This window comes from Arachis ipaensis, chromosome B4 (assembly GCF_059453495.1).
Source record: "Arachis ipaensis isolate K30076 ecotype BB chromosome B4, ASM5945349v1, whole genome shotgun sequence".
In the NCBI taxonomy this organism is placed as follows: Eukaryota; Viridiplantae; Streptophyta; class Magnoliopsida; order Fabales; family Fabaceae; genus Arachis; species Arachis ipaensis.
The window spans coordinates 33,958,306-34,030,394 of NC_142439.1; the positions used below are offsets into that span (position 1 = coordinate 33,958,306).

General features: G+C 36.4%; 2 protein-coding genes, 1 non-coding gene and 1 pseudogene across 3 annotated transcripts; 1 reads left to right on the forward strand and 3 right to left on the reverse strand.

The window, feature by feature from the left end:
* The first annotated feature begins 12,295 nt into the window (after positions 1–12,295).
* On the forward strand, positions 12,296–13,993 carry LOC148567134 (uncharacterized; annotated as a pseudogene).
* Positions 13,994–21,404: 7,411 nt separating this feature from the next.
* Positions 21,405–25,829, reverse strand: LOC107637743 (fe(2+) transport protein 1-like). The gene is made up of 2 exons (XM_016341085.3): positions 25,168–25,829; positions 21,405–22,100 (listed from the first exon to the last, which is right to left on the reverse strand). The coding sequence occupies exons 1-2, from the start codon at positions 25,798–25,800 to the stop codon at positions 21,645–21,647; spliced, it is 1,089 nt and encodes a 362-aa protein (XP_016196571.1). The 5' UTR covers positions 25,801–25,829; the 3' UTR covers positions 21,405–21,644.
* Positions 25,830–41,893: 16,064 nt separating this feature from the next.
* LOC148567135 (small nucleolar RNA R71) lies at positions 41,894–42,000 on the reverse strand. The gene has a single exon (XR_015881606.1). It is a non-coding gene; the product is annotated as a small nucleolar RNA R71 (small nucleolar RNA).
* An 18,097-nt stretch (positions 42,001–60,097) lies between these two features.
* On the reverse strand, positions 60,098–67,545 carry LOC148567136 (uncharacterized). Its single transcript, XM_088483357.1, has 2 exons — positions 66,453–67,545; positions 60,098–60,123 (listed from the first exon to the last, which is right to left on the reverse strand). Exons 1-2 carry the CDS (start codon positions 67,543–67,545, stop codon positions 60,098–60,100), a joined length of 1,119 nt encoding a protein of 372 aa, XP_088339483.1.
* Between the last annotated feature and the right edge of the window lie 4,544 nt (positions 67,546–72,089).

A 72,089-nucleotide genomic window follows, 5' to 3' on the forward strand; every position in this document is an offset into this window, starting at 1 on the left:
GGCATGCCTCTAAAATGGACTGGAATTCTGATTGAGGCACACACCATCTAATTACCTGATTAGCACCACACCTTCATAAATATGGGTCATCTCATATATAATATTTGGACTTGCTTTTCAGCTTATCTCTTTGATGCTTAGTAAAATTTGGAGGGAAAGTGTCGCTAACTAGATAATTAGCTACAGGCGCATACCAAGGAACTACTTCAGATACTGCTTGTAAGCTATCAAATGGGAAATTATCATTTATATGAGTGGAGTCATCCTTAATATGCTCAAGGTGACTCAGGTGGTCTGCCACTAAATTCTGGTTACCACTCCTATCTTTAATTTCTAAATCAAATTCTTGCAGTAGCAATATCCAACGTATGAGCCTTGGTTTGGACTCATTTTTAGCTAATAAATATTTTAGAGCTGCATGGTCTGAGTACACTACTATCTTAGTACCAAGTAAATAGGTTCAGAATTTATCCAGAGCAAAAACAATAGCAAGAAGCTCTTTTTCAGTAGTAGTATAATTAGATTGAGCAGCGTCTAAAGTCTTAGATGCATAGGCAATTACAAAGGGATCCTTACCTTCGCGCTGAGCCAGCGCAGCTCCTACTGCATGGTTGGAAGCACCACACATAATTTCAAATGGCTGGCTCCAGTCTGGTCCTCTCACAATTGGAGCTTGAGTCAGGGCGATCTTCAGCTTATCAAATGCTTGCATATAGCTCTCACTGAACTCAAACTCAATATCTTTCTGCAGCAATCTGGATAAAGGCAATGCTACCTTACTAAAGTCCTTAATAAATCTCCTGTAAAAACCTGCATGGCCAAGGAACGAACGGACTTCCCTCATGGAGGAGGGGTAAGGTAAACTAGAAATAATATCCACCTTTGCTGGATCTACAAAAATGCCAGTATTAGACACAACATGTCCTAGTACAATTCCTTGTTTTACCATAAAGTGATATTTTTCAAAATTTAATACAAGGTTTGTACTAACACATCTGTCTAACACTCTAGATAAACTATCCAAGCAAAGGCTAAATGAATCATCATATACGCGAAAATCATCCATAAAAACGTCCATACAGTTCTCAAGAAGATCTGAAAAGATACTCATCATGCATCTTTGGAAAGTAGCAGGTGCATTACACAAGCCAAAAGGCATTCTTTTATAAGCATACGTTCCAAAGGGACATGTAAAAGTGATCTTCTCCTGATCTTCAGGAGCTATATGAATTTGAAAGTATCCTGTATAGCCATCTAAAAAATAATAATGAGATTTACCTGACAGGCGATCAAGCATCTGATCAATGAATGACAAGGGGTAGTGATCCTTGTGAGTGGCTTGGTTGAGACTCCTATAGTCAATGCAAACTCTCCATGAATTCTGCACTTTAGTTGTCAGGAGCTCTCCATGCTCATTTCTTACTATTGTGACTCCAGACTTCTTGGGCACCACTTCTACTGGACTGACCCATTCGCTATCTGAGATGGGGTAAATGATATCTGCTTCAAGTAGTCTGGTCACTTCTTTCTTGACAAATTCTAAGATGGTGGGATTCAATCTTCTTTGAGGTTGACGGATAGGCTTTGCTCCCTCTTCTAAGAATATTGTGTTCACAAACTTGGAGACTGATGCCTACTATATCCGCCAAGCTCCATCCAATTGCTTTCTTATGTTTTCTTAGCACACTGAGTAGTTGCTCTTCTTGTTGAGAGGTGAGTTCCTTTGCAATGATAACTGGAAGCATCTGCTTGTCCTCAAGGTAAGCATACTTGAGGTGTGGAGGAAGGGGATTTAATTCTAATTTTTGCTCATAGCTAGGCTCTGGATCATCTGGGGCTGGTGATAATGGTAAAGTGTTCTCATTATTTTCAGAAAGTGTCCCCACACTTGGACCTTGCTCCATGTACTTCTCTTCTAAGTCTTCCTGGTAAACTTCAGCTACAGTTTCATCAATAATGTCACACTGGAAGATAGAATGATCTTCCGGAGGATGCTTCATAGCTTCATTTAAACTGAAACTCACTGTTCTGCCATCTATCTCAAAGGAGTAAGTTCCTGAGAATGCATCCAGCTTGAACTTTAAAGTCTTCAGGAATGGTCTTCCAAGCAGGATTGATGATGGTCTTCCAAAGTCATTAGGGGGCATTTCCAGGATATAGAAATCAATGGGAAATGTGAGCCCTTTAATGCTCACTAATACATCTTCAGCAATTCCAACTACTGTAATAATGCTTTTATCTGCTAACACAAAACGAGCTGTCGACCTTTTTAAGGGAGGGTGTCTCAAAGTATCATATATAGACAAAGGCATTATACTAACACACGCTCCTAAATCACACATACAGTCAGAAAATATCACACCTCTAATGGTACAGTTAACCATACATGGACTTGGATCACTACATTTTTCAGGTATACCTCCCATTAAAGCAGATATAGAACTACCTAAAGGAATAGTTTCTAATTCATTAATCTTATCTTTATGTATGCAAAAATCCTTTAGAAACTTTGCGTATTTAGGTACCTATTGAATAACATCAAAAAGGGGAATAGTTACCTCGACCTTTTTGAATATTTCTACCATTTTGGGATCAAGTTCCATCTGCTTTCTGGGCTTCCTTGCAAGTTGTGGAAAGGGGATAGGATGGGCGCGATTTGCAGCTTCAGCATCCCTTGGTGCTTCAATCTGTGGTTGAGCTTCCTCTTCTTCAACTATGTCTTGTACGTCCTCTTCCTCTTCAGCATCTTCCACTTCCACCACATCCTCTGCTGGCACGTGTTCTAGTGGGCTTGGCTCCTCATGGTTCCTCTCCTGTAATGTGGCTTCGGATCTCAAAGTGATGGCATTGATGCCACCTTTGGGATTAGGCAGTGGTTGAGAAGAAATTCCACTGGAGTTTGAAGGTTGATGTGTGGAATTAAGTGATGAATCCATCCGGGAGACGAGAGCTTGTAAAGTGGCAGTCAAGCCATTCAGACTAGAGTTCAGTTGTGCCTGCATGTCTTGTTGTCCTTGCGCAAGAGAACGGAGCATCTCGTCATTTGATGAGGAATTAGAATAAGTGATTTGAGAAACTTGTTGTTGGTTGTGCTGGGTTCCTTGTGATTGTCTTAGGTGAGGTACTCTGTAAGATTGGTTCTGATTCTGCTGTTTGTTGTTGTTATTATTATTCCACCTCTAGTTTCCATTGTTGTCTCTGCCTCCTCTGTTATAGTTGTCTCTCCAGCCATGGTTAGAATTATCTTTCCAGCCTTGATTGGGGTTGTCCTACCACCCATGGTTGTAGCTGCCACCTTGGTTGTAGTTTCCACCTTGTTGATTGTATCCTTGATTCGGGCGGTCATAGAAGTTATGAGTGGCTACCACAGTGTTGTCTTCCTGTTGGAGCTGCGGACATTCATCAGTATAATGACTATAATCAGCACAGATCCCGCATACTCTTTGTGGGACCAACTGTTGACTTTGCTGTGGTGGGAGAGGCTGAGCTTGTTGTGCTTGTTGTTGATTCAACTGCATTTGTTTTAGTAGGTTGGTCATTTCACATATACTCTGTGTGAGAGCAGTAGTTTCAATGCTAGAAGAAACTTCGGCAACAGCCTTGGAATGGCTGCGCCTCTGTCTGTGATTCCTAGTGGACTCAGCTAAGTCGCTGATCAGCTGCCATGCTTCATCTGCGGTTTTGTACTTTTTCAAAGAACCATTACTGGCACCTTCCAGTGTAGTCTTATCTTGGGGGTTCATGCCTTGAGTGAAGTAGCTGATCAATACTAGTCTATCAATCATGTGATGGGGACATGCGTCCAGGAGATTGTTGAAGCGCTCCCAATATTCGTAGAGAGCCTCGGATTCGCCTTGAACAATCATTGAAATCTCTTTCCTCAATCTATCAGTAACTTTAGCTAGAAAGTATTTTTCCAAAAATTCTCTTCTAAGCGTATCCCAGTTAGTAACAGTCGCTTTCGGTTGAGTGTAGTACCATTCCCTTGCCTTTCCCTCAAGAGAAAACGGGAATGCGGTTAACAGAATAGAAGTTTCATCTGCACCATGACGCCTAACAGTAGAACAGGCTGTCTGGAAATCCCTGAGGTACCTGATAGGCTCTTGAGCAGGTAAGCCATGAAACTTGGGCATCAAGTTAATTAGTGCAGTCTTTAGTTCAAAATCTGCAGCCAAAGTTGGGTGATGCACTTGATACGATTGCAGTGTAAAATCTGGGGCTCCTGCCTCCTGGAGAGTAATCCTCCTAGGTGCTGCCATGTTACCTGCACGTGAATCAACTGGATTAGTAGTAAATGAGCTTGTCTCGCTCTCAGATGGCGGTTCAGATTCGCCCTCAGATGAGACTGGTGAATCGATAATAATCACTTCACCGCCCTCAGAGACTAACCGACGTCGAGCTTGCCTAATACGTGAAAGAGTTCTTTCAATTTCAGGATCAAAAGCGGCTAAGCTCGGATCAGGCAATGAACGCGTCATTCATTGAGAAAAACATATAGCTCATGGTAACAAAATAAAAATAAAATATGCAAATAAAAATAAAATATGTACACTAATTAATAATCTAGCACACTATTGCAACTCCCTGACAACGGCGCCAAAAATTAGTGCGTGACAGAAGTTAACCAATTAAGAGAATTCAAATAAGAGAACAGCATTGTACGTATATCTCTTAACCAGCTAAGATCTGTCTCACCAATTTAAAAAGGGTTGTCATAAATTTTAGAAATAAAAATACTGGGAGTATGAGTCCCAGGTCGTCTCCCAACGAGTTGCAGGAAAGAATGCTAATTTATTAATCAGAAAATTTCCAGAAAGTCTGAGTCGGATAATGAGTAATTAAATTAATTGAGAATTAAAGCAATTAACTAAGAATTACTAGAAATATTAAAAGGTCTTGATTGGGGGAATAATTCATTGGAAGTTCTATCCTTGTTGGAATCTTCTCAAGTGTAGTGTAAAGAGGTTGTTGTTTCACTTGGTTAACCCTTACTGAATAAGGGAAAGTATAGTGATTGAACTAACTCTTACCCGCAATTCCTAGTCCTCTCCCTTGGGGAGGTCTAGTGTTAGTAGGTACAGAATTAGCCTACAACGTCCAATATAACTAAGTACTTGAGCATTCCAACTCAAGTGTCTCCTCTTAATTAACCCCATGTCAAGTGGAATTTCTACTCCATTGACATGGATTTAATAATCATAAAAATATAAGAAGACATAATTGAATAAAATAAAATAGAGAGATTTAAAATTAATTAAAATAAAAATAACTCTATATATTAATAAACTCAAAATGTAACATACTTAATTGAATAGAGTCAATAATCAACTGAAAAGAGTAAAGGATAAAGGAACAAACTAAAGTAGTGTCTTCACGAAGGTAATGGCTCTTCAACATCCACAATCCAAAACAACAGCATAAACTATCAATGTAACACTAATCTAGATTCAGATCTAAAACTAAAGTAATCCTAATGTAATGAATCTGAATGTGTGTGGATGCCTCTTGAGTCTCTGCATGTTCCCTCACTTTATTCTGTGTTTTTGGGCCAAAAATTAGGTTAAAACGCGGCCCGGGATTGTCTCCAGTGTATCCTGTAATTTCTGCAGATCGCGCAGGTCACGCGTACGCGTCGTCCACGCGTTCGCGTCATTTAGCGATTTTTCTTGCCACGCATTCGCGTCGTTCACATGTTCGCGTCATTCGTGCAGATTCCAATCCACGCGTTTGCGTTAGGCACGCGTTCGCATCGCTGCGATTTCTCCATTTCGCGCGTTCGTGTGAGCCATGCGCTCACGTCAGTGTTCGCTGGTCATCTCCTTAGTTTCTTGTGTTCCTTCCATTTTTGCAAGCTTCCTCTCTATTTTCTAAGCCAATCCTGCCCGATGAAACCTGAAACACTTAACACACGGATCACGGCATTGAATGGTATAAAGGAGGATAAAAATACATAATTAAAAGATCTCTAGGAAGCAAGTTTTCAACCATGGAATAATTTTGGGAAGGAATTGTAAATACATCCTAATCATATGAATAAGTGAGCAAAGACTTGATAAAACCACACAATTAAACACAATATAAATCATAAAATAATAGTTTATCAGTGAGCCATCTTTGTATATATTTTCCTTTTATATTTTTATCTTTAATATTGACAAGATTATAGATAGAAATGAATTCAAGAAAAATAAATAATAAAAGTAGGGAGAATACAATTCTGGCATAGGAATCACAAAATGTTATCAATTAATCATAAACTAGCATATATCACATGACAGCATGGCACTTAAATGCATGTAAAAGGAAAAAATAAAAATGAAAAATATGGTAGTACTAAAACATGAAAATAATTCTTATTAAAATACTTTTTTTTGAAAAATTATTGATAGAGAAGACATATACAGCTGTGTGAGTATAAATATTTCTCCTTCTATTTTTCTGTGCACTCATTTATTTCCAAGAATATTTTGCTTAGTTTCTAATATTTTATCTATTCTTTGGTCTACTTAGCCGCCAACGTTGAAGCTTCAAATTGTCAATATGACCAAAAGTTTGCATTGCTCGCTATAGTCTTATTTATTTATTAATTATTTTTCAATTACAACTTGAGACATGTCATTTAAGAAGATGATTCTGTATGTGTGGATATATATCATACATAGTAATTTGGCTAAGTGTGCAATGAAAGTGACAAGTGTTATTATATAAAAGACGAAACTAAAAGAATCCAATACATAGTGAAAAGGTGGAGAATAATGTAGTATTTACCTCATGCATCTTCCTAATCAACCTTATCAAAATGGCATAAAGTTTAATCGCTCTATGAATATAATCAATCATATATTGATTATTAAAGATATACACATCAATTAATGATGTTATTGAATGCTAAATGTCTTATGATATAAAGCTTTATACTCTTGAATATTAAATTTAAACTTCTACATTTTTGCTAAGGTTACATACAATGAGTTTACCCACTTGTTTCTAAGTTGAGTCCAATCCATTTGCTAGTCAAACTCAAATATCAGGTTTGATTTTTTTTTTTTTTCAAATAGAATTATGAAGAACAAGAAAAATCAATACAAATCCCATTACTCTCTCTTTCTTCATCCAACTCCAATAAAAATATCAAACAATAAGCAACAACATAATCCAAAAACTAAACACCATAAGTCCAATCAAAACAATATTCAACATCAAAATCAAGAATAAAAATAAGAAAGAAAGAGTAATGGGGAACAACGAATTAGATTAGTAGTTCAGCTAGGTAAAAAATACAAAGATTTCTATTTTAGAATATGGCGATCTTACTCATGGACATCGTACAAGGTGTTTGGCTGCCTTTTAATTTGAATAAATAGGTCTTTAGTTCGATAATTAATTCTTAATAATGCATTTCTTTTGGTTTTGCACTTATATGAACTAAAAGCTATAAGGATCTTTTATCGATCTTCAAGAATATTGCCTAAGCTGCCTAATCTCTATACGTAAATAAAGGGGAAGAATGACCTAATAGAGGTCTGAGGAGAGATTAAACCTTTAAATTAAAATGCATTATAGGAATGGAATGGAATGCCACTTGCAATATACTACTAACTACAGGTTTTAATTAGTTCTATTATCAGCAATGTTTATTGTGTTCACAAGTAATAAATTAAAAAATCTCAAATATGAGTTCCACAACATGGTTCCTGTTCATCAAAGAATGTGATGAAAGTAAGTGGAGAAGAGATTAGGGATTTCGCACACCGTGGAAGTGAAAGTAGGGGTTTCACGGACTAAGGGTCTCCAGAGCCTGCATCAAATACAAACCATGCGAGTTAGAGTTATTCACTATGTGTACATAACTGAAACTATGAATAAAAATTTTGGTATTACTCTACGCGTCATATCTTATAGCAGCAAAAGAATTTAAAAATATGAACACCTTTATAAAATTTACTTTAACCTATAAAATAATCTGTCACACAACATCAAATTGCATTAAAACCGATGATGCACAGACACTGACACGGATACGGGACACGACACGAGACACGCTGACACGCGAATTTTAAAATCTTACATGACACGGGGACACGCATACATATAAAAAATAAAGTATTTTTTAGATAAATTATAATGATATTTTTATATTTTATTGATATTAAAATATAAATTAAAATTTTTTAAAATTTTTAATGTCTTACTTTAATTATATCAAGTATTTAAAATATTTTTTGTTTTAATAAATAATAATATATACTATATCTAAATTTATTTTAAGAATATCTGTTAAGAATAAGACTAGACACGCTAACACGTGATGGTATTTAGGTGTGTCCAAGCGTGTCCGGAGAAGAATGTTTTTATTTTTTATTAAGGCATGGTTGGACACTGCAGACACGCGTGTCGGACGAGTGTCGGTGAGTGTCGTGTCCGAAATGTGTCCTACACGCGGACACGACAACTCAGCGAAATGTCCGTGTTTCATAGATTAAAACATTCAATAACTATCAAAAAAAGTAGAGGAGAAACACGAACAAAAAGTGCCAGAAGTTGTATCTTGGGACTTTTATTGTCTAATCGCTTCTTAAGTATCTTTAACGCATCCTTTGCTTGCCTGCAAATTTAATCAGTTCAACAGAGAAGATCAAGAACAACATAATCAAGGAAAACCCACACAGTGTGCAGCATAAATTATAAAGAATCAATCAACATACTTAAGATCCAAAACCAAAAAGTAAAAACTGAATATCAAGTTAACAAGAAAAAAAAGGACACAGTTTCACTTTTGCATAATTGACACCTAGCTCACTAAGCCACAGTGTATGAATTACCAACAGTTCTTTAGCAAACACTAGCAGAAGCATGCATAATATCTAAATCACAAGTGTAGTATTGATTTGAAGACAGAGACTTCACTTTAGCAATCCATTAATGAGAATATGAGAGAAAAAAAAGAAATTACAAAGTACACAATAAATCCATATAAATGTACATTCAAATCCCTAACTCTAAAAAGCCACAATTAACCCCAACTAATGGAAGATATAGACAAAAATTGAATCAAAATCATCTGAAATCATAATCTGAACCATGAAGATATAGTCAAATTTTGAGAAAAATAGGATTCAAACTTTGTAGGTGATCAAGAGTGAAAACAAGAAAGAAAGAGCAATGGAGAAGAACAAACTAAAGGTTTAGGAAGAAAGTAAAAAGATCAGAGACAGATGACTGAGGAGAGGTTAAACCTTTAAATTAAGATGCATTATAGGAATGGAATGGAATGCCACTTGCAATATACTGCTAACCATAGGTTTCAATTATTTTTATTATCAACAATGTTTATTGTGTTCACAAGTAATAATTGAAAAAAATCCCAAATATGAGTTCCACACCATGGTACATGTTCATCAAAGAATGTGATGAAAGTAAGTGGAGAAGAGATTAGGGATTTTGTGCACCGTAGAGGGGGAAGTAGGGGTTTCACGGACTATGGAGGAAAGGTGAGAGGTCAATGCCAGGGAGATAAGGACGGATGGCAGCCGCGCTACTCCACAACCACACAAACGCGAATGGTAGAACAGATCTTAGGGATTTCTTGCACACCGTGGAGGATGGAGCAGGGGTTTCACGCACTATGGAGGAGGCACAAAAGGTCGATGCCGGAGAGAGGATGATGGATGCGCAGCAGTGGTGCACGGTGGAGCAGCGACTTCAAGGTTTTGTGCGCTTCCAATTTGTTTTCGCTAGTTTCTGGAGCTGCAGCTGTGGGGGAAAATTGTTAGTTATCAGATAAACTAAGATTGAATAAATGAGTTAATTAGGATAAAGATACTGATTACTGGTGGTTCTTCATGCAGTAGCCGCTATTCAAGCAAAAGTTACGGTAGCAGAGTGACAATGGCTGGTATCTCTGTTAGCTGCAGCGGTTGGAATAACGGCCAGTAATTTTTGGCTGTTATCCTCTGCCTTTGCTGTAGTATGTAATACATGTATAATTAAATGTATCCGTGAAAGCTTAGACTATTAGTTATGTGAATGATGAACTTTTGACAAATAACTTATATGTATATATAAATTAGCCAAACTTGTCATTTTGAGTATTTTGAAAAGAGTAATACTATTATTAGTATGAAATTTTGATCTGTTATGAAATTCAACTATGAGAGAATTGGGTGTCGACTACCTCATATGAATTGAGTCGAAAAGGATCTAGGTCAAAATTGGTTAATCGCACATGGTCTAAATTTCGCGAAGTGAGGACTCGACAATAAAAAAATAGAATATTGATTATGAGATAAGTCAAGTCGAAAAGGACCTTAGGTTGAAATTTTATAATTACGCGTGGTTTAATTTGACAAAATGTTGGTCTTTGAGACCAAGCTAATCGCAAAGACGTGGGGTATTCACCGTGGAGAACAAAGTCCTCTGCAGTCAAGGCAGGGTCGTAGGTTGTGAGAACCTAAGAAAAATTGGAGAAAGTTAGATCGTGAAAAGAAATAAACATTCTGCAAGTCTATCCTTGTGGTCTATAAATAAGAGAAATTCAGAAGAAATCAAGGACTTCAATTTGAACACTTTACCATCATACAAAACTCTACAAATTTTCAATCACACTGAATGATAAACCCATATTTTATGATGTAATTTGTGCTCAATTTAACTGATTTATTCAATTCGTCACCCACTTATTCATGTAAATTGCATGGTTTTACTTTCCGTTCCTTATTTTATGATATATGTGAAAGACATGTTTCCTATGCTTTAAAAATATTAATTTTAATTACCCTTTTATTACCATTCGATGCCGTGATTTGTGTGTTAAGTATTTTCAGATCTCATAGGGCAGGAATGACTTAAAGGACAAAAGGAAACATACAAAAAATGGAAGGAAAGTACAAAAATGGAGTTTTGAAGAAAAGGCAGCGACGCGAACGCATGGACACGCGAACACGTGCCTAGCGCGAAAATGCAGCGACGCAAACGCGTGGATGACACGGACGCGCGCCTTGAGCGGAACGCAATTTCGTGACAAGGAAAACTCCCAGATGATGCGAACGTGTGACAGACGCCACGTACAAGAATCTGCAGAAAAATGCCCCCAGCGATTTCTGGACCCTTTTTCGGCCCAAATCCAAGCCAGAAACACAAAATATAAGTCAGAGAATGGAGAAATCAAAAGATATGCGTAGAACAACTAAATAATTCATAATTTTAGGTTTTAGATGTAGTTTTTAGAGAGAGAGGATCTCTCCTCTCTCTTAGTATTAGGATTAGGATTTCTCTCAAATTTAGGATTTCTGTTACTTTATGGTTATTACTTCAACGTTAGGTTCAATATTCCTTTTAATTTATATTTCTCTTCTACTTCCAGATACTCTAATGCCTTTACTTGTTAATTACTTATATTGCCAAATTGGCTTATGAACTTTTCCATGTTAAGATTTGAATGTTCTATTTAATATAATTTGAGGTATTTCAGACTAATAATTGTCTTATTCTATTTATGATGATTTCAATTCAATTTAGATTTATTTTCTCCTTTTGGCTTTGGTTAAGTAATTTATAACACTTGAATTATCAGACTCAACTGTTGATTGGATTTGGAATTCTTTGCTGGTTAATTTGTACTCCAATAACTCTAGTCTCTCCATAGAAGTTGACTAGGACCTGAGAATCAAATTAATTTGTCTACTTGACTTTTCTTTGTTTAGCAAGGGTTAATTAAAAGTGGGAGCTGAATCCAATTCTCTTCACACCTGATAAGGATAACTAGGATAGGACTTCAATTTCTTATACCTTGCCAAGAGTTTTATTATTTATTTAAATTAATTCCTACAATTTACTTTCTTGTCATTTACTATTCTTTCTTTTTATCTTATACATCAAAAACCCAAAAATACACTTTTACTCATAACCAATAATAAATTATACTGCCCTACAACTCCTTGAGAAGATGACCCGAGGTTTGAATACTTCGGTTTATTATTTTTATTGGGTTTGCTTAAGTGACAACCAAAACTTTTGTAAGAAAGGAATTATTGTCGGTCTAGAAGCTATACTTACAACGGAAATTTATTTGTGAAAATTCTAGATCGCGCGAGAGTTTCACTCTTTCAAAAATGGCGCCGTTGCCGGGGAGTTGCAACTGTGTGCCTTATTATTGGTTATTGTAAATATTTTCTTTTGCTTGTTTATTTCTTTTTATTTTCGCTTTTAATTTTTATTATTTACTATGAATTCTCACCCATATCGCTTTGAGTTTGGTTCTAATAACATTAAAAGGAATAGAAGCTATAACAGGAACATGCATCAAGGTCAAAACAATCAGAGATGGACGGAGCCACGAAGATCTGATCAACCCTTTAGGCAACAATACCTTCCAAACTATCATGGACGACGACCATTTAACAATGCATGTCAGAACAATAGTTATGATGGAACCCCTTGTAATTACCAACAAGCCCCATCATACGCCTATGAACCACCTTCTCAACACAGCTTTGAACCACCACACTCACAAGCCAACTACCACCATTCACCGCCATATAACCCTAACCGGTATCCACCCCAATTTCAACCTAATTACTCCCGAGAACCACCACTTCCCTATGCACCATGTCCATATCCATCACTCCAAGAATCAAGGGAGCAACTCAAGGAAACATTTGAAAAATTTCATGCCACACTTCACCAATTGAATCAAGCGATAAATAAACTACCTTCCCAACGTTCGGACACTCAAGAAACCCCCATGGCTTCATGTGGACAAACTAATGAAGAACGCAGCATGAAGGAGATACTAGAAACACCACTGGACAGTACGGAGCATGACTTTGTACTGGAACAAGTGGAGGAAGCTGAAATTATCGAAGAAGAAGAATTGGTTGAAGACTTAGGAGACGCTGAACCTCCATGGGAAGCCAGAATTGTGGAGAATTCCATCAAGAAATTTACAATTGATGCTAAGGAAGATAGTGCACAACCTCCAAAGCAGGAGTCTTATGAAGAACTGGACGGAATAACTCAACAAACAAGTTTCCTTGACAATAATAACTACGAGTCCAATCCTCCTAGTAATGAACTTGCATCCGCAAGTGAATTCTTTGAGATGGAAGAATCTTTCCCAAGTGAATACGAAGATGATGCAGAGGTAGATTTTTTGCGACCTCCAATTTATGATTTGAGTGATGAGGAAGATATCGAAGACTTGGATCAAGATATGGTTACAGCTGAAGAAAATTGCAAAGAAGTGGAAGAATTTACAGAAGAATACAAGGGAGTAGAGCTTGCAAAACCACTGGAAACACCTATCCCAAGGCCATTACCGCCCAATACAAACTTCAAGTGGGTAAAATCCTTAGCTTTTATCTTTACTTTTCCACTTGAATATGGTTTACTTGAAACAGATGGTCAGCTTAGAGCTCTTTGCGGCTTTAAGAGTAAAAAGGAAATGGTTCGTGCTCAAGGCTGGTATGCAAGATTCAATAAGGTTCCACACTTCAATCTGAAGTGTAAGGATTGGTTTCAAGTTCGATTGAATGGGTATCGGAGAATGATTGGCCATCTTGGTGAGAATGCAACTTCCAAACCTCCCGGCTGGAAAAATATAAATCAAGACAAAGAAGGATATAAGAGCAAGGTTTGGGATCCTGGAATCTATTCTGACATTCAACACCCCGGGAACCTAAGAACCTATTTGAGTTTACTCAAAGGCTTTACGTGCCTAGTTTGGGACCCCGGAGGCTGTTGGCATTCCAAACAGTGGTGGAGATTTTTGGATGAATTCAAGCACAAGCCACCATAGCAGGAAGCTCATCAAATATCCAACTTAAGGACTTTAACTAAAAGTGCTAAGTGGGAGACAACCCACCATGGTACGATCGTTCCTTCTTCAATTTTATTTCGTTTAGTTTACTTTTATTTTATATTATTTTCATTGAACCTGGAATTATTCATAGCATCTACATTGGCATTGCAAATTGCATACTGCATAATTGCATAAAAAAACCCCACGCGAGCGCGCAGGCCACACGTGGGCGTCGAATGGAAATCGGCATAAAGATCCAACGCCCAGAAAGTTGGGATAGAATCGTGCGGCTGGTGTGCGTTTAGCACAAATCGGCCCACGCGTTAGCGTCCCTGACGTGAACGCGTCACTTGCACTATGCACATTCCACGCGAAAGCGTGAGCGACGCGTCCGCGTCGCATGGATTTCATGGACCCCATTTGAAACAGAGAGTTGCGCCAAAACGACGCTGGAACTGTGCGTTTAGCACAATTTTCAGCAATGCGTTCGCGTGTTTCACGCGTACGCGTCCCTTACCTTTATCCCAATTCACGCAATCGCGTCGATGATGCGTTCGTGTCAACACCCTTTTCGCCCAATTCACGCGATCGCGTGCTCCACGCGTTTGCGTGGATTCAAAAACACTAACCCCCATTCACGCGAAATCCTACCCATTCACGCGAAAACCACCCCCCCCATCTGCAACCTCTCTTCCTCCCATCTCTCAACCACCAACCCTCCTCGCCGCCCAGACCCGACCGCCGCGCCGCCCCGACTGCCGACGCCCCCTCCTTTCTCTTCCCTCCCTCCTCTTCTCCCTTCTCCCCTTTTGTCCTCCCTCCACGCCCAACCACCACTGCTGCCGCCCCGTACCGCGCCACCACCACCGCGCCACCCACCCCCAGACCCCACCCAACCACCAACCAACCACTACAACACAACACTCACCCCTCACCTCTTCTCCTGCACCTAAACCGCCACTGCCTCCACCTCGGACTGCCACCGTGCCGCCACCCATCACCACTGTGTTGTCACCAACACCACCACCATCTCTCTTAGCCTACTTTCTGTTTCTACACGCCAGGTTCTGTCGAACACCGATTTCGTTTTCTGATTAGTCAATTAGTTGCATATTTTACAATTTTTGTTCAAAATAGGATAGTTAGAGATGCATGATAGTAGTGGATTTTAGGTGGTTAGGTAGCTTGGATGTAGTTAGTGGATTTAGGCCTGATAATTGCACCGTTCTTGCTAACCGTTTTTATCCGATTTGCAATTTTGAATTTGCTGTATTGCTGTGCTATTTATATGTTGTTCTTCATATTTCATGTTGCTGTTAAATTGTTCTTTAATGTTTTTGCTATTTGTTAATCTTTTCAGCAGTATTTACTTTCATATGAACTGAATTTTTCTGCTGTTTTACTACCCGGGAACATCCAATTTTAGCCAGAATGTTGACCAAATTTTTTGCAAATTTATGGTTTAATCTACTCCATTCATGTATTGGTTTGAAAACTCATTATTTTGCATTACTGGCTACAACCAAACCAATTCATGAATGCACGGGCTAGCATTCTTATTCCTTTTGGTTTCCTGAGTCCTAAATTGCTTATTGATGATTTTATTCTCCTTTTAAACTTACTTTATTTATCAGAATTATCATCAATAAACTGCAATCCTTGCTTGAATATGAGTTGATTGTTCCTCATCTTTGTGAATTTCTTGGTAACTAGGAAAACAATTCTCATACCACTCACTTTAACTTCCTTTTTAACTACTAACCAGTTTAGCTTTCTAACTTCTCTTTTTGATTTTTACCTAACTACTTTCACTTTCTAACTCAAGGCATGATTACTGCTTTTCCTAATTAACTTGAATTCCACTTCTATTTATTTTGGATTGTGATTTTTACCCTCAGACTTTTAACTTGTATACACTCCAATTTATACACATATTCAACTTATTTCATGCTTTTATTGTTCTTTTTGCCTTTATGCTTACACTGACAAACCTTACTTGCCTACTTGTTTTCCTGCTTTAATTCTTCAACTATACCCTGCTACTTCTGCTTTTCAGGATGTCTGATCCCCAAAGGAAAGGAAAAGGCAAGGATACCACATGCAAACGAAAAAGAGGAGAATCTTCTACCTCTATCCTGGATCTTCTTCACGACGATTCCTGGCAGAAAAAGAACTTTACCCCGCAGGAAAAGGCCGACCAGCTCCTCACTGCCACAGATCCAATCAAATTTGCAAACAGATGCTGTGAGCTCAAGTATCCAGTGTTTGCCAATGCCAGGAACCTCTACTTGGAGAGAACTCTTGAAATTCCAGAAGAACTCACCCATTACACTTCCGAACAGATTAAACAAAGAGGCTGATTCTTCATGGAAAGGAACTTGATAGAGGTCAATGCCTCCTGGGTCAGAGAATTTTATTGTAACTATTTCAAGACCTCTCTGGATGCAGTGCACCTCAGAGGGAAACAGAATTTGGTTACTGAGGAAGCTATTGAGGACATCCTCTGGCTTCAGCCTAAGCCAGATCAGCCTGACGGTTACCAAAAGGCTGAGGAAGATATGAGATACATGAGATTTGACTGGGATGCAGTCAAGCAGAGAATACCCCTTGATCCTACTGCCCCATGGGTCATGGGAAAGAACACAGTGATGCCTAAGGGAATCAAGCTGATATATTTGAATGATGAGGCTCGGCTTTGGCAGCAGATCCTGAGTAATTACGTGATGCCGAGCACTCATGAGACAGAGGTGCCCGCTACTATGATCACCCTCATCTGATGTGTGATGGAGGGTAAGGACCTGTATCTTCCACGCTTTATCAGGTATTATATGGCCATGGTCCATGTCAGAGGCACTCTCCCTTTCCCATATCTGATCACCCAGCTAGCCCGCCGAGCTGACATGCCTTGGGAGCTGGCTGATGAGAAGCCAACTGCTGCAGACTGCAAGAAGATCATTCTTCACAGCAGGAAGTTTCTGGCATTAGGGTACAGACCACCTTTTCTCACTGCCTCAGGTGAGGCAGCCACATCTTCAGATGCCCCTTCTGCATCCACTGCTGCACCAGCCCCATCCACTACACCTCCACCTGCTCCTGAGCCCATTTATCATCTGGTGCACCGCCTCTTCACACGCCTGGATCGTATGGAGCGTCGCAGCATGCGACGCTATGAGCACCTCAAGTTGATGATCTGATCCGGCAACGACATCCCCTCTGAGCCTGACACCGCTTCTGAGCCATCTGATGCGGAGGCGGATGATCATGAGGAGGAGGCACATGCCCAGGCTGAGCAGGGAGGACCTGAGCAGGCTGCACCCCACCATGAGGAGTCCCACCAGATCCAGACCGTAGATCCAGAGATTCCTATACAGACAGAGCCTCCGCTTTAGCAGGCAGCTCCTCCTACACTTCTAGAGACTGTAGACCCTCAGCATACTATAGAGACACCAGCAGCCCATCCTTCCAGAGATGACACTTCTCACACCCAGGTTCAGTGAGCATCGAGGACGATGCTATCATTTAAGTGTGGGGAGGTCACCATCTCTGGCATACTTTATTTTGGTGAACCACTCTTCAGACACTCTTTTTTATTCTATTTTGCTTATTTTTCTGTATTTTTATTTTTTATCTTATCTTGTCTTTCAGTACTTGCACATTTTTCTGTATTTTTACAGCATTTCTGCATTTTGTACTTTAGTTTATATACATATCTTAAATATTCAGTTTAGTTTAGTTGCAATTTTAGTTATTAAGTTGTGATATAGAACATATAGATAAATTAGTTTAGTTTACCCTTTTTAGCATATGATAACTTGAATTAATTGAAAATAAAAAGAGTAAACTAAAGATTTTAGTAAAACAGAATCACAACAACCCACACACTGTATATATATAGCAATAAATGATTGGTTAATTTAAACAACATTTTTTCAAGGAAGAACACTAAGATTTTAAGGGCCATCCTAAGATTCATATTGAGAATAATGGGAATTTTTTATTTCTACTTGCATGACATACATAACTGATATATAGTTTTTGAGCCAAAGAACACACAACCTGTGAGTTTTTGAGCCTCTCTGTATGGTTACATTATTTAACCATAATTATTTTGTTCTTGTGTGTTCGCCCTTCTTTTTTATTCTGGTAATCTTTACTTTGTTTCAATTTATATGTCCAATATAGAATATAGATACATACCAAGAGATGATTGAGGCCATCATTTAAATTTTTCCTCACTTATCCCAAATAAACTTACCTTTTTACATCACCCTTGTTAGCCCCCTTGAGCTTTTAATCCCCTCTTGTTCTATAACCACATTACTAGCCTTAAGCAGAAAAATAAATTAAATACCCCAAGTTGGATCCTTGGTTAGCTTAAGATAGAGATTGTGTATCCACTAAGTGTGGAGAAACATGGGAACATGGGTTGATAGGAAAGGATTAATTCAATAAAGTAATAAGGATTTTGGGAGCATGCTCATGTAAAACAAATTTAAAATTAAAATACCATGTGCATTGATATATGTTCTGTTTGTGTTTCAAAAAAATCTTTTTAGTTAAATAAGTAAATAAGGGGACAAAATTATCCCAATAATAAGCTTAGTAAAGAAATCAATGCACATAAGGTGAAATTCAAAGTAAAGTTAGTACATGAGTATGTATTAAAAAAGTGGAAAAATTTGGGTAGCTAGGTAAAGCATTTCAAATTATATAAAGTATATGTTAGGTGAAATCTTAGACTAATCAAGGATTCACTTTGTTAGCTCACTTAGCCTTATATATATACCCTTACCCTTACCTTGACCCCATTACAACCTTTAAAAGACCTCATAATCTTTGTATGTCTGTATTCAATATTTGTTGATTGGTTAGATGAAGAACAAAGTTTTAGAAAGCAAGAATAGAAAAGAATAGAGTGACTAACCCTAAACACTGAGTGACTAGAGAGTAAACACAAATCCAGTGAGGGTTCAATAGCTCATCACCATATATCTCTGTTTAATTGTTAATTGTCTTGCAAGCTTATGAAATATTTTAACCCAACTCAATTGTGAAGGTTCTTTAACATGATCTAGGTTTGGCTATACATATATAATTCCTTGAAAATATGAATTAGATTAACCACATGTAAGCTATATATATATATATAGGTGGGTGATAAATTAAAATTGCATGATTCATGTAGGTAGTTTGCATTTAGAATAGATTGCATTGCATGAGATTCCACCATTCTAACTTTACTCTTTCACTTGGATTTAGCATGAGGACATGCTATTGTTTAAGTGTGGGGAGGTTGATAAACCCATATTTTATGATGTAATTTGTGCTCAATTTAAGTGATTTATTCAATTCTTCACCCACTTATTCATGTAAATTGCATGGTTTTACTTTTCCTTCCTTATTTTATGATATATGTGAAAAACATGTTTCCTATGCTTTAAAAATATTAATTTTAATTACCCTTTTATTACCATTCGATGCCGTGATTTGTGTGTTAAGTATTTTCAGATCTCATAGGGTAGGAATGACTCAAAGGACAAAAGTAAACATACAAAAAATGGAAGAAAAGCACAAAAATGGAGTTTTGAAGAAAAGGCAGCGACGCGAACGCATGGACGACGCGAACGCGTGCCTAGCGCGAAAATACAGCGACGCGAACGCGTGGATGACGCGGACGCACTCCTTGAGCGGAACGCAATTGACGCGTACGCGTGACCGATGCGTACGCGTGACAAGGAAAACTCCCAGATGACGCGAACGCGTGACCCACGCGAACGCGTGACAGACGCCACGTACAAGAATCTGCAAAAAGCCCCCAGCGATTTCTGGACCCTTTTTTGGCCCAAATACAAGCCAGAAACACAGAATATAAGTCAGAGAATGGAGGAATCAAAATATATGCGTAAGACAACTAAATAATTCACAATTTTAGGTTTTAGATGTAGTTTTTAGAGAGAGAGGTTCTCTCCTCTCTCTTAGGATTAGGATTAGAATTTCTCTCAAATTTAGGATTTCTTTTACTTTATAGTTATTACTTCAACGTCAGGTTCAATATTCCTTTTAATTTATATTTCTCTTCTACTTTCAGATACTCTAATGCCTTTACTTGTTAATTACTTATGTTGCCAAATTGGCTTATGAACTTTTCCATGTTAAGATTTGAATGTTCTCTTTAATATAATTTGAGGTATTTCAGACTAATAATTGTCTTATTCTATTTATGATAATTTCAATTCAATTTAGATTTATTTTCCCCTTTTGGCTTTGGTTAAGTAATTTATAACACTTGAGTTATCAGACTCAGCTGTTGATTGGATTTGAAATTCTTTGCTGGTTAATTTGTACTCCAATAACTCTAGTCTCTCCATAGGAGTTGACTAGGACCTGAGGATCAAATTAATTTGTCTACTTGACTTCCTTTGTTTAGCAAGGGTTAATTAAAAGTGGGAGCTGAATCCAATTCTCTTCACACCTGATAAGGATAACTAGGATAGGACTTCAATTTCTTATACCTTGCCAAGAGTTTTATTATTTATTTAAATTAATTCCTACAGTTTACTTTCTTGCCATTTACTATTCTTGCTTTTTATCTTATACATCAAAAACCCAAAAATACACTTTTACTCATAACCAATAATAAACCATACTGCCCTGCAACTCCTTGAGAAGACGACCCGAGGTTTGAATACTTCGGTTTTATTATTTTTATTAGGTTTGCTTAAGTGACAACCAAAACTTTTGTAAGAAAGGAATTCTTGTCGGTCTAGAAGCTATACTTACAACGGAAATTTATTTGTGAAAACTCTAGATCGCGCGAGAGTTTCGCTCTTCACTGACGCAACGAAAGACAATGGAGTGTAAGTGCATGTGAATGTCTAAAATCCACTACTTTTAATTTATTTCCTTTATTTTCCTTTTAGTTTATTTTATTTTATTTTTCTTTGAGAATTTTTTTTCTTTTTTTCAAGTATTTTGTTTTCTTTCGATTTCAATTTTACTCTCTTATTTATTTAAAGTTTTAATTTATTTTACTTATTTCTTTTTTTACAATTTTTTATATTATTTGGCATAATTTAATATCATTGAGCATTTTATACACTTTTTGATACAACACACTAAATAGATCCCAAGTCGAGTTCACTCTTTTTCAGATGAATTGTATCTACTCTCCAAATTAAGATCTTAATACAAGTTTAATTCGATACCTTGTCGAGATTACCAAAAATCAAATGAAACAACTACTATATTCTTTTTTTATAAGAACTCCATATTTTAACATTTATATTAGTAATAAACTAATAATAAGCTATATAGTTATATATCTAAGTTCTAATAAGCTACACTTTGAATAGAAAAAGCTAAATAATTATAAGTAGATTAATTAAAGCTAGTACAACAATTAATCAGCAACATACAACATTCTAAAAATATTGCCACTTCCATTTCATTTTATTTATTCAAACATAGACATGAAATAGTTAACATTGAGACTATTTCTTGTGAATGCATCACATTAAATTAAATGAAACACAAGCTCCCAATTTTTAAGAAAACAAATGATTTAGCTTCATCTAACACATTATTACATTAAAAATTACAGAAATCATGGCACAACGAATATATACGATTAAGCATTATTTTTTATTTGAGACTAGTTGAACATATCTCAATCTTAAACATTATAATATTACAAACTCACTTATAATACACGCAGACATACATACATAACATTTTTAAAATTTCTATCCACTATTTGGTCTCAATAATTTCGAATCTAGATATGATTACTCACGAGGCAAATGAATTGCCATGACGCAGGATCTAGACCACATATGATTAAGCATTATTAATTCCATTTTGCCATGACAGACATGCTAGCAGCACCCAGAAAGACAGCAACGTAAGACTTGAATTGGAGCTTAATGTTGTTCTGTAACCTTAGACTCATGAAATCAGTAGAGAGAAGGTCAACCAATGACATGTAGATTAAAAGCCCAGCTGATGAAGCATTAAGCATACCAACTGTGATTAGGGCACTTGGGCTGTTCTCTTTGTAGATTTTGGACAATCCAATTCCTAATGCGATTCCAAATGGGGTTGTAACTGAGAAGAACAACACCAACACCATCCTCTTTAACAACTTGTATTGGGCCTGAAGAATGCAACTGCCAAGACCAATGCCTTCAAACATTTGATGGAAGCAAAGGGCCACTATAAGGCCTTTTATGGAGCATGTGTTATTTGAAGCACCTATGGACAGGCCTATCACTACTGAATGAACAATAATTCCAAGTTCTAGCACCTGCACACCAATGTGCTCAAACAAACATTATTTTTTATTTTCTATAGTTGCTAAATCACAAAAAACAATAGTAAATAAGATAATAAGTGTTTTCACAATATATTTTTTCTTAATTATTTATTGATGATAAGTCAGAGCAAGATATACTTTAATAATAATAAGCATAGTTATCAAACTCGGACCGGACCGGTCGGTTCAACCGGAAAACCGGTGAACTGGACTATAAGCCGATCCGAGTTAACAATCTAACCGGATAAGCATGCGAACCGGTCAAATCCGGAAAACCCGATCAAACCCGGTCTAACCCGAGGCTTGAACCGGGCCGGTTGATCCAATGGCGTCATCACACAGCCCGATAATGTCAGCACGCGTCACTCAAATTTCAAAAATTTGAAGCATATGCCAGCGCTGGGATTCGAACTTGCATCAGTCAAGTTATAAAGGGAGCCTGTTACCCCTAGGACAAGCTTACATTTTGCGTTATATTCTATCTTTCTATGAATATATTATTAACTATTAGATATATCCTAATTAATAATTTATATATTAATTCTTTTAGTCATGCAAATTTAATATATTTTTTATTTTTTTGTTCTAATGAATTGTTCATATTAATTTAATTTATTTTTATTTTATATTTACTCCTTCTTAGATTAATTATTTTTTAATTATATCATTATTAAAATAAAAATTAAACTTTGTTAAATATCAATAAATTAAAAAAAGATAAGCAAAATTTTTTTTATTAATCATGACATATTTTTGTTACTGATAATTATATGACATCTATTAATATTAATATTTTTTTAATATATATTTAAATAATGTAATAGATACTAATTAATTAATGAATTAGAAAATAAGTTAATTTGATATAAAAAAATTATATAATTATTTAATTATGACCGGGTTAATCGGTTGAACCAGTGATCCACTAGTTGAACCAATGACCCAGTGACCCAGTAACTTAGCCGGGTCGATTGCCGGTTCAATTCTGATAACTATGATAATAAGCTACATAATTATGATAAGTCAGAACAAAATATTTTGAAGGGCTTTTTATATAAATAAAATAAATAATTTATTATACATATACATCATTTTTGAATATTTATAAATTTAAAATCTTAATCATATCTCAAATGCACATAAAATAAAATATATATGTATTTCGAATACGGTGCATTTAAAATATAAAAAAATAAAATGCACTAATGTTGGGTGTACTCAAAATCTAATCTATTTAGCAAATTGAATATATTTTAAATGCATGGCATCTAGGATGTGTGTGTTTAATTTTCTCTAAGCCTATTCATTCATGTATTCGCTCTATTTTTTGACGTTTTTTTCAGTGTCTATTCCTATTATTCTATCTCCTTAATCATCCTTATCTAAATTCTTTGTTTTTCTTATATAATAACATATAAAAAAAATTTTCAACTTTCAACATGATTAAATTAGATTAATTGCTAATATATTCGTAAAAACATCAATTTCAATTAAGATATCAGAAAAAGAGGCTACATTAAAAAGTTTATTAGTAAACAATAAAAAATTTAAGAAAAAGTAATACTTAGATCAATATATAAATTCTAGCTAGCTTTTAATATTTAGACATATTTTTTGGTAAATAAATATAAAATTATTAATGTATAAATACCGTAATATAAATTGAATGAAAATTAATTATGTTATCCTTTAAATTCAGTCGATCTACTTTTCAAACATCCCTATCGAATCAAAAAATAAAAATATATATAAATATGTTGCTTGGAGGTGAGGTGAGGTGATGATGATTATTATTAATTAATATTAAATAATTATTATAATGTTTAAAAAGTTCTATTTAATTTGTTAAAAAATTTAAAAATTAATATTTTTAATTTAAAAGTATTAAATAAATTATTTTTAAATATTTAAAATTTATAAAAAAAACAATTAAATAAAATTTAGACGCTAATTTAGAAGTATCATAAAATTGGTCTTAATATTACGTAACAAAAACAAATAATTAAGATGAGGATGACTGAGAATGATAGGTATAGGCATAGAAAACAAAGTAAAAATCAAATATGAATACATGAATGAACAAAATACGAGGCGAAAGACATGATAAGAAAGGGTTTAGCTAAGGGAGACATTTAAAGCTTCGTACAGAACACACATGCACACATGCACACATGCACACATGTCAAATGTTGTAAATATGTCCTATTAGAGCCAAATTTTGGGGGCATTTGAGATTAACATATCATATTTCACAACCAATGCTTATGAGATATATGCATATTTATTGTGTATTTATCGAATTTGAGATGTGTTTTATATTTTAAATTTATAAATAATTTAAAAATTATACATATTAATAAATAAAATATTTATTTTATTTATATGTGTAAAAAATCTTCTCTCTTATACATTATTTAAATTAAGAGAATATAAAAATATATAAAAAATAGATAAAAATATAAATTTTTTATTGTTTGAATAAAAAAAAATGGGACAGAAAAAAAATAATGTGAGATCCACTAATATTTTCTTTTAAAGATGAGATAAAAATGAAAGAAAAATGTATAAATAAGAGTAAAATTACTAATTCATCTTTTAATGAATAAAAAATATAAAATATAAAATTATTAATATAATTTTTTTATTATAATTTTTCTTTTTTATTTTTATTTTTATCTAAATAAAAGAAATTTTTTTATTATTTTTTATCTATTTCTTTATTTAAATAACACATTAAACAATTTATTTTTTATTTTTTTTATTTTTTTCTTTTATTTTTTATCATCTATTCAAATAAAGTATTAATAATATTAAAAAAATATTAAACAATTATCCGAATATATTATTTTTGATCAACCGTTAACTATATTAATATTTAAAAAGATAAATTAAAATATATTATTAGATTATTAAAATAAAAAAAATTAAGTTAATAACTAAAAATAATAATAAAAAATAATAAATTAGGATAACTTTGTAGCGCTATTTCTCATAATACTAAGCTACTTAATTAAGATAGATTAGGAGAATAAAGAGAACAAGGGTACTATAATGTTACCATAGCAACAACACGATAACGCACGAGTTGTGTGCCTTCATTCTTAGTAGCTTGAATTGCTGCATGATGATGACCATGAGCATGGAAATGGCCAACACTAACAACAACACCCATCTCTTGTTCTTCATGACCACCAACTGCACCATTGTGGCTCTCTGGAATAACTTCGTCACTACTCTTCTTACTATAAAAGCTTGTGGCCAAAGAATCCACCATGAGCGTGAATAAGGCAGAGAACATGGCAACGAGCCCTGAGAAAGGAAACTCGTGCCATGGCTTCTCCTCAAGACAATCAGACCGCAGCATGTCGAATGAATCCGGCAGCACGTGCATGAACCCCGTGCCGAGAATGATCCCCCCGGCGAAGCATTTCACCACCATGAAGAGCTCGTTTTCGGGGCTCAACGCCGGGATCCAACGCGTCACCAAGGACAGAGATACGCCGATCATGCTGGTTACCAAGATTGCAAAGATAGCCATGATTTTTAGAGGGAGAGCTTTCTCTTTGTTGTTACATGAGTCTCCTGATTCGGATTTGCATTCTGCTACGGTTTTGGGTGTGAAGAGAACGATGATGATGAAGACCAAAGAGATCGTCAGCTTCAGAAGTGTTACTTCTGAATTAGTACCCATTATTGTTCCTGTTTATATATGAAGCTAACGCTTTTGAATATAGATGAAGCTTCTTTATATAGACATACATATGCATAGTTTAAATCAATAATATGAAGGGCTTGCACACGTCATTAATTGAATAAATTTAAATATTAAATATGGATCATTAATTTTAATTTTTTTATTGTTCTGAAAATTAAACTAGACTGATTAATTTAACTGGATTAATTAAGAATTACCCACTAGATCAATTCATTTAGGATGAAAATTAACTGTGAGTGAATTAGTCAAAAATAATTTTGTTTCATATACATGCTTCAAATCACTCTAGTTGAATATCATTTGAATTTTTTATTAGTTTGATAACTAGTTTGATTTTTAATTTTGTAAAAATTGAGTTTATTGATTAAATCTTATTATAGTACAAGATTGTTAATTAAAAATTTAAAATATTTGATGTTTAAACTTGACAAACACAAAAAAAATATATATAAAAGGACAAATAATAATAATAATAATAATAATAATAATAAAAAAGTAAAAAAAAAAGATATTAATTCAACTAAATATATAACCAACTTTTTAGTAAAGAATTTCAACTAGTTGCTTGTGAAATTTCTTTTTATTCCTTTTATTCATCAATATCTCCCTTCTCAACTTTTTCGTGTTTTCTATATTTAGAAATAATAATTATTTATATGTCTTTATTTATCAATTTAAGTTTTTTTACATAAACAATTGACATTGTATTATTAAATCCCACGACTACCAACACATTTAAAAGAATATGTTAAATGTATAAGATATTAGTTTCTTCTTTTGTTTTTCCTTTTGTTATTTTTTTTATTTTATTTATATATTTTTTTTTCTCTATACTTATCTCTTTGAAATTTTTTCTCTTTTCCTTCTCCTCACGTTTGCACTTTTCATGAAAGATTATGCGAAAAAATATGACACGTATCTATACTTTAAATTTGTTTTGAGAAGATGTGACACGTATCTGTACTTTAAATTTGTTTTCAAAATCATTCGACCATATTCGTATAACTGATTTATTCTAAGGTCAATACTATCGTGATAAAAGAGATTTTTTTTAGTTGTGAAAGAAACGTGGAGAAGCAAACCATGAACACGTATTATCTTGTTTCCTAAAGGATGACACGTCCTAACTAAAAGAAGAAACTGCAAACAGCTGTGATGCATCAGAGAAAATTAATTAGGTAAGTATAATTTTGTATTAATGATTATGATTGTATTTTTGAGAGTTTTTATTTTGGGTCCAGTAATATTTTTTATTATATTGTACTGTGAACTATTTTACTATTTTATTGTGTTGTTAGATATTTAGTCTTTAATTTTTATTCATTGGACATAGTATGAAATTATTTTTTGTTGTGAAAAGTAAGAAAAAAGATTAGTTGCTGTACATTTGATTAGTTTATATTATTGAATAGATTATCTAATAAAAATAAAAATTATCAATTTTTGAAATTTTGAATATTTTCTTACAAATAAAAATTAATTTATTTTAATGTTATAATAAGTAAATTGGTTAGAGTTTCATTTCAAAACTCTATTTTTTTTTCTTTAATCATTTAATAATGTGGTTAAATCTTTTTTATCCGTAATTTTTTATTTTATTAATCGTTATTCTTGATTTGTTGGTTTTTATTTTATTGTCGTTTAGAATATATAAAATAACGAAAACATTTATCTTTTGTGTTTACATACTTTTATTTTATGTTGTCGTATTTTATCCTGGAGTACGATATGAGACAGAAACAAGTAACAAAAATTTATATAAAATAAAGTGAATAAATAAAATATATTAATATGGGTTTAAGACTTAAGATGATGTGTATTTAATTTTTTTTCAAAAAAAATGGTTTATAAATTTAAAATTCATGAATATTAATTGAAAATTGGCATAAAATTTAGTATAAATTAAATTATTTGAAAATAAGAATTATAAAAAAAATTAAATTTGATATTAATTTTTTTTTATTTTCCACCGTATTGGATTGCTGCATGTACAAGGTGGGATTCGAACCTGACACTTACTTAAATAACTAGTGAACTAACCACTAGACTAACCCAATTTGATTTTATTCTTATTATTGTTATTGTTGTTATCCCTAATCCGTTGCTTCCCCTTCATTAGCCTTTGATTTGTCAAGCCTTTTAGCATCTCCTGTTATCAACCTTAACCCAATTACACACTAACAGAGTTAGAGACATACACTCTTCTCTTCAAATTCTAACTCTTTCAATCCTTCTTTTTTTATTATTATTATTATTATTATTATTATTATTATTATTATTATTATTATTATTATTATTATTATTAAACGGGGCTTAAGCCCAGAAAGAGAGAAGAGTGAGAACATTATAATTTTATGGGGATACAAATATTTCAGTTTAGTCATCAATAAAGACGGACCTTAAATCAATAAGTGGTGTCTAAGAATTAAGAATCTGTGTTTAGTTTAAGCTATTCTTGGCTAACCCATCTTTGTCTATCCCAATTCATCTATGTAGCAAAAAAGTCCAACTACAAAAAATGTTATTGGGTCCAAGATAAAAAAGTCCAAAAGTATAATTATAATCATTAATATAATCATAATCAAGAGGAGATTGGGCATGAAGCTGTTCAAATTGGCAGCAGTGAGGGAGAAGAGCACGGTTTGCTTCAGTTTGGTTGGGGTAGCATCTTGGGTAGGTGGTGCATCCACATTTCTGGACGGGTTGGGTTTTTGTAGGGCTAAGCCCATGATAAAAAATTTATACTTACCTGATTAATTTTTTTTTCATGGGTCACAGTCTGCAGCTGTTGCTTCCAGTCAAGACGTGCCGTCCTTCGAAAAACAAGATAACACGTGTTCAACAGCCTATATCTCTACGTCTCTTTAGCAGTTAAAGAAAAATATTTCTTTCATCACCATAGAACTACCCTTATTCTAATAGCTTCTTTTACTCTTACATTAGTATATACCCCAGTGCCCTGCACGAAAATGATAAATTACAATATCGTAAAAATCAAATTGATCATTGAATCGATCAAATAACTAATTCATAATTTAATAGTCTAATTAAAATCGAACCTAAATTAAACCGATTTAATTAAATATACAATAAAATTATTAAAAATTTAATATACAATCTTAAATACTCAAATAAAATACTCAGCATAAATAATTTTAAATATTAAAAGTTTTTAATTAACTCTAAAATCTTAATAAAATAATCAACATAAATATCTAGAATAAACACTCACAATTTAAATACAGAAAAATCAAAGAATTCACAAACATCGAAAACAAAAATTAAGCTAAAAAAAATTCAAATTCAACAATCACACCACCAACAACTTTAACTTAAAAAAAACAAAAAAAATAGCAACTCAATAATAAAAAAAAAACAACACCTTAATTACAGTAACTTACAATCAATAAAATAAACAAAATGAACAAACATAAATTGAAGCAAACATTGATTTCAGCAGTACATACTCATAATCATAAACATTATTCGGTTCCAGAATCATACAAACTCAGAATCATAAAATTCAAAGACAGACGAGATAGAGTGATAAGAAAAAAATTAGACCGAAGGATAAAGGGATAAGAAAAAGATGGAGAAAAGACGCAGCAAAAACAGAACAAGATAGATAAATGGGGTTTTCCTACTAGACCTTTAGGAAACCTGTTCTTAGCAACCTAGGTTATTGGAAGGATTTTTCTACTAGACCTCTGAAAAACTTGTTCTTAGCAACCTAGGTCATCAGAATGATTTTTCCTACTAGACCTTCAAAGAACCTATCCTTGACATCCTAGATCAGAGGGATAAAAATTGAATCACTCAATCTTCTCCATACAACAAGCGAAACAAATCACTCACCTTACTTAATCACACTAAAAAAACGTGCATAAAGCACTAAGAAAATTTTATTCATCAAAGTTGTATAAATTATCTTACCAAAGGTGTTTAAATAGACTCCTAACAAACTAACTAAAAGATAAGATAAGATAACTAATTTAAATAAGATTTGATTTTATTGGATTAGATCATATTTGATTTAAATTTTAAAATCCTAAAGATAAGATAACTAATTTAAATCAGATTTGATCTTATTAGATTAGATCAGATTTGATTTAAATTTAAAATCCCTAAAAATACTACTAAGCAAATCAAAAGTAAATCAAATCTTCCAACAAACTCTAACAGCAGAATAAATTAAAATAAATGCCTAAAAAATTCAAAAATTAATAATAAACTATGTCTCCCATTGAATTTGAAAAACATTATTGGACTTCTTGTTGTCCTTAATGGGTCTTATGAGTTGTCGCCATTTCAACACCACTGTTTTTGAAATGGACTCTTGGTCTTCTTGATGTCCAAGATTGGCATGGTCCAATTCTTCTAGTATTCAAATATTTGAACGTGACAAGATTACCATTCTATCCCTTAGTTCTAAAATGATGAAAAGTCCCTCCTGACCACGTATCATCCTCTCCCTTTTCAAAAAGATTCATCCTCGAATCTTGAATGTGACGCTCTTCTTCCCTTCAAGGAATCCAAACCCAATCTCCGGGTTTAAATACCATGATTTGATGACTCTTCTCTAACTACTGAATTGTGGCTATGTCCTTCATATGTGCAAGTTCAATCTTTCCAACCATACTTTCACCATCTTGTCCAAAATGTGCAATCTGTCTTTCTTTCTTTTCATCCATATTTATGCCTCCATAATTGATTAGTGAATCTACAAAGTCTGAAAAAGTTGATATAAAAATACTAGAAATTTCATGATTAGATGTATGAGAAACTAAGGACTTCGTGGAATTCAATGATACTATTGCACTCTTGTCTAAGCTAGAACTTTCTAGATCTCTCTCACAAGTGTGTTTATTGCTCTCAGATTCTTTGTCACTCATTAATTCCTCTCTCTCACTATTCTCATCTTTTCTCTCAAAACTCTCACTTTCAATTAAACATTGATCATTTTCACTCAAACACTCACTTTCTTTCTCTGTTTCTTTTCTCTCTAGATTTTTAAATTTCTCACATCCCAAGGACCCACTTGAGAAATTCTTCAATTTTTGATCCTCCAAGTATATATCACCCTCTACAGCATACTTAATAAATTCTTCTGTCTCTGGCTTTGAAGAAGAATAAGAGCTAAGCATAGAAGAAATCATCTTCTTATGTCGATCTATAATATCCTTCTTGAAATAAAAAACTTTGACCTTTGTCTAATCCTCAAATTTTGCTCATTTGGAATGCCAAGTTGCTATAAATTGTTGCATATACTCCATGTCAATGGCCAATGTGACCAAATCCTCTATGGTCTCGTAATGGTAGCGTTGTACTTTATTTGCAAGGTCTTCGTGTAATCCAAACAAAAATCATTCCACGAGGACCTCAGGACTCAGTTTAATATTTGTCTTGTCCATCAGATATAGAAACTCCTTGAGGTACTCTATCACTAATTGTGAACCTTGTTGTAACATACAAAATTTTCTAAAAAGTTCGTTGTGGTATGATGATGGCACAAATCGATTTCTCATGTGGTATGATGATGGCACAAACTGCCTCTTCATGATTTTCTTCATCTTCTCCAGCTACAAATTGGGCTCTTTTCATACCGTCTTCTAGATCTTCCTAATTCAGTCCACCGATATACGGACAGCATCGGAAAAATTGGCTTGTACCAGTCGAACATTCTTTTCCTCTAAAAGGATGCAATTTACAAAAATTGACTCTACCTTCCTTTTCCATCTGAGATAAGCTTCAGGATCATTCCTCCCTTTAAATGCAAGGATTTGTAACCGAGAACCCTTTTTCGCATATGAGATTCCTTCATTATCACTATCGTAATACTCAATCATTTTTTTACGACTCTTTTTTTTTTTTGGTTTTTTGTGGACTCTAAAGTGAATTTACAGAAATTAAAGAGAAAACAAAACAAAGAGACTAAACAAGACCCATGAAATGTGTAGATAAATAAGAATTTACCTACGACCTATAACTGATACCAGACGATAAGAAAAAAATTAGAACGAAGGATAAAGGGATAAGAAAAAGATGGAGAAAAGACGCAATAGAAACACAACAAGATAGATAAATGAGGTTTTCCTACTAGACCTTTAAGAAACCTGTTCTCAGCAACCTAGGTCACTGGAAGGGTTTTTCTACTAGACCTCTAAAAAACTTGTTCTTAGCAACTGATGCGTGAGCATCTTTCTTATCTTTTCCTAGTGAATTTGCATTCAAATTTGTGAGTTTAATCAAGATTTAAATACTTCTTAGCCACTATGAATGCTGCTTTGAGTTGTGTGTAATTTTGTTTATTTCAGGTAGCATTCGGATGGATTTGACGGAGTTTTATTGAAGAAGAGGCAAAACGTGGATGATGCTGTCAACCCTGACTTCCTTGTACTCTAACAGACATAACTTGAGTTACAGAGATCTAATTGATGTTATTCTAGTGGAATTAGAAAGATAACTTCTAGAGCTTTTGGTGCACAAATTGTAAATCACACTTTTCACAACTCGTACCACTAACCAGCAAGTGCACTGGGTCGTCCAAGTAATACCTTACGTGAGTAAGGGTCGAATCCCACGGAGATTGTTGGCTTGAAGCAATCTATGGTTATCTTGTAACTCTTAGTCAGGATATCAATTATAATTATCATTTTGAATTGCAAAGAGTAAAAGAGCATGAAATAAATACTTGTTATGCAGTAATGGAGAATATGTTGGAGTTTTGGAGATGCTTTGTCTTCTGAATCTCTTCTTTCCCCCTGTCTTCTTCTTCACGCACGCAAGGTTCCTCCTATGGCAAGCTATGTGTTGGTGGATCACCGTTGTCAATGGCTACCATCCGTCCTCTCAGTGAAAAGGGTCCAGGTGTGCTGTCACTGCACGGCTAATCATCTGTCGGTTTTCACTCCTACTGGAATAGGATCCATTGATCCTTTTACGTCTATCACTACGCCCAACCTTTGTGAGTTTGAAGCTCGTCACAGTCATTCAATCCCTGAATTCTACTCGAAATTCCACAGACAAGGTTTAGACTTTTCGGATTCTCAAGAATGCTGCCAATGGATTCTAGCTTATACCACGAAGATTCTGATTAAGGAATCCAAGAGATATTCATTCAATCGAAGGTAGAACGGGAGTGGTTGTCAGGCACGCGTTCATAGATTGAGAATGGTGATGAGTGTCACGGATCATCACATTCATCATATTGAAGTGCAAATGAACATCTTAGAATAGAAACAAGCGTGTTTGAATGGAAAACAGAAATAATTGCATTAATTCATCGAGACACAGCAGAGCTCCTCACCCCCAACAATGGAGTTTAGAGACTCATGCCGTCAAAGAGTACAAAGTTCAGATCTGAAATGTCATGAGCTACAAAATAATCCTCTAAAAGTTGTTTAAATAGTAAGCTAGTAATCTAGGTTTACAGAGAATGAGTAAACTATGATAGATAGTGCAGAAATCCACTTCTGGGGCCCACTTGGTGTGTGCTGGGGCTGAGACTTAAGCTTTACACGTGCTTAGGCTGTTTCTGGAGTTAAACGCCAGGTTGTAACCTGTTTTGGGCGTTTAACTCCAACTTGTAACCTGTTTCTGGCGTTTAACGCCAGACTGCAACATGAAACTGGCGTTGAACGCCATTTTATGTCATTTATCCTTAAGCAAAGTATGAACTATTATATATTGCTGGAAAGCCCTGGATGTCTACTTTCCAAAACAATTGAGAGCGTACCATTTGGACTCCTGTAGCTCCAGAAAATCCATTTCGAGTGCAGGAAGGTCAGAATCCAACAACATCTGCAGTCCTTTTTCAGCCTGAATCAGATTTTTTGCTCAGCTCCCTCAATTTCAGCCAGAAATTACTTGAAATCACAGAAAAACACACAAACTCAAAGTAAAGTCCATAAATATGATTTTTATTTAAAAACTAATAAAAATATAATAAAAAGTGACTAAAACATATTAAAAACTACCTAAAAACAATGCCAAAAAGCGTATAAATTATCCGCTCATCAGCTTTCCAACGATATATAATAGTATGCCCTTTTTCTTCATTCTGTATGGCCAAGGTGGCGCCTAACTTGGAATTTCCCAAGTTAGGCACCATGATTTCAAAGTTAGGTGCAGGAGGGAAAGTTCACTTCGGGCACCGCGAAGTTTGGCGCCACTAGGCTCAAGTTAGGTGCCAGGAGAGGAGTTCAGCGTGAAGTTAGGCGCCATGCTCATCAAGTTAGGCGCCAGGATGGATTTTTGCACTAAGTTAGGCGCCTGCTTCCCAAGTTAGGCGCCACTCCTCAAGATAGTCATGGTCCCCACGCAGAATAAGAAGCTGCACGAAAATTTTAATTAATTTTGATTAAAGCTTTATTTTATTTTAAAATAGGAAAAGATATTATTTAATTTTAGAAAATATATTTTACATTAATTAGGATTAGATATAAAAGGGAAAAGAATCAGCCCTTCGGGCTCATATCATCTCTTCTCTCTTACCTTATTCCGCACTTTACAGTTTTTCAGAACCTTAGTTTTCTCTTTAAGCCATGAGCAACTAAACCTCCATTATTAAGGTTAGGAGCTCTGTTTATTCTATGGATTAATACTATTACTGTTCTATTTTAATTCATGTATTGATTTCAATTTCAAGAATTATTTTCGTTCTTTATCCTATGAATTTGGGTGGAACGGAAGTATGACACTTGTTCTAATTAAGTTCTTGCAAAACTTGGAAAAGCTCTTCGCTTGAAAACAATTTCTCCCAAATCTCTAATTATCTGGACTTAACGGGATACGTGACATATAATCCTCTTATATTTGGATAATTAGGATTTCTGTGGCATATAAATCTGTATATGAAAAGTATATTTATATAAAATAATAGAAACATAATTTATAATTTTTTTTCTTTCTTTCTTTTTAAAATAATTAAATTTGTTATATATTTTTAATTTAATTTTAATATAATGTTAGATGAAAGATTTTATACATCTCTCTAATTATATATTGTAATTAAAATATTTTTCTATTACTATTTCTAAAAATAAAAAATATATTTTATATTAGTAAATTAATCAATTCATTTTAAAATTTTATATGCAACATAGGTACATATAATAGAACGAAAGATAAAAAATAAGAAATAAAGATGAATAAATCGAGAATAAAATAAAATATATAAAGTCACAAAGAAAATAAAACATTAAATTAATACCTAAACTATAATTGTTTGAATTAAAATTTGTAATTAAAAATATCAAAAAGAGAAACAATGAAATTGGAAGATATATAGAGTCATGGAGAGTTATATAAAAAAAATAGAGAATTCAAAATTTATTTTTTGATGAAGAGAAGATGATCCCTAGACAAGAAATAGAAAAAAGTTAAAAATATAAAAATAAGAAGAGGGTTTAAGGGAATAAAAAAGTGATAGCACAAGAATTAAATTTGATTAGGTTAAATAATAGTCAAAATGATAAAGAAATAAAAAAATAAATTTAGAACTTTAGCTAATTGAGTTTAATTTATTTGTAGTGGGGTCATTTAAAATTTAAAGTGGGGGCACATTATATATAACTATATTTTTTAAAAAAATAAATAAAAAACACTGTGGGGCAAGTGTCCCTTCATTATTGCTACCGGGTCCGTCCCTGGGTTTTGGAGAGTGACCTAAAAGGGTCTATAGTCACGATTTTTTGAAAGGGTGACCTAAAATGGTCTATGGTCATGGTTTTGAGGGGTGATTTAAAATGGTCTATGATAACGGTTTTGAGAGTTAATCTAAAAGGATCTATAGTCACAGTTTTAATCATTTGAATTTAAATTAATTAAAGCTTTTATATATTTTTTATAATTTTAAATATTTTATATATTTAAAATTTATTAAAAATTTTATGTGATTTACTTTAAAACATTAAAATTTTAAATCTAATTTTATAAATAAAAAATTATGTTGAATATTATTAATTTTAAATTAAAAAATGATTTAAAACTTAATAATTATTAAGTTTTGTGCTTTTTTAGAAAAAAAAACAAACAAACGTCAAAACCCTATAAAACTAAAGAAGCTAAGGAAACCAACGCAGCCACACCCACACTCACCCAAAACCACGATCCTCTCTTCTCTGAAATTACACAGCATCAACGAACTAAACCTAGCCCCCAGCCACCCATCACTGCAGCCCCCAGACAGGCATCGCAGTCTCTGCTACCATGTAGTCCCCGCATCCGTCCCCGCAGCCGCTACACCTCCTCGCAAATCCCACAGCCACGAAGCGCCGCAGCGGCACAGCCACCGCAGGCCCCACACCCACGCATCCTCCACCTCTACCGCAGGAAGATCTGTCGCCGTCGTTGAAAGCTGTGTCGCCATGATTGGAAGCTCCGTCATAGTTAATTTCAGTTTGAGATGGTGATGCGGTGTTGGGAGATACTCTGTAACATCCCGCGTTTTTGGAAATCTAAATATAAATAAATTGTCATTTTATCTTATTGAGTTTAAACTTTATAATTTTAGAAATTATTCTATTAGAAATAATTAAATAGATTCGGCGATAAATTCATTTTGAATCAATTACTATTCTTAAGTAATTTTATCATAATGGAATATTTTGCATAATTCTAGCAATTAAAAAAAATACGAAAGAATTATATAGTTTAATTTAAGTAACTTTTATTATGAATAAGTTATGACTTATTATTAATTTGAACTCTTTATTTTATAAGCTAGACTATTAAGAGTAATTAAATTAGTTTTACTAATATTTGGGTTGATTCAATTAATATTCTTGTGTAATTTTATAATTGTTATTTCATATAACTTAAAATTAAAATTTAGTAATGGAAGCATTATACAATTTAATTTGAGAAATTTCTATTACGAAGAAACTATGGTTATTTTATTAATTTGAGCTCTTAAAGATTAATTTATTAGGAATGATTAAATTAATTATTATAAATACTTTAAGTTTAAGTTAATGTTTATTTACAATTTTTATTATAATTAGTTGTTTTATACAAATTGAAATTAAAGTTTTGGTAATAAAAAAATAATGAAAAATTATATCATATAGTCTGAATAATTGATATTCTCGGGTTTAAACTATATTTTATAAAATGTGATTAGTATGTTTACCTTATAATTTAAATTAAAAATAATTATTTGACCTCATTAATAGATTGATAGATAAAATTTTATGCGTTTTGAAAGTAATCTTTATAGTATTATATTTGAATCTTAAATTGTTATTCTATCTCAAATATTTTATAAAAATTGTTATATTACTCATATATATTTTACCCTAACTCTAGAATTACCAAATAAAACCCTAATTTCACAAAATTCCTAAATCTACTACCCTAAATCCCTAAATCTACATTCAGAAAGGGAAAGAAAGGAAACAGGGGAGCTCGAGGGGGGAAACAGGAGGGGAAAAGAAAGGAAGGGAGTACAGAGAAGAAGGGGGTATCCGGGAAGAAGGGAAGGAGAAGGAGAAGAGCGTGCCGGCATCACACCCAGCTCACTGCTATGGAGCCGTCGCCTTATGCCTGCCTTCGTCGAGATCGCCCTATCACGAGCAAGAAGAGAGCGAGCCAGAGAAGAGGACGAACGCTAAAGAATAAAAACTGAAGAGAAGGAGGGTAACACTGTTGTTGTAGGGCAAGCTGCCGGAGCCACTACCGTCGCCTTCGTGCCTCTCCGTGGCTGTTGTTGCTGCTAAACCCATCACCATCACCATTCTGGTTCCAATTCTTTCATTTTCAAAACCGTAACCTGATGAGCGGATAATTTATACGCTTTTTGACATTGTTTTTAGTATGTTTTTAGTAGGATCTAGTTACTTTTAGGGATGTTTTCATTAGTTTTTATGTTAAATTCACATTTCTGGACTTTACTATGAGTTTGTGTGTTTTTCTGTGATTTCATGTATTTTCTGGCTGAAATTGAGGGACTTGAGCAGAAATCAGATTCAGAGGTTGAAGAAGGACTGCTGATGTTGTTGGATTCTGACCTCCCTGCACTCAACGTGGATTTTCTGGAGCTACATAACTCGAAATGGCGCGCTTCCAAATGCATTGGAAAGTAGACATTCAGGGCTTTCCAGAAATATATAATAGTCCATACTTTGGCCAAGAATAGACAACGTAAACTGGCATTCAACGCCAGCTCTCTGCCCAATTCTGGCGTCCAGCGCCAGAAAAGGATCCAAAACCAGAGTTGAACGCCAGAAATGGATCAAAACCTGGCGTTCAACTCCACAAATGGTCTCTGCACGTGGAAAGTTAAAGCTCAGCCCAAGCACACACCAAGTGGGCCCGGAAGTGAATTTATGCATCAATTACTTACTCATGTAAACCCTAGTGACTAGTTTATTATAAATAGGACCTTTTACTATTGTATTAGACATCTTTGGATTATCTTTTGATCTATTGATCACGTTTTGGGGGCTGGCCATCTCGGCCATGCCTGGACCTTTCACTTATGTATTTTCACGGTAGAGTTTCTACACTCCATAGATTAAGGTGTGGAGCTTTGCTGTTCCTCAAAGATTAATGCAAAGTACTACTGTTTTCTATTCAATTCATCTTATTTCGCTTCTAAGATATTCATTCGTACTTCAATCTGAATGTGATGAACGTGACAATCATCATCATTCCCTATGAACGCGTGCCTGACAACCACTTCCGTTCTACCTTCGACTGAATGAGTATCTCTTAGATCTCTTAATCAGAATCTTCGTGGCGTAAGCTAGAATGATGGCGGCATTCAAGAGAATCCGGAAAGTCTAAACCTTGTCTGTGGTATTCCGAGTAGGATTCAATGAATGAATGACTGTGACGAGCTCCAAACTCGCGATTGCAGGGCGTTAGTGACAGACGCAAAAGGATAGTAAATCCTATTCCAGTATGATCGAGAACCGACAGATGAATAGCCGTGCCGTGACAGGGTGCGTTGACCATTTTCACTGAGAGGATAAGATGAAGCCATTGACAAGGGTGATGCCTCCAGATGATTAGCCGTGCCGTGACAGGGCATTGGATCATTTTCCCGAGAGATGACCGAAAGTAGCCATTGACAGTGGTGATGTATCACATAAAGCCAACCATGGAAAGGAGTAAGACTGATTGGATGAAGATAGCAGGAAAGCAGAGGTTCAGAGGAACGAAAGCATCTCCATCCGCTTATCTGAAATTCTCACCAATGAATTACATAAGTATTTCTATCCCTATTCTATTAATTATTATTCGAAAACACCATTATCAATTTATATCTGCCTAACTGAGATTTGCAAGGTGACCATAGCTTCCTTCATACCAACAATCTCCGTGGGATTCGACCCTTACTCACGTAAGGTATTACTTGGACGACCCAGTGCACTTGCTGGTCAGTTACACGGAGTTGTGAACCGTGGTTTTGGCATCATGATTTTGGCGCCATTTCCAGGGAAAGAAAGAGCAATGAACTTTACATAATTAAAGTGTAATCACGATTCCGCGTACCAAGTTTTTGGCGCCGTTGCCGGAGATTGTTCGAGTTTTCGGCAAGCTTTTGGTCCGGTAACATCAGTGCCAAGTTTGGATCCGGCAACAATACCAAGTTTTTGGCACTGTTGCCGGGGATTGTTTGAGTTTGGACAACTAACGGTTCATCCTGTTGCTCAGATTAGGTAATTTTCTTTTTGTTTTCTCTTCAAAAATTTTTCAAAAAAATATTTCAAAAAAATTTTTCTTTTGTTTTCGAAAAATAAATAAATAAATAAAAATGTTTTCAAAAATATAATTTTTTCTTCAGAATTTTTAAGAATGAATTCTAGTGTTTCATGAAGCATGTGAAGCCTGGCTGGCTGTAAAGCCATGTCTAAATTTATTTGGACTGAGGCAGCAATTTGTTATCAAGAGCAAGCTAGTTGTTGTTAATCCACCTGCTGATGTTCCTGATTTACATGCTAAAGCTTGGCTGGCCATTGGCCATGTCTAGTGTTTTGGACCGGAGCTTTCATTGAAAGCTTGGCTGGCTGGTGAGCCATGTCTAATTCCTGGACTGAAGCTTTAGACTAACAATGCAAGATTCCTGGAATTCATATTAAAAATTTTGGAATCCTTATTTTTGTTTTTCAAATAATTTTTGAAAAAAAAATTAGAAAATCATAAAAATCAAAAATATTTTCTGTGTTTCTTGTTTGAGTCTTGAGTCATATCATAAGTTTGGTATCAATTGCATGTGCATCTTGCATTTTTCGAAAATTCATGCATTCATAGTGTTCTTCATGATCTTCAAGTTGTTCTTGGTAAGTCTTCTTGTTTGATCTTTGCATTTGCATGTTTTGTGTCTTTTCTTGTTTTTCATATGCATTTTTGAATTCTTAGTGTCTAAGCATTAAAGAATTCTAAGTTTGGTGTCTTGCATGTTTTCTTTGCATTAAAAATTTTTTAAAATTGTGTCTATGATGTTCATCTTGACATTCATAGTGTTCTTGGTGTTCATCTTGACATTCATAGCATTCTTGCATGCATCACATGTTTTGATCTAAAAATTTCATGCATTGCATCTTTTTAGTGTTTTTCTCTCTCATCATAAAAATTTCAAAAATAAAAAAAATATCTTTCCCTCTTTTCTCTCATAAATTCGAAAATTTGAGTTGACTTTTTCAAAAAATTTTTAAAAATCAAGTTGTTTCTTATGAGTCAAATCAAATTTTCAATTTGAAAATCTTCTCTTTTTCAAAATCTTTTTCAAAAATCAAATCTTTTTCAAATTTCTTAGTTATTTTCGAAAATTCCAAAAATTTTTCAAAAATCTTTTTCTTATTTTATATCATAATTTTCGAAAATAACAATAACAATTAATGTTTTGATTTAAAAATTTGAAGTTTGTTACTTGCTTGTTAAGAAAGATTCAAACTTTAAGTTCTAGAATCATATCTTATGATTTCTTGAGAATCAAGTCATTAATTGTGATTTTAAAATTCAAATCTTTTTCAAAAACTAATCTCTATCGTATCTTTTCAAAAATATCTTCTTATCTTACCTTTTTCAAAAATTGATTTCAAAATATCTTTTCTAACTTCCTAACTTCTTATCTTTTCAAAATTTGTTTCAACTAACTAACTAACTTTTTGTTTGTTTCTTAACTTTTTCAAAACTACCTAACTAACTCTCTCTCTCTCTCTCATTTTTGAAAATATCCCCCTCTTTTTCAAAATTTCTTTTTAATTAAACTAATTATTTTTATTTTTGATTTTAAAAAAAAATTTTTTTTTCGAAAACAATACTAACCTTTTCCAAAAAAAACTATTTTCAAAAATCACTAACCCTTTTTCAAAAATTATTTTCAAAAATTCTCCCTCTCCCATCTTATTCTATTTATTTATTCATCTACTAACATCTCATCTCACATCTCTACCCTCCTCACAGTTGTGTTTCTTCCATTACATTACATTCTTTATCTCCCTCTTTTCTTCCACTCACAAAGGGATCCCTATACTGTGGTATAAAGGATCTCTATTATTATTATTTTTTCTGTGCCCTCTTCTTTGTCATATGAGCAGGAGCAAGGACAAGAATATTCTTGTTGAAGCAGATCCGGAACCTGAAAGGACTCTGAAGAGAAAATTAAGAGAAGCTAAATTACAACGATCCAGAGAGAATCTTTCAGAAATTTTCGAACAAGAAGAGGAGATGGCAGCTGAAAATAATAATAATGCAAGGGGATGCTTGGTGACTTTACTGCACCAAATTCCAGTTTTCATGGAAGAAGCATCTCCATTCCTGCCATTGGAGCAAACAACTTTGAGCTGAAACCTCAATTAGTTTCTCTGATGCAGCAGAACTGCAAGTTTCATGGACTTCCATCTAAAGATCCATTTCAGTTCTTAACTGAATTCTTGCAGATATGTGATACTGTAAAGACTAATGGAGTAGATCCTGAAGTCTACAGGCTCATGCTTTTCCCTTTTGCTATAAGAGACAGAGCTAGACTATGGTTGGATTCTCAACCTAAGGATAGCCTGAACTCATGGGTAAGCTGGTCAAGGCTTTCTTAGCCAAGTTCTTTCCTCCTCAAAAGCTTAGTAAGATTAGAGTGGACGTTCAGACCTTCAGACAGAAAGAAGGTGAATCCCTCTATGAAGCTTGGGAGAGATACAAAGGACTGACCAAAAAGTGTCCTTCTGACATGCTTTCAGAATGGACCATCCTGGATATATTCTATGATGGTTTATCTGAGTTATCAAAGATGTCATTGGATACTTCTGTAGGTGGATCCATTCACCTAAAGAAAACACCTGCAAAAGCTCAAGAACTCATTGACATGGTTGCAAATAACCAGTTCATGTACACTTCTAAAAGGAATCCTGTGAATAATGGGACGCCTATGAAGAAGGGAGTTCTTGAAGTTGATACTCTGAATGCCATATTAGCTCAGAACAAAATATTGACTCAGCAAGTCAATATGATTTCTCAGAGTCTGAATGGAATGCAAGCTGCATCCAACAGTACTCAAGAGGCTTCTTATGAAGAAGAAGCTTATGATTCTGAGAACCCTGCAATAGCAGAGGTGAATTACTTAGGTGAACCTTATGGAAACACCTATAACTCATCATGGAGAAATCATCCAAATTTCTCATGGAAGGATCAAAAGCCTCAACAAGGCTTTAATAATGGTGGAAGAAACAGGTTTAACAATAATAAACCTTTTCCATCATCCACTCAGTAACAGACAGAGAACTCTGAACAAAATACTTCTAATTTAACAAACTTAGTCTCTGATCTATCTAAGGCCACTGTAAGTTTCATGAATGAAACAAGATCTTCCATTAGAAATCTGGAAGCACAAGTGGGCCAGCTGAGTAAAAGGATCACTGAAATCCCTCCTAGTACTCTCCCAAGCAATACAGAAGAGAATCCAAAAGGAGAGTGCAAGGCCATTGACATAAGTACCATGGCCGAACCCAAAGAAGGAGAGGAGGACATGAATCCCAAGAAGGAAGACCTCCTGGGACGTCCAGTGGTCAATAAGGAGCTTCCCTCTGAGGAACCAAAGGACTCTGAGGCTCATCCAGAGACCATAGAGATTCCATTGAACCTCCTTATGCCCTTCATGAGCTCTGATGAGTATTCCTCTTCTGAAGAGAATGAGGATGTTACTGAAGAGCAAACTGCCAAGTTTCTTGGTGCAATCATGAAGCTAAATGCCAAATTATTTGGCATTGATACTTGGGAAGTTGAACCTCCCTTGTTCATCAATAAACTAAGTGATCTGGATCAACTGACATTGCCTCAGAAGAGACAGGATCCTGGAAAGTTCATAATACCCTGTACCATAGGCACCATGATCTTTAAGGCTCTGTGTGACCTTGGTTCAGGAATAAACCTCATGCCCCTCTCTGTAATAGAGAAACTGGGAATCTATGGGGTGCAAGCTGCTAAAATCTCATTAGAGATGGCAGACAATTCAAGAAAACAGGCATATGGACAAGTAGAGGACGTGTTAGTAAAGGTTGAAGGCCTTTACATCCCTGCTGATTTCATAGTCCTGGATACTGGAAAGGAAGAGGATGAATCCATCATCCTAGGAAGACCTTTCCTGGCCACAGCAAGAGCTGTGATTGATGTTGACAGAGGTGAATTAGTCCTTCAATGGAATAAGGACTCCCTTGTGTTTAAAACTCAAGGATCTCCCTCTGCATCCATGGAGAGGAAGCATAAAAAGCTTCTCTCAAAGCAGAGTCAACCAAAGCCCCCACAGTCAAACTCTAAGTTTGGTGTTGGGAGGCCACAACCAAACTCTAAGTTTGGTGTTGAACTCCCATATCCAAACTCTAAGTTTGGTGTTGGAGAGTCTCAACAATGCTCTGAACATCTGTGAGGCTCCATGAGAGCCCACTGTCAAGCTATTGACATTAAAGAAGCGCTTGTTGGGAGGCAACCCAATTTTTATTTATCTAACTATATTTCTCTTAGTTATATGTCTTTATAGGTTCATGATCATGTGGAGTCACAAAATAAACGAAAAATTTAGAAACAGAATCAAAAACAGCAGAAGAAAAATCACACCCTGGAGGAAGCATCTGCCTGGCGTTCAACGCCAGAACAGAGCATGGTTCTGGCGCTGAACGCCCAAAATGGGCAGCATCCTACCGCTGAACGCCCAGAACAAGCATGGTTCTGGCGTTCAACGCCAGAAATGGCTAGTAAATGGGCGTTGAACGCCCAAAATGGGCACCAACCTGGCGCTGAACGCCCAGAGTTGTGTGCAAGGGCATTTTACATGCCTAAATTGGTGCAGGGATGTAAATGCCTTGACACCTCAAGATCTGTGGACCTCACAGGATCATCTCAGGATCTGTGGACCCCACAGGATCCCCACCTTCCTTCATCATAATCCTAGTTTTTTCCACATCTTCTTCTTCATCTATTCCTTCTTCTTTTGCTCGAGGGCGAGCAACATTCTAAGTTTGGTGTGGTAAAACAATTATGTAAAGGATCTATAGCTCAGTGGTAGAACATGTGGCTGCAAATCAAGAGATCCCTGAGATACCTCAGGGGATGCACTTCCTTCCACATAATTATTGGAAGCAACTGAGGATAGAAATACCAAAAATCACTAGGGAGGAGCAACAAAGACAAGGAAGAGACATAGAAGAGCTCAAGGACATCATTGGTTCCTCAAGAAGGAAACGCCACCATCACTAAGGTGGATTCATTCCTTGTTCTTATTTCTTCTGTTTTTCATTTTCTATGTTATGGTGCTTATCTATGTTTGTGTCTTCATTACATGATCATTAGTAGTTAGTAACTGTGTCTTAAAGTTATGAATGTCCTATGAATCCATCACCTCTCTTAAATGAAAAATGTTTTAATTCAAAAGAACAAGAAGTACATGAGTTTTGAATTTATCCTTGAACTTAGCTTAATTATATTGATGTGGTGGTGGTGCACGAAATTGTGATGTCCAGGCTCAAACAATCCCCGGCAACGTGAGCAACTTGGTGCTCTGATCTCAATACATAATTGTCACAACTTCGATACAACTAACCAGCAAGTGCACTGGGTCGTCTAAGTAATACCTTACGTGAGTAAGGGTCGAATCCCACGGAGATTGTTGGTATGAAGCAAGCTATGGTCACCTTGTAGATCTCAGTCAGGCAGATATAAAGTGATAATGGTGTTTTCGAATATTATATAATAAAATAGGGATAGAGATACTTATGTAAATCATTGGTAGGAATTTCAGATAAGCGAATGGAGATGCTTTTCGTTCCTCTGAATCTCTGCTTTCCTGCTATCTTCATCCAATCAGTCTTACTCCTTTCCATGGCTGGCTTTATGCAAGGGCATCACCGTTGTCAGTGGCTACATCCCCTCCTCTCAGTGAAAGATATGCTCACATGCTCTGTCACAGCACGGCCATTCATCTGTCGGTTCTCGATCATGCTGGAATAGGATTCACCCTCCTTTTGCGTCTGTCACTAACGCCCAGCACTCGCGAGTTTGAAGCTCGTCACAGTCATTCAATCATAGAATCCTACTCAGAATACCACAGACAAGGTTTAGACCTTCCGGATTCTCTTGAATGCCGCCATCATTCTAGCTTACGCCACAAAGATTCCAGTTAAGAGATATAAGAGATATTCATTCTAGCTTAATTCATGTAGAACGGAAGTGTTTGTCAGGCACGTGTTCATAGGGGAGATGGTGATGAGCGTCACACATAATCATCACCTTCATCACGTTCTTGGGTGCGAATGGATATCTTAGAAGCGAAATAAGATGAATTGAATAGAAAACAGTAGTACTTTGCATTAATCTTTGAGGAACAGCAGAGCTCCACACCTTAATCTATGGAGTGTAGAAACTCTACCGTTGAAAATACATAAGTGAAAGGTCCAGGCATGGCCGAGATGGCCATCCCCCTAAACGAGATCAATAGTCTCCTAAGATGAACAATGGAATAAAACTGAGACCAAAGATGTCAAATACAATAGTAAGAGGTCCTATTTATAATAAACTAGCTACTAGGGTTTACATGAGTAAGTAATTGATGCATAAATCCACTTATGGTGCCCACTTGGTGTGTGTTTGGGCTGAGCATAAGAGTTGCACGTGCAGAGGCCATTTGTGGAGTTGAACGCCAGTTTTTGTGCCAGTTTGGGCGTTCAACTCTGGTTTTGGATCCTTTTCTGGCGCTGGACGCCAGATTTGGGTAGAAAGCTGGCGTTGAACGCCAGTTTACGTCGTCAATTCTTGGCCAAAGTATGGACTATTATATATTGCTGGAAAGCCCTGGATGTCTACTTTCCAACGCAATTGGAAGCGCGCCATTTCGAGTTCTGTAGCTCCAGAAAATCCACTTTGAGTGCAGGGAGGTCAGAATCCAACAGCATCAGCAGTCCTTTTTCAACCTCTGAATCTGATTTCTGCTCAAGTCCCTCAATTTCAGCCAGAAAATATCTGAAATCATAGAAAAACACACAAACTCATAGTAAAGTCCAGAAATGTAAATTTAACACAAAATCTATTAAAAACATCCCTAAAAGTAACTAGATCCTACTAAAAACATACTAAAAACAATGTCAAAAAGCGTATAAATTATCCGCTCATCAGGTGGCAATGCTTCTTGTTTTCTGAATGTATGCTTGAACAGTGCATATGTCTTTTGAAATTGTTGTTTAAGAATGTTAAATATGTTGGCTCTTGAAAGAATGATGACTAAGAGACATGTTATTTGATAATCTGAAAAATCATAAAAATGATTCTTGAAGCAAGAAAAAGCAGCAAAGAACAAAGCTTGCAAAAAAAAATAAGCGAAAAAAAAAATAGAAAGAAAAAGAAAAAGCAAGCAGAAAAAGCCAAAGCTCTTAAAACCAAGAGGCAAGAGCAAAAAGCCAATAACCCTTAAAACCAAAAGGCAAGGGTAAATAAAAAGGATCCCAAGGCTTTGAGCATCAGTGGATAGGAGGGCCTAAAGGAATAAAATCCTGGTCTAAGCGGCTAAATCAAGCTGTCCCTAACCATGTGCTTGTGGCGTGAAGGTGTATAGTGAAAACTTGAGACTGAGCGGTTAAAGTCAAGGTCCAAAGCAAAAAAGAGTGTGCTTAAGAACCCTGGACACCTCTAATTGGGGACTTTAGCAAAGCTGAGTCACAATCTGAAAAGGTTCACCCAATTATGTGTCTGTGGCATTTATGTATCTGGTGGTAATACTGGAAAACAAAGTGCTTAGGGCCACGGCCAAGACTCATAAAAAGCTGTGTTCAAGAATCATCATACTGAACTAGGAGAATCAATAACACTATCTGAACTCTGAGTTCCTATAGACGCCAATCATTCTGAACTTCAATGGATAGAGTGAGATGCCAAAACTATTCAAGAGGCAAAAAGCTACAAGTCCCGCTCATCTGATTGAAGCTATGTTTCATTGATAGTTTGGAATTTATAGTATATTCTCTTCTTTTTATCCTATTTGATTTTCAGTTGCTTGGGGACAAGCAACAATTTAAGTTTGGTGTTGTGATGAGCGGATAATTTATACGCTTTTTGACATTGTTTTTAGTATGTTTTTAGTAGGATCTAGTTACTTTTAGGGATGTTTTCATTAATTTTTATGTTAAATTCACATTTCTGGACTTTACTATGAGTTTGTGTGTTTTTCTATGATTTTAGGTATTTTCTGGCTAAAATTGAGGGACTTGAGCAGAAATCAGATTCAGAGGTTGAAGAAGGACTGCTGATGCTGTTGGATTCTGACCTCCCTGCACTCAAAGTAGATTTTCTGGAGCTACAGAACTTGAAATGGCGCGCTTCCAATTGCATTGGAAAGTAGACATCCAGGGCTTTCCAACAATATATAATAGTCCATACTTTGGCCAAGAATAGACGACGTAAACTGGCGTTCAACGCCAGCTCTCTGCCCAATTCTGGCGTCCAGCGCCAGAAAAGGATCCAAAACCAGAGTTGAACGCCAGAAATGGATCAAAACCTGGCGTTCAACTCCACAAATGGCCTCTGCACGTGGAAAGTTAAAGCTCAGCCCAAGCACACACCAAGTGGGCCCCGGAAGTGAATTTATGCATCAATTACTTACTCATGTAAACCCTAGTGACTAGTTTATTATAAATAGGACCTTTTACTATTGTATTAGACATCTTTGGATTATCTTTTGATCTATTGATCACGTTTTGGGGGCTGGCCATCTCGGCCATGCCTGGACCTTTCACTTATGTATTTTCACGATAGAGTTTCTACACTCCATAGATTAAGGTGTGGAGCTCTGCGGTTCCTCAAAGATTAATGCAAAGTACTACTGTTTTCTATTCAATTCATCTTATTTTGCTTCTAAGATATTCATTCGTACTTCAATCTGAATGTGATGAACGTGACAATCATCATCATTCCCTATGAACGCGTTCCTGACAACCACTTCCGTTCTACCTTCGACTGAATGAGTATCTCTTAGATCTCTTAATCAGAATCTTCGTGGCGTAAGCTAGAATGATGGCGGCATTCAAGAGAATCCGGAAAGTCTAAACCTTGTCTGTGGTATTCCGAGTAGGATTCAATGAATGAATGACTATGACGAGCTCCAAACTCGCGATTGCAGGGCGTTAGTGACAGACGCAAAAGGATAGTAAATCCTATTCCAGCATGATCGAGAACCGACAGATGAATAGCCATGCCGTGACAGGGTGCGTTGACCATTTTTACTGAGAGGATAAGATGAAGCCATTGACAAGGGTGATGCCTCCAGACGATTAGCCGTGCCGTGACAGGGCATTGGATCATTTTCCCGAGAGATGACCGAAAGTAGCCATTGACAGTGGTGATGTATCACATAAAGCCAGCCATGGAAAGGAGTAAGACTGATTGGATGAAGATAGCAGGAAAGCAGAGGTTCAAAGGAACGAAAGCATCTCCATCCGCTTATCTGAAATTCTCACCAATGAATTACATAAGTATTTCTATCCCTATTCTATTAATTATTATTCGAAAACACCATTATCAATTTATATCTGCCTAACTGAGATTTGCAAGGTGACCATAGCTTGCTTCATACCAACAATCTCCGTGGGATTCGACCCTTACTCACGTAAGGTATTACTTGGACGACCCAGTGCACTTGCTGGTCAGTTACACGGAGTTGTGAACCGTGGTTTTGGCATCATGATTTTGGCGCCATTTCCAGGGAAAGAAAGAGCAATGAACTTTACATAATTAAAGTGTAATCACGATTCCGCGTACCATAACCCCTTTCACCCTTGTTCTATTTTAAATTTTGTTTCTCTGCTACGTTCCTATTTTACTCATGGTAACATATATCTTTAATTTAGTTCAGCTCCTTTACTTCACCTGTTTCTCTACTACAATCATCTGGAATACTGGCATTGATGCTATTACGAATATGTTAGAGTTGCTGTCGGTGAGTCCGATGCTACTTCTTTAATTCTGGATTGATCTTTTCCTTGATTACGGTCTATTTACCCATTTTATTGTCACTGCTATGCTTGTTCTGAGTCGATTATGGTATATACCTTGTTTTGAAATTCCCAGGGAAGTAATTGCTTTTAATTCCTATCCAATTTAGATCCTCTATTTTACTACAACTATGGTCAGTGCTGCGAAGGCTAATATTGTTGCTGTTCCGGTTGCGTGTGAGTTACCGATGCTGCCTGAAACTAAAAGAGAAGGGAGTTGTTACGTTAAAGTATGCGATTGGAACATCTAGGTAGGGGTTTAATTAAAAACAAAATCGAGATGATGGAAAGAGAAATAAAAAAAAAGAACAGAGTAAGAAGAAAATAAGTGGACAAGATGGTTTGGAAATTATGTACTTGGTCAGAAGCATTGGTGCAGTTCCTTTGGCTTTTCTTGCTTTAGGTCAATTGCTTGTGTCTTCATAGTTAACTAAAATTCTACTAGCTAGCAACTTAGACTTCATTTTTCTAGTCCCTGATCTTAAATTTAAATTATCAGTAGGTGTTGGGAAAAAAATATAAATAAAAAATTGTCTCTGCTGTTGAACAAGGTAGTTAGCTTTGATTTCAAAAATTTGGAAAGATAATAAAGATGATGAAGCTTAGTAGAAGAGGTGATAATAAAAAGAAAAAATAGCATTTGATTTGATTAGTAGGTAGTATTTACATTAAGGAGTTGAATGAGTTAATAAGAAGTAGTAGCTGGTGATGGTAGGAGAGTTGAAGACGGTGAGAGCAGAGGGTACAAAAGTACTGTCGCTTGATGTTGAAGCACATGGGCAAGAAGCTAAAGCAGTGGTGTTGTTTGTATGTATTAAGGCTACATTAGTTTAGCTTGAATTTTTAATATAGCTGGTAAAAACAATATTTTATTTTAATCGAATTGAAACTGTTAAAACTATTTTTGCTTATTCAAGTTTCTATTATCATATGTGTGTATTTATTGTTAAAACTGTTAATCTTCTTCTCAATTCTCATTCATCACCACTGAAAGTTCAGATTTATACTCACATTTGCCATACCCAGAAAGCATTCGCTGTTTTTGATATAAAAAGTTTACTTTTTTGAGAACTGGGTAGATTTGGGTTCTTTGTTTTGTGTGTTACCCATAGTCAAAGATCTGAACTTTTTGGGTTTGGTCTCTTTGTGTAAAAAGGGTGACTCATGTTAAGGGATTTCAGAGATATGGGATTTGTGATTTTGACCTTGTGAATCTGAGTCCGTACAAATAGGTAAGAGTTAGAAAGATTATGTTCGAATGCTTGTATTACTTAGAATGCTTATGCTTATGTAATAATATCTACTAACACAAGTTGGTTTATGATGTAAGTGCTGAATATTCTGTTTCCTTTTTTAGCCTAATTATGTTGTTGTAAGGCATTATGATGCTTGCTCACATTGCTTTTTAGTTAAATGGTATCCATTAATTAAGATTCCAGGGTCTGATATATGCATGATGTTACTTATTAATTAACGAAAAAATTGAATGTTGATGCAATTTGTTTAATATTTCTTTCTTATCCAAACTTTGTTTGTTTGTTTTGTTACATATATTGTAGGCATAAAGGTTTTTTCTAAGAAATGGATTCTGATCTGAAAGTTAAAATGTCCAGAAAAACTCCTATTTTTGTTGTTATTAGTTTAATTAGTTTTAATTTAGGTGTTTTGTGAAATTGTAGCAGTGTAGCACTAATGCTGTCCATTCCTTTCTTTTAATCAGTTTTTATGTATAACTGAAATTGCTCTAAGTTATTCTTAGTAATTTATGAGTGTCAAAATAGGTAAAGTTAATGTTTCATTCTTTTATAATTAAATTGAATAATTAGTACATAGTTCAACACAAAGTTATCTTCATCAGATTATTATATTTTATTGAAATAATATTAAACAACAACGACTGCTATATGGAATTTGGTTGTGTTAGTGTTAAATATTTGAAGTACAACTAAGGAGAAGAAAAATTAAAGTCTTCATGCAGACTTTCTTTTTCATTTTCTGTTGGGATAATTTAATTACTTTCATGCAATTGGGTTCTAAGTTCTTGTATCTTGATGGAAATAACTATGTAGGGAATGCTTTTTTCTTTTATCTTTTCCTTTTCGTTTCTTTTAGGATTAGAATTAATTATTGATTATTTTGTTTTCTTACTCTCGAATGTTCTTTACCTTCTCTTGAAATTTTTTTTGGCTTTGTTTTGTGTACATGATAATTTTTTCGTACTAGTAAAGACAACAGGAGTTGACTAGTTGTTGTAGCACCGTTTATAACAACTTCGAATGTTCTTTACTTTTTGATAAGAGACTTTATCCTATATTACATGTGATGGATAAATTACACCTTATTTTGATTAGTGTTGTAATGGATATCTAGTTTTTAATGAAACTTTTATGATTTAGATTTATTGAATTTTTCATTCTTAGATTTATTTTGTGATTATTATCATTTTGGAACGTGATTATTCTTTTAAAAAAATTAAATCTCATAAAATAAAATAGGCTATGGTCACTATTTAAAAATAGGATGACCATAGATAAGCTCTGGCCACGGCGAAAAACCGTGACCATAGATAAGGCTATGGTCACGGTTTTAAGGAGGGGTGACCATAGATAAGCTATGGCCACGGTAAAAACCGTGACGATAGATAAGGTTATGGTCACGGTTTTAAGGTTTAAAGAGGGGTGACCATAGAGGCTATGATCTCGGTTTTAGGGAGGGGTGACCATAGAGGCTATGGTCACGGTCAAAACCGTGACCATAGATAAGGCTATGATCACGGTTTTAAACGGGGTGACCATAGAGGCTATGGTCACGGTGAAAACCGTGACCATATATAAGGCTATAGTCACGATTTTTACGTGTGACCATAGATTAACATATGGTCACGGTGAAAAAACGTGGCCTAAAATGTCAGATTTTGAAAATTAAAATCGTGACCATAGATTAAAAAACCGTGACCATAGACCTATGGCCACGAGGGAATAGGCCACGGTTAAAAATCGTAACCATATGTCTAAAACCGTGACCATAGATCTATGGTCACCCTTTTTTACTAGCTACCGTGATCATAGGCCTTTTTTTTGCAGTGTTATTTCTATTATCGTATCTTTTATTCTATCAAAATATACTTTTTACTGTTAGTTAAAATGTGCAACATATGCTGTGCAACCATGTCACTAGCACATGATTTAGCAGTTGTAAAGGATAATCTTTTAAATCTGCTAAAAGAGATTTAGAGTATAGCTTTGAATGCAAATAAAGTTTATGATTAAAAATGATGAGTTTAGCTAATATATGCTCAAATGACACAAATAAAGATTATTATTAATAAAAAAAATTAATTCATTTCAATAGATACACAATATTTACATTAAAAACTAAACTATACACATTTTTTTATATGATAATTTATAAATTAATAACCTTAATCCATAATTAAATCCAAAAATCATAACATCATGTGAGAGATGGCCTCATATTTATATAAAAATGACAGATAATCATATATAGTTTGAACGTATATAATGAAATTAACCCTTTTTATTTTTTTTATGGAATTATCTTAAAACAAACAATGTGAATTTACCAGCTGTATGAACAAAGACTAACCATATGTGGAACAAGCTAGAGAGATATAGATTTATATACAACAGCATATCAAAGGCAAAGAATTGGCACATGTGAATGCTAATAAAATTAGATGGATTAATGCTATGTGAGCCATCTTTGTATATATTTCTCTTTTATATTTTTATCTTTAATATTGACATAATTTTGGATAGAAATAAATTTAAGAAAAATAAATAATAAAAATAGGGAGAATATAATTCCGACATAGGAATCACAAAATGTTATCAATTAATCACAAACTAGCATATATCACATGACAGCATGGCACTGAAATGCATGTAAAAGGAAAAAATAAAAATGAAAAACATGGTAGTACTAAAACATGAAAATAATTCTTATTAAAATGCTTTTTTTTTTTCAAAAATTATTCATAAAGAAGATATATACAGCTGTGTGAGTATAAATATTTCTCCTTCTATTTTTCTGTGCACTCATTTATTTTCAAGAAATTTTTGCTTAGTTCCTATTATTTTATCTATTTTTTGATCTACTTAGCCGCAGAGGTTAAAGCTTCAAATTGTCAATATGACCAGAAGTTTACATTGCTCGCTATAGTCTTATTTATTTATTCATTATTTTTCAATTACAACTTGAGACGTGTCATTTAAGAAGATAATTCTGTATGTGTGGATATATATCATACATAGTAATTTAGCTGTGTGTGCAATAAAAGTCACAAGTATTATTATATAAAATACAAAACTAAAAGAATCTAATACATAGTGGAAAGGTAGAGAATAATGTAGTATTTACCTCATGCATCTTTCTAATCAACCTTATCAAAATGGCATAAAGTTTAATCGCTCTATGAATATAATCAATCATATATAGTTGATTGCAGAAATATACAAAGATATAGACATTAATTAATGATGTTATTGAATGCTAAATGTCTTATGATATAAAGCTTTATACTCTTGAATATTAAATTTAAACTTCTACATTTTTGCTAAGCTTACATACAATGAGTTTACCCACTTGTTTCTAAGTTGAGTCCAATCCATTTGCTAGTCAAACTCAAATATCAATTCTTGATCTGAGGTTTGATTTTTTTTTTCAGATAGAATTATGAAGAACAAGAAAAATTAGTACAAATTCTATTACTCTCTCTTTTTTCATCCAACTCCAATAAAAATAACAAACAATAAGCAACAATATAATCTAAAAACTAAACACCATAAGTCCAATCAAAACAATATTCAACATCAAAATCAAGAATAAAAACAAGAAAGAAAGAGTAATGGGGAACAACGATCCAGATTAGCAGTTCAGCCAGGTAAAAAATACAAAGATTTCTGTTTTAGAATATGGTGATCTTACTTATGGACATCGTACAAGGTGTTTGGCTGCCTTTTAATTTGAATAAACAGATCTTTAGTTCGATAATTAATTCTTAATAATACATTTCTTTTGGTTTTGCACTTATATGAACTAAAAGCTATAAGGATCTTTTATCAATCTTCAAGAATGTGGCCTAAGTTGCCTAATCTCTATACGTAAATAAAGGGGAAGAATGACCTAAAGGTTTAGGAAAAACGTAGACAAATCGGAGACAGAGTTCTAAGGAGAGATTAAAACTTTAAATTAAAATGCATTATAGGAATAGAATAGAATGCCACTTGCAATATACTACTAACTACAGGTTTTAATTAGTTCTATTATCAGCAATGTTTATTGTGTTCACAAGTAATAAATTAAAAAAATCTCAAATATGAGTTCCACAACATGGTTCCTGTTCATCAAAGAATGTGATGAAAGTAAGTGGAGAAGAGATTAGGAATTTCGCACACCGTGGAAGTAGAAGCAGGGGTTTCACGGACTAAGGGTCTCTAGAGCCTGCATCAAATACAAACCATGCGAGTTAGAGTTATTCACTATGTGTACATAACCGAAACTATGAATAAAAATTTTGGTAGTACTCTACGCCTCATATCTTATAGCAGCAAAAGAATTTAAAAAATATGAACACCTTTACAAAAGTTACTGATGAGCGGATAATTTATACCCTTTTTGGCATTGTTTTTACATAGTTTTTAGTATGTTTTAGTTACTTTTTATTATATTTTTATTAGTTTTTATTCAAAAATCATATTTCTAGACTTTACTATGAGTTTGTGTATTTTTCTGTAATTTCAGGTATTTTCTGGCTGAAATTGAGGGACCTGAGCAAAAATCTGATTCAGAGGCTGAAAAAGGACTACAAATGCTGTTAGATTCTGACCCTCCTGCACTCAAAGTAGATTTTCTGGATCTACAGAAGCCCAATTAGAGCGCTCTCAATTGCGTTGGAAAACAGACATCTTGGGCTTTCCAGCAATATATAATAGTCCATACTTTGCCCGAGATTCGATGGCCCAGACTGGCGCTAAAAGTCATCCTAAAACTTTCTGGCGTAAAACGCCAAAACTGGCACCTTTTCCTGGGTATATGAACGTGAAAGCTTGAAAGCTCAGCCCAGGTAAGCACCAAGTGGGTCCCAGAAGTGGAATTCTACACTATCTGCACTTAGTTATTCATTTTCTGTAAACCTAAGTTACTAGTTTAGTATAAAAACTACTTTTAGAGATTCATTTTGTAACTCATGACATTTTACATTGGATATTGTATCTTCTACGGCATGAGTCTCTAAACCCCATAGGTGGGGGTGAGGAGCTCTGCTGTGTTTCAATAGATTAATGCAATTACTACTTTTTTCTATTCAATCACGCTTGATTTTATTCTAAGATACTCACCGTACTTCAATATGGAGAATGTGATGATCCGTGACACTCATCATTATCCTCAACCCTATGAACGCATGCCTGACAATCACTCCGTTCTATCTGAGCTCAACGTAGTCATTGGGCGACAGCTTGAGTGCGTATCTCTTGGGTTTCTGATCCACAGACCGAGTTCGGAGGTTAGAACCTTCGTGGTATAGGCTAGAACCAATTGGCAGCATTCCTGGGATCCGAAAAGTCTAAACCTTGTCTGTGATATTCCGAGTAGGATCTGGGAAGGGATGACTGTGACGAGCTTCAAACCTGCGAATGTTGGGTGCAGTGACAGTGTGCAAAAGGACAAGGGTCCTATTCCGACGCTAGTGGGAACGAACAGATGATTAGCCGTGCGGTAGCTGTACATGGTATTTTTCATCCGAGACGAGCAATCCGACAGTTGATTAGCCGTGCAGAGATCGTACCTGGTATTTTTCATCCGAGAGGATCATACAGCTTGCCATTGAAGGAAGCCATGCGTGCTTGGAGAAGAAGACAGTAGGAAAGCAGAGATTCAGATGACAGAGCATCTCCAGAACTTCAGCCTGTTTCTCATTACTGAATCACAAGTACTACTTATTTCATGCTATTTATTTTTCATAAATACAATCACTCTTATTATTAATCTCCTGACTAAGATTTACAAAATAACCATAACTTGCTTCAAGCCGACAATCTCCGTGCGATCGACGCTTACTCACGTAAGGTATTACTTGGACGACCCAGTGCACTTGCTGGTTAGTTGCGCGGAGTTGTGAAAAGTGTAATCACAATTTCGTGCACCAAGTTTTTGGCGCCGTTGCCGGGGATTGTTCGAGTTTGGACAACTGACGGTTTATTCTGTGGCTTAGATTAGGAAAAATTTATCTTTTTGGTTTAGAGCACTAAAATTGAGTCTTCTATTATTGTTTTTAGTTAAAATTTTAAAATCCTTATTTTATTTTTCTAAATTATTTTCGAAAATTTTTAAAACCAATAACCTCATAATCTAGTCTTCTGTTTGAGTTTAGTTTCATGTTTTAAGTTTGGTGTCAATTGCATGATTTTATTTTTTTTTCAATTTTTTGAATTATATGTTCTTAGTTCTTTCTTCATCTTCAAATTGTTATTGTTTATTTTCCTTGTTTGATCTTTAGTTTTTCTTGTTTTGTGTCTTTTCTTATTTTTCTGGTGCATTTTCGAATTATTAGTGTCCAAAGTATAAAAATTTTTAAGTTTGGTGTCCTGTGTGTTTTTATCTTCTTAAAAATTTCCAAAATTTGTTCTTGGTGTTTATCTTGATCTTCAAAGTGTTCTTGGTGTTCATCTTGACATTCAAAGTTTTCCTGTTTGCTTTCTTTGTTTTGATCTAAAAATTCTAAGTTTGGTATCACTTTATTGTTTTTCTCTTTCCTCAGTAAATTCAAAAATTCAAAAAAAATTATAATATATTTTCCTTTATTTGCTCATTATTTTCGAATTCCTTAGGTTGATTTAGTCAAAACTTTTAAAATTTGGTAGTTTCTTGTTAGGCAAGTTAAAATTTCAATTTTAAAAATTTATCTTCTTAAATCTTTTTCAAAACAAATTTCTATTTTTAAATCCCTTTTTGTATTTTTCGAAAATCCCTTATAAAATTTTTCAAAATCTTTTTCTTTTCTCATTCATAATTTTTGAATTACTTGTCCCATTTTATTATTTTGATTGAAAAATTTTAAGTTTGGTGTTTTCTTGTTGAGAAAGTTTCAATCTTCAATTTTTAAAATCATATCTTTTTCAAATCTTTTCTTTTATTCATTTATTTTTACAAGTATATTTAATTTTAAGACATATCTTTTTCAAAATCTCCTAACCACTTTCTCTCTCTTCATTTTTCGAAAATCATATCCAAAATTTTTCAAATTTTTTTAATTAATTAGTCATCTTAGTATTCAAATTTTTTTATTTTTTTCTTTTAGTTTTCAAAAATTTTATTCTATTTTCTAATTATTTTATTTTATTTTATCTTAGTTCTTTCTTATTCGATTTATCTTTAATTAAATTAAATAAAAATAAAAATATACTTTATTTGTAATTCACATCATCTCTCTTTCTCCATTATGGATCTAAGTGGAAATGAACAGTCCAGAAGGATTCTGGGGTCATATGCTAACCCCATTACTGCTGCATATGGGAGTCGTATCTATATACCTCCCATCAGAGCAAGCAGTTTTGAGCTAAATCCTCAGCTCATTTTCATGGTGCAGCAAAATTGCCAATATTTCGGTCTTCCACAGGAAGAACCTACTGAGTTTCTGGCACAATTCTTACAAATTGCTGACACAGTACGTGATAAGGAAGTAGATCAGGATGTCTACAGATTATTACTATTTCCATTTGCTGTAAAAGATCATGCTAAGAGGTGGTTAAATAACCAACCCATAGCAAGCATAAGAACATGGAAACAGTTATCAGATAAATTCCTAAATCAATATTTCCTTCCAAAAAGGATGACACAGCTAAGGCTGGACATCCAAGGCTTTAAACAAGAGGATAATGCCTGGGAGAGGTACAGAGGGATGCTAAGGAAATGCCCCTCTGAAATATTTTCAGAATGGGTGCAGTTAGACATCTTTTACTATGGGCTTACAAAAAAAGTCCAAATATCTCTAGACCACTCAGCTAGTGAATCTATACATATGAGAAAGACAATTGAAGAGGCTCAAGAGCTCATTGATACAGTTGCTAGAAATTAGCATCTGTATTTAAGTAGTGAGTCCTTCATGAAAGAAGAGGATAAAGCAGTATCCACTGAACTTAGTCCTCAAGAACAAGTTACTGAACTCAATCAGTAATTGCTTATTATAACAAAACAGCTAGCAGAATTTAAAGAGATGCTGCAAGAAACCAAAGATGTTAATGAGAATATGGAAAAATACTTGAATCAGACAAGACAGCAGCTATCTAAAAAAATAATAGAAGAATGCCAAGTTGTTCAATTAAGGAGTGGGAAGACAGTAAATGTCTCAATTCAAAGAAGCAGGAAGCCAAGAAAGGAACAACTAACAGAAAATAACCAAGCCACTGCTCGAAATCCCTCTGAGGACAGTAAGAGCCCAGAGAGGAATGATTCTGGCGTTCAAACGCCAGAAAAGGGTGGACAGATGGCGTTAAACGCCCAAGGGATGGCCAGTTCTGGAGTCCAAATGCCAGAAAAGGGTGGCAATCTGGAGTAAAACGCCCATGCAGCCCCCAATTCTGACGTTCAAACGCCACTAAGGGATCAGACACCTGCAAGTGTTGATAACAACCCCCTTAAGCAGGCTTCTCCAACCACTTCTATAGAAAATAAACCTGCAGCAACTAAGGTTGAAGAATATAAAGCCAAGATGCCTTATCCTCAGAAACTCCGCCAAGCAAAATAGGATAAATAATTTGCCCGCTTTGCAGACTATCTCAGAACCCTTGAAATAAAGATTCCGTTTGCAGAGACACTTGAGCAAATACCCTCTTATGCTAAGTTCATGAAAGAGATCTTAAGTCATAGGAAGGATTGGAGAGAAACTGAAAAAGTTTTCCTCACTGAAGAATGCAGTGCAGTCATTCAAAAAAGCTTACCAGAAAAGCTTAAAGATCCCAGAAGCTTTATGATACCATGTACATTAGAGGGTGCTTGTACCAAGACAGCTCTATGTGATCTTGGGGCAAGAATCAACCTAATACCTATATCCACTATCAAAAAGCTTGGTTTGACTGATGATGTCAAACCAACACGGATATGCCTTCAACTTGCTGATGGCTCCATTAAGATTCCATCAGGCGTAATTAAGGACATAATTGTCAAGGTTGGGCCATTTGCCTTCCCCACTGACTTTGTAGTGCTGAAAATGGAGGAGCACAAGAGTGCAACTCTCATTCTAGGAAGACCATTCCTAGCAACAGGACGAACCCTCATTGATGTAACACCCTACCATACAAAGACTTATGCTTAAGTCATAATTCAGAGATGGCAAGGTATTACGACCTCTAAAACCAAATTTTTGTACGTAAAGTAGTATGAATAATTGAATATAACTAGGAGCCTTTGTAGAAAAAGGGGTAAACAAAAAACCGTAACTCGAACGCGCAACACTCCGATTGATAACGTAACGAGCAAAGGATAAGCTAACACAAGATCATATGTATAAAGAGTGTCAAAAACGGGAATATCAAGACTCAAAATCCGGCTGCGAAGATAACCGGTCCGAGCATAGCAATATATACATATAATAAAATAAGGAAAACCCCAAGGAAAACCCAAAGGGACACAAATACAGAAACCTATTCTCCAAAACCTCCTATAAGAGGAGTCATCACAGTTTGTATTATTTAATGGAGATAAAAGTATCTAAACAAGATATATAACCCAAAACAGAGTCCCGAAAATAAAGGATCTTCGCTAAATCCAGAAGTCTCCAGCATGCCTCAACGAGAAGCCTCGCGTCCTGCATCTGAAAACCACAAAATCCGCATGGGTGAGAACCAGAGGTCCCCAGCATGGTAACAGCTTCCACATATATAATACATAATAATAGAGGAAAGCCGAAGGCAATCCTAGAACTTCCCCCAGATAATATCAAAGCTTATAAACAAGCTAAACCATAAGTGGCAACTGACTAAAGATCCTTCAGACCTCCCAACCACCAGCAGGAGTATAATATAGCAAACACAGTTATATCAGACAAGAGATTTACAAATAGGAACAGATAAGGCATTTAGGCAATTAGCAAGTAATATGCAGTCAAATAGGCAATCTCAAACAATTCATGTAGTATGCTTATGATGCATGCCTGTCCCTAGTGGCTGATGATATTAGCTGTCGGTTATAGAGCCAACCCGACAAGTCCTGGTAGCTAACCATTGGACTGTCCCTCTGTCGCGCATCCCCAACTCGAGTTATACTCATCATAAACTTGATCATAATTATGATCCATATCCATCACCCTCACTAGTGAATATTTACGGGGGCGAGCTCATCCGGGCCTTTCACAGTGCCCGGCCACAATTACGACATAGGGTCAAAAGAGCTTCGAGTCTCAACCTGGAGCACGTGGTGGCTAGCCACTGCTACTACCCAGGGAAACTCTCATCTCCGATGGTGGAAGTGCAAACATTCACAATTCATTCAACAACATATATGCATTTATACTTAGCCATAAACATGGCTCCACCGTCACACGGCAATAATCTAGCCATCCGGCTCACGGTTAAATCCATAACCAGCCAATTCATTAACATTTACGGCCCTTCGGCCCATGGCACAACAAGCACTTCCACCGCCATTCTCCGCATCTCACATAATCATCTTTGATCCTCAATGATCATCCATTTTCCCTTGCTTTACTCGCAAGTTACCACATTCACTAGCCCTTTTTCTTATGCTAGGCATATCATAATGATTTAAGACATAAGTGGTGAGATCGGAGGCTTAGAAGTATGAAATTTGGCTTTTAAAACTCAAAAATCAACTTTGGGATGAAAACAGGGCCACGCGTACGCGCACTCCACGCGCACGCGTGGATGGCCTTAAAACTCATTGACGCGCAAGCGTCATACGTGCGAACGCGCGGATTGAAAATTAGCCAAAGGACGCGCAAGCGTCAGCCACGCGTATGCGTGGGTGCTCTTGCACCTAGGCACAAAACTGGCACAACTCTGGCACAACTCTCTGGAAAATGGCTTGGCATTTGGTGCAGTGCATCGACGTGCCCGCGCACACCACGCGTACGCGTGGATGGTGCTTTCTTGAAGAACGGCGCTTACGCGCCAAGTGCGCCTACGCGCGGGGGGTGATTCTGCTAAAATTTTTCTAAGTTAAAAGCTGCAGATTTCACAGATTCAACCCCCAATCTTCCGACGGATATAACTTCCTCATTTTAAATCATTTTTCACCCGTTCTTCAAACGGCATGGACATTCCGGATCCAATTTTATTTCTAAACAGATTTGGCACAAATCAGAGATCCGTAGTCCAAGTTATGTCTCATCAAAGTAAGCCTAAAAACCATATTTTCATACAAAACCACAAAGTGCCATTTTCAAAACAAGCCACTTTCAACTCTTTTCAAAATCAATCAAAACATGCCAATTTCATCCCTTTTCTTTGAAATCAATCAAAATATACCAAAATCAATACCAAGCCATCCTCAACTCACACATTGACATTTTACCAAAATTCCCAAAACTACCTCCAACCATTTTAACACTTCTCAATTAATGGCTAAAGGACAAACACAATCTCATGTCATACATCCTTCTCATCCCAATTTCCAATAATATCAATTTCCAAATCAACCATCATTATACATGATCAACATCATACTCACCATCAACATGGTACCACCCATCAATTCAACCTCAATCATCCATCAATCATATATCACAACATGCATTTCTCATATATCACACAATCAAGGCATCAATATTCATAATCACATATATGAACACATCATATATCTCAACCATTCAACAATGCCAACAATTCAATGCCTATCTTAGGGCCTCTAGCCTAAGTATTTCCTACCACATTACATATTAGATACGGGAAACCGAAACCATACCTTAGCCGATTTCCCAAACTCAACCGGAGCACTTCCAAACCACTTGTCCACAAGCTCTCAAGGTCTCAACACCTCCAAGAACAGATTTTGTCACACAAAACCCTCTCCCAAGCTTTCCAAAATCACCAATCAAGCTCCAATATTCACATATACACAACCTAAGCCACAATCATCATATCCATACACAACATCTCAATACCCAAACATCATAGAACAACAAATTACACTAGGGTTGAGAATCTTACCACACCCAAGGTCCAAGGAGACAAGATTAACCTTCTCCTTCAAGAGAGTTGGGTCCTATAACATCAAAGAACCCAAAATCTCAACATTTTTGCTCATGAAACTCGAAATCAAGGGCTGGAATTTCGAACAGTAAAACGTGGCTTACCTTAAAATTGATTGTATGGGTTTTGTAGAGCTCTCTGCGGTGAACGCGTGGCCGCAAACAGAGCGGCAATCAGAGCTCTAGATCAAAAGTTATAGTGGTTTAAAGATCAACCAAGGGAGAGAACTTGAGAGAGTGTTCTTCCCCCCTCCATATTAGTTTTCAGCGTGTTTGAGTGTGTTGTGAGGGGAGAGAGTGCTGAAAACTAGGGTTTTGGTTTAGTTATGTTGGGCCAAGGGCCCACTTTGGGTCCGGTTGGTCCGGTTTGGCCCGTTCGGTCCAATCTTGGTCCGATTTCTATAAAATTGGTACCGAAATTCTCGTCTCAATCTCCTCTATCACATTTAGCCATAAAAATAACATTTTTGGCTTTCTAGAATAAATTCTCATTTTATGGGTTAGTTAGCCGTTAATTGACCGGGTCTTACATTCTACCCACCTAATTGGGAATTTTGCCCACAAAATTCAAATTCAATTACCTGAGAATAAATGCGGATAATCCGTTCGCATCTCCGACTCAAGTTCCCAAGTGTGTTCCTCAACACCGCCTCGACTCCAAGCCACTTTGACTAATGAAACCTCTTTTCCACGCAATCGTTTGATACTAGTATCATCAATTCTGACTGGAGCCACTGGAAGCCTCAAATCTTCCCTTAACTGAACCGATTCGGGTTCTAACACATGGCTAGCATCAGGGGTGTACTTCCGAAGCTGCGACACATGAAACACGTCGTGCAGGTTCGAAAGATGAGGTGGTAGAGCCATCCGATATGCCACCGGTCCAATCCTCTCCAGGATCTGAAATGGACCAATGTATCGAGGATTCAACTTCTTCGCTTTAATCGCCCTACCTACTCCTGTGGTCAGAGTAACCTTCAGGAAGACATGATCTCCTTCCTCAAATTCCAAGGGCTTCCACCTCTGATCGGCGTAACTCTTTTGGCGACTCTGTGCCGTAAGCATCCTATCTCGGATTTTCTTCACTTGTTCAGTGGTCTCAGCTATCATCTCCGGCCCCAACAAGCCTTTCTCTCCAGCTTCATACCAACATAGCGGAGATTGACATTTCCTCCCATACAATGCCTCATACGGAGCCATTCTGATGCTCGCATGGTAACTATTATTGTATGCAAACTCCACTAATGGCATATATCGATCCCAACTCGCCGGTTGATCCAAAACACAAGCTCTCAACATATCCTCTAGGGTTTGGATCATCCTCTCGGATTGACCATCTGTTTGAGGATGGTAAGTTGTACTCAAGCTTAATCGGGTTCCAAAAGCTTTCTGAAATGCACCCCAGAATCTCGAAGTGAAACGAGGATCTCTATCAGAGATTATAGTAGCAGGTACACCATGGAGTCTCACAATCTCCTTTATGTATAACTGAGCTAGCTCCTCAAGGGTGTAAGTCATCCGAACGGGTAAAAAGTGAGCTGACTTCGTCAGTCGGTCCACAATCACCCAGATAGCATCAAAACCAGTCCTAGTCCTTGGCAATCCTGACACAAAGTCCATTGCAATACTTTCCCACTTCCATTGCGGAACCTCTAAAGGTTGCAACATCCCGAAAGGTCTTTGATGTTCAATCTTTACCTTTTGACAAGTTAAGCACTTTGAAACATATTCCGCCACATCATTCTTCATACCCGGCCACCAAAACATCGCCTTTAAATCATGGTACATCTTAGTACTCCTCGGGTGAATGGAGAATCCGCTTTTGTGTGTCTCCTTTAAGATATCTTGCCTCAAAGTACCAACATCCGGCACAATGATCCTACCCTTGAATCTCCATAACCCATCTTTTTCTTCCGACACTCTCCACTGTTTTCCTTGCTCGATAGCCGGTAACACCTTCCATAACGCTTCATCATTTTCACAAGCCTTTAGGAGTTCGGACTTAAAGTCACTCGAGATTTCTAATTGGCTCAAACACAAGGTTCCAGATACTTCTCGAACACCAATTTTTAGACTCTCGAATTCCTTGAGCAACTTTTCCTCCTGAAGCATCATCCAAGATGCATACAACGACTTCCGACTTAACGCATCCGCCACTATATTCGCCTTTCCAGGATGGTAATTTAACTCAAAGTCGTAGTCTTTCAACAATTCCATCCACCTCCTTTGCCTCATATTAAGCTCTTTCTGATCAAAGAGGTATTTCAAGCTCTTGTGATCGGAGAAGACTTGGAACTTAACCCCATAGAGATAATGCCTCCACACCTTCAAGGCAAACACGACCGCAGCGAGTTCCAGATCGTGTGTAGGGTAACTAACTTCATGAGGTCTCAACTGTCGTGAGGCATACGCCACCACATTATGATGCTGCATCAGCACGCATCCTAGACCCTTTAACGAGGCATCACAGTATACCTCAAAAGGCTCGTTCGGCTCAGGTAACACTAACACAGGTGCAGTGGTCAACTTTTTCTTCAATGCCTGAAAGCTCTCCTCGCACTCAGGAGTCCAAACAAACGGGGTATCTTTGCGGGTTAACTTTGTCAACAGCAAGGCTAATTGCGAAAAGCCCTTGATGAACCTTCGGTAATAGCCAGCTAAACCCAGAAAACTCCTTATCTCGGTTACTGTGGTTGGTTGCCTCCAATCCATCACAGCTTCTACCTTAGTTGGATCTACGGCTATTCCCTTCTTACTCACCACGTGACCCAAAAACTTCACCTCACTCTTCCAGAACTCACACTTAGACAGTTTCGCATAGAGTTTCTTCTCCTTTAAAATCTGCAACACGGTCCTCAAGTGTTCCGCATGCTCTTCCTCAGTCTTGGAGTAAATTAGTATATCATCAATGAAGACAACAACGAATTTATCTAGAAACGGACGGAATACTCTATTCATGTAATCCATGAATACTGCAGGGGCGTTCGTCAACCCAAAGGACATTACAGTATACTCGTAATGACCATAACGAGTCCTGAAAGCGGTCTTAGGGATATCCTCACCCCTCACCCTTATCTGGTGATAACCGGATCACAAATCGATCTTAGAGAAAACCCCAGCTCCTTGTAACTGATCCATGAGATCATCAATTCTCGGCAATGGGTACTTATTCTTTATGGTGACCTTGTTCAGCTGCCTGTAATCCACACAGAGCCGCACACTTCCATCTTTCTTCTTTACCAGTAACACTGGAGCACCCCACGGGGAAACACTTGGTCGGATAAAGTTCTTACCCAACAATTCCTCTAACTGAGACTTTAGCTCGGCCATCTCTAACGGTGACATCCTATAAGGAGCACTTGAGATTGGTCCCGCCCCAGGCACCAACTCAATAGCAAACTCGACCTCTCGGTTAGGTGGAAATTCCTCAATATCATCAGGAAACACTTCCGGAAACTCACACACTACCGGAATCTGATCCAACCTTTGATCATCACCCGAAACACCAGCGGTTAACAACAGGATACCCTGACATTCGATTCCAGAACAGTTCACCATCATCGAATTCAAGTAATAATTAGTCACCACGACCGGCCCTTCTGTATCTTCCGGCATAAAGTACACCGACTTTGTAGAGCAATCAAGCAGGACATGGTTCTCAGATAACCAGTCCAATCCCAAGATAAGATCAAGACCAATCATCGGTAAGCAGATTAAATTATGGACAAAATCACGCTGCTTGAACCTAAACGAAACTTTCGGGCATCCTAGCCTAGTTACCATGGCTTCGTGGGTAGCATTATACACTTTTAAGTCATAACCTAAGGTTACGATCTTCAATCCTAACTCATGGGCTTTCTCAAATGCAATGAATGAATGCGATGCTCCCGAATCAAATAAAGCATTTAAAGTTTGACCAGCCATTTCACAGTTACCTCGAATGAGTGTCTCGGATCCCTCTGCACCCACAGTTGAGGTGGTGAACACCCCACCAGTCTGTTGTGCTTTCCCAGCACCTTGCTTTTGCTTCTCTGGACAACTTGCGGCTTTATGCCCCGCCTTTCCACAATTGTAGCACAAACCCCATCCGGCCTTGCATGGTACTCCCGGATGGTGACTCCCACACCTAGTACAAGCTTGATCATTCTGAGGCTGCTTCCCAAACCTTTTCCCTTGGGAGTAGTTGTTGTTGGGCCTCCTTAAAGAACCTCCCCTCTTAAAAGGTGGACCTCTAGGAGCAAAGCTCTTCCCTCGGTTCTGTGGGAATGATCCTTTGTGACTTCCTTTCTCAACGGTTGCCCTCTTCACGCACTCTTCAGCAACCCTACACTTGTTCACCAATTCAGAGAAAGTCCTAATCTCCATTGGCCCCACTGAACCGAAAATATCACTCCGGAGTCCTCTTTCGTACTTAACACACTTCCATTCCTCATATTCCACCGGAGTCCCTTGACACATACGAGAGAATCTAAACAACTCCTCAAACTTGTTAGTATACTCAGATATGGACATAGCACCCTGCTTCAGCTGCAACAATTCAAGCTCCTTGGCCGTCCTAGCAGAAGTCGGAAAGTACTTCTTATAGAACTCCTCTTGGAAGACATCCCAGGTGATATAATCATCACCCTGCTGCAGAAGGCGTCGGATACCCTGCCACCAATGCGACGCTTCACCAGTGAGCAAATAGGTAGCGAACTCCACACGCTGCCCTTCAGGTACCACCTGCGCTTGCAGTGCTCGTTCCATAGCCTGAAACCATGTATCAGCTTCAGTCGAACTAGTAGTTCCCTTGAACTTCGGTGGATTAACCTTCAAAAATTTTGCCAGTGTCATCGGGCCCTGAACTCCACCTCCATCATTACCATGGTTGTTCATCTGTTGACCAAGAGCCTCAGCAGTGGCTTGCATAGCAGCAGCCATGTTCTCCAACGCAGTCATAAAGTTCACCGGATCATTAGGGTTAGTCTTCGGCGCACGAGCATTCGTATGTCCTCTCCCACGACCTCTATCGCGTCCACGAGGCGCCATCTGGTTCCTATACACACCAAACAATCGATATTAAGTTGATCAGTCTCAATATCGGAAGTTTAGTGCTTCAAAGTCCCAAATGCATGCTCATGAACGTTTATAACAATTATATCAAGCAGATATACTAACAGCACATAACACACATACAGAGAATGCACAGAAGCATAGTCAGTCCATTCCTCAGGCTCTACAGGAACGAACTGCTCTGATACCATAATGTAACACCCTACCATACAGAGACTTATGCTTAAGTCATAATTCAGAGATGGCAAGGTATTACGACCTCTAAAACCAAATTTTTGTACGTATAGTAGTATGAATAATTGAATATAACAAGGAGCCTTTGTAGAAAAAGGGGTAAACAAAAAACCGTAACTCGAACGCGCAACACTCCGATCGATAACGTAACGAGCAAAGGATAAGCTAACGCAAGATCATATGTATAAAGAGTGTCAAAAACGGGAATATCAAGACTCAAAATCCGGCTGCGAAGATAACCGGCCCGAGCATAGCAATATATACATATAATAAAATAAGGAAAACCCCAAGGAAAACCCAAAGGGACACAAATACAGAAACCTATTCTCCAAAACCTCCTATAAGAGGAGTCATCACAGTTTGTATTATTTAATGGAGATAAAAGTATCTAAACAAGATATATAACCCAAAACAGAGTCCCGAAAACAAAGGATCTTCGCTAAATCCAGAAGTCTCCAGCATGCCTCAACGAGAAGCCTCGCGTCCTGCATCTGAAAACCACAAAATCCGCATGGGTGAGAACCAGAGGTCCCCAGCATGGTAACAGCTTCCACATATATAATACATAATAATAGAGGAAAGCCGAAGGCAATCCTAGAACTTCCCCCAGATAATATCAAAGCTTATAAACAAGCTAAACCGTAAGTGGCAACTGACTAAAGATCCTTCAGTCTAACTAATACTTCCCTTTCTAATTCCTTCAGACCTCCCAACCACCAACAGGAGTATAATATAGCAAACACAGTTATATCAGACAAGAGATTTACAAATAGGAACAGATAAGGCATTTAGGCAATTAGCAAGTAATATGCAGTCAAATAGGCAATCTCAAACAATTCATGTAGTATGCTTATGATGCATGCCTGTCCCTAGTGGCTGATGATATCATCTGTCGGTTATAGAGCCAACCCGACAAGTCCTGGTAGCTAACCATTGGACTGTCCCTCTGTCGCGCATCCCCAACTCGAGTTATACTCATCATAAACTTGATCATAATCATGATCCATATCCATCACCCTCACTGGTGAATATTTACGGGGGCGAGCTCATCCGGGCCTTTCACAGTGCCCGGCCACACTTACGACATAGGGTCAAAAGAGCTTCGAGTCTCAACCTGGAGCATGTGGTGGCTAGCCACTGCTACTACCCAGGGAAACCCTCATCTCCGATGGTGGAAGTGCAAACATTCACAATTCATTCAACAGCATATATGCATTTATACTTAGGCATAAACATGGCTCCGCCATCACACGGCAATAATCTAGCCATCCAGCTCACGGTTAAATCCATAACCAGCCAATTCATTAACATTTACGGCCCTTCGGCCCATGGCACAACAAGCACTTCCACCGCCATTCTCCGCATCTCACATAATCATCTTTGATCCTCAATGATCATCCATTTTCCCTTGCTTCACTCGCAAGTTACCACATTCACTAGCCCTTTTTCTCATGCAAGGCATATCATAATGATTTAAGACATAAGTGGTGAGATCGGAGGCTTAGAAGTATGAAATTTGGCTTTTAAAACTCAAAAATCAACTTTGGGATGAAAACAGGGCCACGCGTACGCGCACTCCACGCGCACGCGTGGATGGCCTTAAAACTCATTGACGCGCAAGCGTCATACGCGCGAATGCGCAGATTGAAAATTAGCCAAACGACGCGCAAGCGTCAGCCACGCGTACGCGTGGGTGCTCTTGCGCCCAGGCACAAAACTAGCACAACTCTCTGGAAAATGGCTGGGCATTTGGTGCAGCGCATCGACGCGCCCGCGCACACCACGCGTACGCGTGGATGGTGCTTTCTTGAAGAATGGCGCTTACGCGCCAAGTGCGCCTACGCACGGGGGGTGATTCTGCTAAAATTTTTCTAAGTTAAAAGCTGCAGATTTCACAGATTCAACCCCCAATCTTCCGACGGATATAACTTCCTCATTTTAAATCGTTTTTCACCCGTTTTTCAAACGGCATGGACATCCCGGATCCAATTTCATTTCTAAACAGATTTGGCACAAATCAGAGATCCATAGTCCAAGTTATGTCTCATCAAAGTAAGCCCAAAAACCATGTTTTCATACAAAACCACAAAGTGCCATTTTCAAAACAAGCCACTTTCAACTCTTTTCAAAATCAATCAAAACATGCCAATTTCATCCCTTTTCTTTGAAATCAATCAAAATGTACCAAAATCAATACCAAGCCATCCTCAACTCACACATTGACATTTTAACAAAATTCCTAAAACTACCTCCAACCATTTTAACACTTCTCAATTAATGGCTAAAGGACAAACACAATCTCATGTCATACATCCTTCTCATCCCAATTTCCAATAATATCAATTTCCAAATCAACCATCATTATACATGATCAACATCATACTCACCATCAACATGGTACCACCCATCAATTCAACCTCAATCATCCATCAAGCATATATCACAACATGCATTTCTCATATATCACACAATCAAGGCATCAATATTCATAATCACATATATGAACACATCATATATCTCAACCATTCAACAACGCCAACAATTCAATGCCTATCTTAGGGCCTCTAGCCTAAGTATTTCCTACCACATTACATATTAGATACGGGAAACCAAAACCATACCTTAGCCGATTTCCCAAGCTCAACCGGAGCACTTCCAAACCACTTGTCCACAAGCTCTCAAGGTCTCAACACCTCCAAGAACAGATTTTGTCACACAAAACCCTCTCCCATGCTTTCAAAAATCACCAATCAAGCTCCAATATTCACATATACACAACCTAAGCCACAATCATCATATCCATACACAACATCTCAATACCCAAACATCATAGAACAACAAATTACACTAGGGTTGAGAATCTTACCACACCCAAGGTCCAAGGAGACAAGATTAACCTTCTCCTTCAAGAGAGTTGGGTCCTATAACATCAAAGAACCCAAAATCTCAACATTTTTGCTCATGAAACTCGAAATCAAGGGCTGGAATTTCGAACAGTAAAACGTGGCTTACCTCAAGATTGATTGTATGGATTTTGTAGAGCTCTCTACGGTGAACGCGTGGCCGCAAACGGAGTGGCAATCGGAGCTCTAGATCAAAAGTTATGGTGGTTTGAAGATCAACCAAGGGAGAGAACTTGAGAGAGTGTTCTTCCCCCCTCCATATTAGTTTTTAGCGTGTTTGAGTGTGTTGTGAGGAGAGAGAGTGCTGAAAACTAGGGTTTTGGTTTAGTTATGTTGAGCCAAGGGCCCACTTTGGGTCCGGTTGGTCCGGTTTGGCCCGTTCGGTCCAATCTTGGTCCGATTTCTATAAAATTGGTACCGAAATTCTCGTCTCAATCTCCTCTATCACATTTAGCCATAAAAATAACATTTTTGGCTTTCTAGAATAAATTCTCATTTTATGGGTTAGTTAGCCGTTAATTGACCGGGTCTTACATTCTACCTACCTAATTGGGAATTTTGCCCACAAAATTCAAATTCAATTACCTGAGAATAAATGCGGATAATCCATTCGCATCTCCGACTCAAGTTCCCAAGTGTGTTCCTCAACACCGCCTCGACTCCAAGCCACTTTGACTAATGAAACCTCTTTTCCACGCAATCGTTTGATACTAGTATCATCAATTCTGACTGGAGCCACTGGAAGCCTCAAATCTTCCCTTAACTGAACCGATTCGGGTTCTAACACATGGCTAGCATCAGGGGTGTACTTCCGAAGCTGCGACACGTGAAACACGTCGTGCAGGTTCGAAAGATGAGGTGGTAGAGCCATCCGATATGCCACCGGTCCAATCCTCTCCAGGATCTGAAATGGACCAATGTATTGAGGATTCAACTTCTTCGCTTTAATCGCCCTACCTACTCCTGTGGTCGGAGTAACCTTCAGGAAGACATGATCTCCTTCCTCAAATTCCAAGGGCTTCTGCCTCTGATCGGCGTAACTCTTTTGGCGACTCTGTGCCGTAAGCATCCTATCTCGGATTTTCTTTACTTGTTCAGTGGTCTCAGCTATCATCTCCGACCCCAACAAGCCTTTCTCTCCAGCTTCATACCAACATAGCGGAGATTGACATTTCCTCCCATACAATGCCTCATACGGAGCCATTCTGATGCTCGCATGGTAACTATTATTGTATGCAAACTCCACTAATGGCATATATCGATCCCAACTCGCCGGTTGATCCAAAACACAAGCTCTCAACATATTCTCTAGGGTCTGGATCGTCCTCTCGGATTAACCATCTGTTTGAGGATGGTAAGCTGTACTCAAGCTTAATCGGGTTC

Bases quoted from the DNA above. Each gene is read 5' to 3' on its own strand.
- LOC107637743 (XM_016341085.3), bottom strand. From the start codon at position 25,800: ATGGGTACTAATTCAGAAGTAACACTTCTGAAGCTGACGATCTCTTTG. The intron at 22,101-25,167 runs GTAACATTATAG...ATTGGTGTGCAG, and splicing joins GTTATCGTGTTGTTGCTATG to GTGCTAGAACTTGGAATTAT.
- LOC148567136 (XM_088483357.1), bottom strand. From the start codon at position 67,545: ATGGCGCCTCGTGGACGCGATAGAGGTCGTGGGAGAGGACATACGAAT. The intron at 60,124-66,452 runs GTAACTGTGAAA...TGTGGTTTTCAG, and splicing joins ATCCGAGACACTCATTCGAG to ATGCAGGACGCGAGGCTTCT.